Source organism: Coregonus lavaretus (assembly GCF_964263955.1).
Source record: "Coregonus lavaretus genome assembly, chromosome: 4".
NCBI classification, from domain to species: domain Eukaryota; kingdom Metazoa; phylum Chordata; class Actinopteri; order Salmoniformes; family Salmonidae; genus Coregonus; species Coregonus lavaretus.
The window spans coordinates 51,973,271-52,045,359 of NC_139991.1; the positions used below are offsets into that span (position 1 = coordinate 51,973,271).

General features: G+C 44.7%; 2 protein-coding genes across 2 annotated transcripts; one reads left to right on the top strand and one right to left on the bottom strand.

Moving 5' to 3' along the window:
* The first annotated feature begins 9,306 nt into the window (after positions 1-9,306).
* LOC311128371 (tyrosine-protein kinase ABL1-like) lies at positions 9,307-27,999 on the top strand. The gene is made up of 11 exons (XM_084160487.1): positions 9,307-9,905; positions 13,246-13,410; positions 14,958-15,253; positions 17,759-18,031; positions 21,095-21,179; positions 21,402-21,579; positions 21,968-22,152; positions 22,299-22,451; positions 24,033-24,122; positions 24,434-24,559; positions 24,766-27,999. Exons 1-11 carry the CDS (start codon positions 9,821-9,823, stop codon positions 26,394-26,396), a joined length of 3,267 nt encoding a protein of 1,088 aa, XP_084016613.1. The 5' UTR covers positions 9,307-9,820; the 3' UTR covers positions 26,397-27,999.
* Positions 28,000-28,099: 100 nt separating this feature from the next.
* Positions 28,100-49,985, bottom strand: LOC311128372 (ras-related protein Rab-14-like). Its single transcript, XM_084160488.1, has 8 exons — positions 49,850-49,985; positions 38,108-38,166; positions 36,497-36,550; positions 33,747-33,924; positions 33,076-33,142; positions 32,278-32,365; positions 31,688-31,718; positions 28,100-31,559 (listed from the first exon to the last, which is right to left on the bottom strand). Exons 2-8 carry the CDS (start codon positions 38,157-38,159, stop codon positions 31,382-31,384), a joined length of 648 nt encoding a protein of 215 aa, XP_084016614.1. The 5' UTR covers positions 38,160-38,166; positions 49,850-49,985; the 3' UTR covers positions 28,100-31,381.
* Between the last annotated feature and the right edge of the window lie 22,104 nt (positions 49,986-72,089).

A 72,089-nucleotide genomic window follows, 5' to 3' on the forward strand; every position in this document is an offset into this window, starting at 1 on the left:
CTCCATACTTCATTCATCTTATTTGGCATAATTTTCTTCTTCTGTTCCTCCTCTGTATGTCTGCTATCTGGCGTAGTCGTGCCGGGTGAGCGGGGAGAGCAGGGGGGTGGGCACCTCACCAGCAGCCTGGCTCCGGGGTCGAGGAGTTTGTTTAAGCCTCGAGTGAAATGTGCTCTGAGGAGCGTGTTTCATCATCGCTGTGCTAACCGGCGGGGCAGCAGCGGGCCCTCTGGAGGGCTGTTAAAACAACAACAGAACCCTGACTTAAAAAAAACACTCATCAGCCCATCTGAGTCAGCCTGAGCAGAGGGAGAGGGGATTTAAAGTGACAGGATCCTGCTCCGAATCCCCCTCCCTATACCAAGGTTTCCAAAACTCTGTCCTCTGGAACCAAAAGGGTGCATGTTTTGTTTTTTGCCCTAGCATTACACAGCTGATTCAAATATTCAACTAATCATCAAGCTTTGATAATTTGAATCAGCTGTGTATTGTTAGGGCAAAAAACAACGTGCATCTCTTGGGGAACGCTGCCCTATACTCTCGTCTCCTCCTCACCCCCCATCCCATAGTCCTCTAGGTGCTCCTCCCCCTGGTGCTCCAGATTTTCAGAGCAGACACACGTTCCAAGTCGGGGCAGGAATGCACTCTGGGAGCTCTTTCTCTCCCTGCCACCCTGCCTCCCCTCTGCTCTGACTGGCAAAGCCCGCTCCACCCTGGCCAGCCCAGGCCTAGGCTAGCAGCGCAGCTGTTGTTTCCTCTGTGGACAACCTGTTACCTATGATGCAAATTCCATCTTGCAATAAAAATTCAGTCCAGTCACAGCTTGTTAATTCTAAAGCATCCGTCCCCTAACGGAATGCTGCAGCCGCAAAAGTCCATTATCCGCATGGCTTCCAGAATTCTTACGGTTAAGATAATTTGTGAACTTTTTGAGAATTATGTTTGTAATATAACATTATTTTTAGACCGTAGCTGATTGCTCGTTTACCAACTCCGCTCCTCGAGTACCCCCAACAAGCACACCTGATTCAACTTGTTAACTAATCATCAAGCCCTCAGTGAGTTGAATCAGGTATGTTTGTCCGGGGCTACAACAAAAATGTGTACCGTTGTGGGTACTCGAGGATTGGAGTTGGGAAACACCGGTCTAGATGTCCAATGAATTCATTAAATGAGTAGTGTCTAGTAATTCAGCACTGCTCTTTATATTCCATTTTATAGGCAACCTAAGTATATTTGAAATACATTAGTCTATAATACTGTATTACAGAGCAATAAACATCATACATATGATAATGCATACAATCTCAAAACAAAGGATCCCAGTCCAGACTAGTCTACATGAGCTATCCTGTCCTTTGCATTCAAAGAACCTCCTATATATCCCCACAGCAGCAGCGAGCTATATGAGGGGCCGCTACGCTTGCTGCATCTGGATCAACTTAAACACAAAGAAAACCAACCAGTAACTCCTCGTCTGCAGCCCCCCCCCCCCCCGGGCAGGCAGGCCCTCTCCCTCCCAGATCTAGAAACATCTGCAGGACGTCTCGTTAAGGTCGATAGTCTGTAAAAAGAGCCGAGGCATTTACTGCATGTTCACTGTTTACTGCGTCTTGGCTAAGTGTATACAAGTGGCCTGGTTTAGACTGAAGTAACTGAGTCTGCCGCCACTACCATGTATTCTCTTATGTAGATAGCCTCATAACCGTTAACAGGGTTTCTATGCTCGCCAATGGGGGATAGACCCAGGTATGGTCAGTTCTGTCACAGAGGGAAAGATTCCACCAGCTACCCCTCTCTCTCTCGCTCTCTCCACCCGCAGTGCACACCCACTCACCTCCTTTCTTCATTAGGCTTTTCTGTTCTGTACCTTCATAATACAATGGAATATCAAATGCTGCTCCATTGCCAGTTGTCTGTGTCAAATTATGAGTTTTGTTAAATTTTGAAAATTACTGATTTCCTTGATGTGCTACGCATAAGCCCACACACACTTTCTCTCTCACTCACACACACACATCTCTCTCCTGCTGCTGTTTTCCGTGGTGGGCCTCATTTGTCCGATAGCCCTCTCTCCTGCTCTGTGTTGTTTTTCACCCTATTTCTTTCTGCTGCAGATGATTCATCGTTCAAAAAAACAAGTGACGCTTTTGGGATCCATAAGACTTGGCCGGGTCACACTAGCCTCCACTCCCTGCAGTGGGAAAGGAACATTATGGACAGAACATTTCAGTTATGGCATTGTTTCTGACTATCAGAGAGGCCTTTTTGGGTGTGTGCATCAGACTTTGAATTTGTACATGGAATGTGTGGTGTGTTTGTGAATATGCCTGTCTGTACGTGTAGCCTAAAGCCTATTCCTGTGTTTGTGTATACACAAGGGTACTGCATCTCCCTCTGCTCTTCCTGCCAGTACTGTGTATGTGTGTGTGTGTGTGTGTGTGGACACATTTCAACTGCATTCCCCGTCTCAGCCTCTAGCATTCCAGCGTGCGATGAGGAGATTAGCACAGGTGCTGCTTCCTCGCCATGGTGCCCCCTGAGCGTTTCCCCGACGACAGAAGAAAAGGGCCATCAGTGCTACACTATATATACAAAAGAATGTGGATACCCCTTCAAATTAGTGGATTCAGCTATTTCAGTCACACCAGTTGCTGACAGGTGTATAAAAACACAAACATTGGCAGTAGAATGGCCTTACTTCAATGTGGCACCATCATAGGATGCCACCATTCCAACAAGTCAGTTCGTCAAATTTCTGCTCTGCTAGAGATCAACTGTAAGTGTTTATATTGTGAAGTGGAAACGTCTATCAATTCCAGAACAACAGCATAGGACCTTGTGAAGATGCTGGAGGAAACAGGTACAAAAGTATCTATATCCACAGTAAAACGAGTCCTATATCGACATAACCTGAAAGGCCGCTCAGCAAGGAAGAAGCCACTGCTCAAAAACCGCCATAAAAAAAGCCAGACTACGGTTTGCAACTGCACATGGGGACAAAGATCGTACTTTTTGGAGAAATGTCCTCTGGTCCGATGAAACAAAAATAGAACTGTTTGGCCATAATGACCATCGTTATGTTTGGAGGAAAAAGGGGAACGCTTGCAAGCCAAAGAACACCATTCCAAACGTGAAGCACGGGGGTGGCAGCATCATGCTGTGGGGGTGCTTTGCTGCAGGAGGGACTGGTGCACTTCACAAAATAGATGGCATCATGAGGAAGGATAATTATGTGGATATATTGAAACAACATCTCAAGACATCTGTCAGGAAGTTAAAGCTTGGTTGCAAATGGGTCTTCCAAATGGAAAATGACCCCAAGCATACTTCCAAAGTTGTGGCAAAATGGCTTAAGGACAACAAAGTCAAGGTATTGGAGTGGCCATCACAAAGCCCTGACCTCAATCCTATAGAACATTTGTGGGCAGAACTGAAAAAGCGTGTGCGAGCAAGGAGGCCTACAAACCTGACTCAGTTACACCAGCTCTGTCAGGAGGAATGGGCCAAAATTCACCCAACTTATTGTGGGAAGCTTGTGGAAGGCTACCCGAAACGTTTGACCCAAGTTAAGCAATTTAAAGGCAATGCTACCAAATATTAATTGAGTGTATGTAAACTTCTGACATTTCACATTCTTAAAATAACGTGGTGATCCTAACTGACCTAAGACAGGGAATTTTTACTAGGATTTTACTAGAAAAAGCCATATCTCAGACTGCCCATCTTAATCTTTTCTTTTTATTGGCCAGTCTGAGATATGGCTTTTTCTTTGCAACTCTGCCTAGAAGGTCAGCATCCCGGAGTCGCCGCTTCACTGTTGATGTTGAGACTGGTGTTTTGCGGGTACTATTTAATGAAGCTGCCAGTTGAGGACCTGTGAGGCGCCTGTTTCTCAAACTAGACACTAATGTATTTGTCCTCTTGCTCAGTTGTGCACTGGGGCCTCCCACTCCTCTTTCTATTCTGGTTAGAGCCAATTTGTGCTGTTCTGTGAAGGGAGTAGTACACAGCGTTGTACGAGATCTTCAGTTTCTTGGCAATTTCTCGCATGGAATAGCCTTAATTTCTCAGAACAAGAATAGACTGACGAGTTTCAGAAGAAAGTTATTTGTTTTTACACCATTTTGTGCCTGTAATTGAACCCACAATTGCTGATGCTCCAGAAACTCAACAAGTCTCAAGAAGGCCAGTTTGATTGGTTCTTTAATCAGCACAACAGTTTTCAGCTGTGCTAACATAATTGCAAAAGGGTTTTCTAATGATCAATTAGCCTTTTAAAATGATAAACTTGGATTAGCAAACACAACGTGCTATTGGAACACAGGACTGATGGTTGCTGATAATGGGCCTCTGTACGCCTATGTAGATATTCCATAAAAAATCAGCCGTTTCCAGCTACAATAGCCATTTACAACATTAACAATGTCTACACTGTATTTCTGATCAATTTGATGTTATTTTAATGGACAATAAAATAGCTTTTCTTTCGAAAACAAGGACATTTCTAAGTGACTCCAAACTTTTGAACGATATATATATATATATATATATATATATATATATATATATATATATATAGATAGATAGATATAAATATATATATATACAGATATATACATACAGTGCGTTCGGAAAGTATTCAGACCCCTTCACTTTTCCCACATTTTGTTACAGCCTTATTCTAAAATGGATGAAATCGTTTTTTTCCCCCTCATTAGTCTACACACAATACCCCATAATGACAAAGCAAAAACAGTTTTTTTGAAAATGTAGCAAATAAAAAAACTACAAAAAAGACCGGAAATACCTTATTTACCTACGTATTCAGACCATTTGCTATGAGACTAGAAATTGAGCTCAGGTGCATCCTGTTTCCATTGATCATCCTTGATGTTTCTACAACTTGATTGGAGTCCACCTGTGGTAAATTCAATTGATTGGACATGATTTGGAAAGGCCTGTCTATATAAGATCCCACAGTGGACAGTGCATGTCAGAGCAAAAACCAAGCCATGAGGTCGAAGGAATTGTCCATAGAGCTCCGAGACAGGATTGTGTTGAGGCGCAGATCTGGGAAAGGGTACCAAAACATTTCTGCAGCATTGAAGGTCCCCAAGAACACAGTGGCCTCCATCATTCTTAAATGGAAGAAGATTGTAACTACCAAGACTCTTCCTAGAGCTGGCCGTCCTGCCAAACTGAGCAATCGGGGGAGAAGGGCCTTGGTCAGGGAGGTGACCAAGAACCCGATGGTTACTCTGACAGAGCTCCAGAGTTCCTCTGTGGAGATGGGAGAACCTTCCAGAAGGACAATTGTCTCTGCAGCACTCCACCAATCAGGCCTTTATGGTAGAGTGGCTAGACGGAAGCCACTCCTCAGTAAAAGGCACATGACAGCCCACTTGGAGTTTGCCAAAAGGCACCTAAAGACTCTCAGACCATGAGAAACAAGATTCTCTGGTCTGATAAAAACCAAGATTAAACTCTTTGGCCTGAATGCCAAGCATCACGTCTGGAGGAAACCTGGCACCATCCCTACCCTGGCACCATCCCTACGGTGAAGCATGGTGGGGGCAGCTTCATGCTGTGTGGAGGTTTTTCAGCGGCAGGGACTGGGAGACTAGTCAGGATCGAGGGAAAGATGAACCGAGCAAAGTACAGAGAGATCCTTGATGAAAACCTGCTCCAGAGCACTCAGGACCTCTGACTGGGGCGAAGGTTCACCTTCCAACAGGACAATGACCCTAAGCACACAGCCAAGACAACGCATGAGTGGCCAAGCCAGAGCCAAACTTGAACCCGATCGAACATCTCTGGAGAGACCTGAAAAAAGTTGTGCAGCGACGCTCCCCATCCAAGCTGACAGAGCTTGAGAGAATCTGCAGAGAAGAATGTCATTATGGGGTATTGTGTGTAGATTGATGAGGGGAAAAAAACGATTTAATCAATTCTAGAATAAGGCTGCAACGTAACAAAATGTGGAAAAATTAAAGGGGCTGAATACTTTCCGAATACTTCTGTACAGACGCAGACACACACACACACAAACACACACACACACCATTGATTTATCACTACCCTACCCAAAACCTTACCCTCCGGGCCCCACCATGAGTGGCCCATCTCCCACCCCAGCTGTGCCATGCCGATGGGGGATATGTGGAACCCAAAACCCCTCTCCTCATCCCCAGGCCTGCGAGGCCGAGACACCCAGGCTGCATTCTCTAGTGGCCCTGAGTAAACACACACACACCCGCGCACCTGGTTCCTCACGGTCTGTCTGAGCTAGAGGGAGGCTGGGCGTGTAACACTGATGGCGCTAGGCTGGTTAGGCACTGCAATAGAATGAGGAGCCTAGTATGGTGTAGAAAAACTGCTAATGCTGATATTAACTTACAGTAGGGCACCTCTCTCTTTCCATTTCATTAATTAGAATTCTGGGTCCAATACTTCACATTACCTCACGAAGATGGGCAGGACGAGTGCCAAGTTTTGCATGGCTGACATTTCTTATATTGTTATACAGTGTCTGTGTTTAATGTTCAGCGTAGGTTACTTACCTTTTGTGTTTGAGAGAGACGCTGAGATAACTGACTGACGTCCTCGCTCTTAACACCATGTCTGGATATAGGCATTTGGCAGAAAGCAGTAATGAGGATGACAGACCCCTATGGCCATACCAGTGTATATGTTTTATTGGAAGCCTATGGTTACTTCTCTTCAATTCATCCAGTCCAACATGATGAATCCCAGAGCAGTGTACTTCTGGTAATATCTACCTAATACCACTCCTTTTCATGTCCTTTTGAACCGGATATCGTCCATATTAGTCAATGGTCACAGCAGCTATCATTACCAATTTTGCTTCTAATAATCTTCAAATGCATTCCTTTGTGACCTACACTAGAGGGGCATGCATTAAATAAGTACATTTTCAGCATGAATATCCATATTTCTCTTTTAAAATATGGGTTACTACCTGAACATTGTCTGAATATTTTCCTTTTCCCAAGTAATCACAGCTCTATAAGGTTTGCTGTCAACACTAAAATGTTGTCTGAAAGGTGTTTCAGTCACATTGTTGCTTTGTTTAGTTTAGTCCCCAACTCTCCTGTGCTGGAGGGGTTGGAAAAAGGGAACAAAGAACAGGGCAAAATAGGAAAAGGCCCGAAAACCATCCTGTGTACGTCAGCTAACTGTTAACATACTGAGAGAGCCGGATTATATAAAACGCAATGGAGTGATTCTCCTATGAGCTCATCGCCAAACAATGTGCTTCATGTTTCTCCATCTGCAACCTTTTTTTTTTCCCCCCTTGCTTTTTTACAGCCTCTCCTCCATCTCTCCTCTTCCCCTCTCTGCTCAGTGACTTCTGTGATTTAATGGGGTTTTGGGGCGATGGTGGAAGCGGGTGTGTTTCTCTTTGATTATTGTGCAGGTACCGTGTGGGTGAGAGGAACGCACATGTTTGCCATGCCAGGCTGAGATGATGTAGGCCCTGTTGGCATGTGACTGGATGCTCTGGGCACTTAGGTCATCACTTAGTGCAACGCCATGTGTCAGGATGCCCTATAGATGCCTAGATGTCATCCCCCTCCTCACCCGACATTAGTCATACAGTTAATATACAGTAACTTGAATGAAAAAGATGCCCAATTCAAACCCATGACGCTTTTGGATCCACAGTCCATTGGGTAGCCTTAATGTCCAAGAGTTTGAAGTATGGATTTCCATCCGACCTGAGGATCTCATAGAATGGGCGGCAGGTAGCTTAGTGGTTAAGAGCGTTGTGCCAGTATCCTAAAGGTCGCTGGTTCTAATCCCCGAGCCGACTAGGTGAAAAATCTGTCTGTGCCCTTGAGCAAGGCACTTAACCCTAATTGCGCATGTAAGTCGCTCTGGATAAGAGTGTCTGCTAAATGACAATTTCTTTTTTTAAATACTACCTTTTTAGACTATTTTGTCAGTAAACAAAAAAGTCCTGAATATTTCTCAATATCTTGATAGGAGAATCCTATTGTCTTCTTGGTGGTATATTACCACCTTCAACACCGCCGCACACACACCTCATAGATGGGCATAACTACAGCAACAGGCTCCTGGCCTTTATTCAGTCCTTTTATCAGCATGCTTCTGGGCTGTGGAGTGACAGATCTAAGGTTCCAGCCAGTCTGGAGTCACCCGCTGAAGTCTGCCTCTCTCTGAACTCTGCAGAGGTAACGCACAGACACACACACACACACACACACACACACACAGCATCTGCACAAAGGGAAGTGAATAATTTGCTGTTTTGAGGGATACTGCTCTTGACTGAAGTCACAAGTCTATCCGATGACTATATTGAGCGTTGCCTTCCATCTACAGTGATAACTCTTAATTTGCCCACAATTACCTCTGCACCTTTTATTGTGTCAATGTTCTGGTTTTGGAGCGACTGCATGGTCGTGCCTGTTTATTGCCTATTCATTCAAGTGACTCTTGTTGATAACATTGCCAAGGCATAAGATGCTAAAGTATGACGCAACACATGAGTTCAGTATGGCCACTCTAAAAAGACAGCTGAGGGAAGACAGAGCTAGAGAAAGGCATGTCGCAAGAGTGCCTGACTTCTGCCAAAGATTCTTTGTTCCTCACAGAAACAGCCAAACATTCGCTCCCTAGAAGCACATGGCCCTGCATGTTTCTTTTTAGATTAATGTCTTTATTTTATCAGTTGAGACATATTAGATTTCACAATTATCACAGTTCACCTCCAGTTGACACAGCCCGGGGCAATTTAACCTTATTTGAGTAGTTTAAAAGTTAAGGGAGGGCGCAGGGGGAGAGCTTTTCTCTCTGTTATCTGACTGTGGATTAGCTCTCTACTCAAAGCTCAAACTATTGTGCCTTTAAAAAGCCAGCCATTTTCCAGACCCCATTCTCTAACCTGTAAACATTTTAGATCCGAGCAAAAGAAAGGGGGGGAAAAGAGGAAGAGGGGGAGAAGTGGGGGTGGGGGTTTGAAGTCTTGGAGGAGGGGCTTTAGAAAAAGTGTCTTGTGACTCTCAAACAGAAGGACAAAGAGAAACTTTTCAGAATGGACTTTACAGTTTTAACTTCAAGTTTGGTTGTCAACAGAGGTTTCATCTCTCTTTTTGGATGCGTTTTTGGCACACTGGCGTGTTTCTGTTTGTGTTCTTCTTGGTGTGTGTGTGTATAGTGGTTCTCTCCCTCTTTCTTGAGTGTGTGTTGGGGGAGGTGGGAGTGCCCAACCAGCTGATGTCATTCAGTGCAGCAGGCAGATCCTGAAAGAGGCCCTTTGTTGGCAGCCTGTAGCACGAGTGAGTCCCTGTGATTCTCCTGCTAACGGACACACACATACACCCACAGGGGACTGGAGAGGGAATGGCACCATCCGGACTGCCCTACTGCCCACTCAACTGACACATCCGCATGTCCAGCACGCTTTCGGACACCTTTGGGTCGTTTCTGCCTCTTCCGGAGAGGAGCTAACCAAAACCAGAGAGGAAAAAAAAGATGGAGCCGCTTGGACTAGAAAGTTTGTAGACTTTGCTGGCAGCACAGAGTTCGCTTTTCTGTTTGGTGGAAGAGAGGAGAGAAAAGGGGGTAACAGCCAAAGATTCTGAGGAGAAAAGTAGAATCCCTTGTTCCTCAAACTTTTTTGTCTTGTTCTTTTTTCATGTTCTTTGTCTTTTCATGACAGACCACGGAAAATTTAAAACATTTTTCTGTTGATCTGCCGTTGAAAGGAAACCGAAGGGACACTGGGCCGACAAACTAACAGGATTTTTCAAGTGGAAGCGAAAGAAAGCAAATGAAAATGTTGGAGATTTGCCTGAAATTGGTGGGGTGTAAATCTAAGAAAGGCCTCTCGTCCTCCTCCAGCTGCTACTTGGAAGGTAAGAATTTGAGATACTGCTGTAGAGGGGTTGGCATGGGGTATTGGGAGTTTTGTTTTGGGATTGATTCTCAGAGAAAGACAAAGATAGTCAGAGAAAGAAAGGAGAGGACAGTGTAGAGGAGTTGGTTGTGCTGGGCAGGGGGCGAGAAGGTCGAGAGAGGGAGAAGATGAGTCTTCTATCGTTCCTGTGCTCTGGAAAGCGGAGGAGGGGGAGAGCAGGGGGGAGGGAGAGGGAAGCTAGACACACTGGCTCGCAGCAGAGGAAAGAAGGGGGAAAAAAGAGAGGGTGGAGAGAATACAAGGAAATCAGATTCCCGGCTGGGCCCGTTTTACTTTTGTTTATGAGGAGAGAGGATATAATCTAAATCTACGCTTTCCTTTTCACTTTTTGCATTTTGCTAAGATTTACATCTTGTTTATTGCTTTTCTACATTATGAAGTGCAAAGAAAAGTTGATCGGAGTTATAGAGTTTTAAGACTACATGCCTTATAAAGTGTGCCATTGTACTTATTTTCCAAGCCTACGCTCTGCCCTACTTGAAACAAAGATGAGCTAAATGGATTAGCCTGAATCAAAGATTAATGAAATTCTGGGAAATCAGGGGTACATTGAGTTTCAACCGTGAAATTGATTTGTAATGGAATACTGTGAAATGGCCCATGTCACATGCTCCCAGGATTGCGTAAAATAGTCCCGGAACACTTTCCAGCAAAGTGAATGTTGATTAATCTTTCAAACACACCCTTTCATATAACGTTACATACACAAAGATAAAATGGATCAAAAAGAATGTCGAAAGAACAGTCTCTGATTTGGAATCCAGTGTTCTGTATATCTCATAAAAAATGAAGCAATTCTCTCTTTGGAAGAATATCCACTGAATTAATTTGCAAGAGGAAAGTTAACCCCCAATTTACCCTTCTTTCAGTTGTCATTACCAATAGCACCAGTATGTGTGGCTAATTTTTCTGCAGTCAATAAAGCCTAGCAATTTACACCTGTCCCTCTCTGTGTGGCAGGTTCACTCACCCTCATGTTTAATGCCCCAATGTTTGACCTAACCACAGTAGAGCTGAGGGGAGCAAACTAGTCTACAGTGGCACCAGCCACAGAGCCAGATAGGATCTCCAAACAGTGGTTAGACCTCCAGATCTCAGGCTTGATCACCCGTCACAGTTGTCGACAGCCAGGTGATGCAACAGACTCGCCCAAGCGTGGGTTACTTTCCCTCCTTCCAACTTCGCCTTAGGTAGCTTGGCCCTATGTAATAGAACTGAACTGTTTGGATTCTTATGGACCTACGCACTGTGCTTTGATCATTTCTCTCTCTCTGATTATGCTGTCATGCAGTGTATCAGTCTGCTGTCACTCCTCACTAAGAGCAGAGGTATTTGTGGTCAGTAAAATGGACACAGTATCTGTGGGGGGTTGGCTGTTCTAGTGCCCACACACTTATGACCAGTCTATCCCCTCCACCCTCCTCCTCCTCCTCATGTCTTACTCAGTACACTCATTTGTTTATCTACTCTGTTATTTCCTCACTATACAACCTTCGTTTGCCAATGTTTATTCTCCAAAATCAAATAGCTTTTTTTTTCGCGACTTGAATCATATCCTTGGAGTTTAATTGATTTCAGCCGCTCACTTTCAGAAATCAAGCTGTCTTTCCTCATGAGCACCCTTGCACTTGTAGCCTATAGTTAGAAAGATACGGATTCTGAAATGTCATGAATGATTATAGAGTGAGAGACCTTCTTTCTAATCATTGTCTGAATGGTGAAGTTCTTGCTCTGCAATCACACTCCACCGTTAACAGGAGGCCCCTCTACCAGTGTCTCAGTGCTGGGGAGCAGAATGTGTTCAGATGCCTCTATGCTCTTATCACAGACTCCTCAGGAATATTCATCATGCACATCCCTAATCTCTGTCCAGGACCAAGTTAGAGCCCCAGCGCATAGCACCCAGCCTGTCAGCTGTGTGTGGTAACCATGGATTTATTCCATCTCTCTCTCTCAGTGGCTCTCATCACACTATGTGGCCCCACAGTAGATCACAGAATAGCCTACAGCTCTGCATTTCACCATATTGCTCTGTCAGGGCTGTTGGTTTGACATAAGATACAAATAAAGGTCAGAACAATCTCAGTGCTCTGCCAGGGTTCACTATATCACAGCATCCCTGTCTCCTGAATGGAATATTTAGCATAGACTCAGATGGTTAGCCTACTACCAATAGCTCTGTCCTTTCTCTCGGTTATCTCTATGGCCTCAGCAGATGACCAAATGTCTCTCCCTGGCTTTCTCAGGCCTAGTGTCCGAGCTGAGGAGGTGTGTGGTGAGAGGCGCAAGGTGCCGAAACACTTGTGCTGACAGCTGAGCTGGCAACACAATAAAGTCACTGTGTGGGCCGGCTGGGCTGCAGTGTAAATTCCCCATCTATCTCTTCCACTTTCTCTTTCCTTCTCTGTTTCGACCTCTCCTCTGCAACTCTCTCTCTCTCGCTCCAGTTCTGGTAACATTGATGTATCATCCAGATCAACTCTCTCTCTCTCTCGCTCCAGTTCTGGTAACATTGATGTATCATCCAGATCCCTCTCAGGCTCTCAAACTCCCATTATTTGAGAATAATGAGCATAATCTGTGGTTTTAGTGCCTGTAATCTCTTACGGTGTTATTTCAGCCCTTATTGGAAGCTTAACACAGCTAGAATTTCCCTTCTTACTACAACATTGGAGGCAAAGATGGGTCAACTCTTATTGGAGAGTCTTGTTATTGAAAACAAAGTCTTGAAATTGAAAGCAAAGCCGTGGTACTCCAGGAAATGAAAGGTAGGTATTGTAGAGATGGACTATGTTATTGGACTGGTCTTTATTAAAGATCTCAGTTCATATTGCTGCCTTTAATACCATAGTCAAATCACAGCTGCTGTGCAGGCCAGGACAATAGTGCAACCATGAAACTTTTTCTGAGAAACGTTCCTTCGATGTGACGTGGGGAGGTTCTCAATTCTCTGAAGTGTTTTTTTTAAAGAACAGGCAACACATACAGGTGTGAATGACTCTAGTGTTTGTAATGTGTTAGTGTCTGTGTGTGTCCATGGAATAGCCTGAAAACTGAAGCAATGATCATGTCTGTTCTGAAATGCCAGCACATTGAGAATTGCTTTCTCTTATGCCTGTTTCTATGACATGTCTATTTGCTTGATTAGTTGTTGGTTTATTTAACACAGATCTGATCGACTCACTCCCGAGTCCCGATCTCGCTCTTTTCCCCAAAGTCCAATTGTTTAATAAATAAAGACATGTTCTAATGTTGGACATGTCTGTTGTATGTTCCAGAAGCTCTCCAGAGACCAGACTTTGAGCCCCAGGGTCTGTCAGAAGCGGCCCGCTGGAACTCCAAAGAGAACCTGTTGGCAGGACCCAGCGAGAATGACCCCAACCTGTTTGTTGCGCTGTACGACTTTGTGGCCAGTGGGGACAACACTCTCAGCATAACTAAAGGTAAGAGAATGTGTGTGGGTGCGTGTGTGTGTGTGTGTGACAGAAAGTTGCGATCAAATCCATCTAAATTCCTGTCAATTCAGGAATGGAGTTGTGCTACTGTCACTTCAAATGGAACAGTCCTCAGCTCTGCGCTGTGAGTCCGTCTCTGTGAGGGTACATTAGTTTTCCATCCGGACAGCCGTCAGAGAACCGGCTTTGTGCTCTGAAACGATTAACAGTAAAACCGTCCATCATAGCCCAGAGAGCATCAACAGGCTGTGTGAAAATATTCTCTCTGGGCTTATTGTTGTCAGGGACCTGTCTTGGTCATGGGGTCAATGTGCAATACGGCCCTTATCAGCAGCAGATAAACAGGACAGTGTGTGTGTGTGTGTGTGTGAACTGCTTGTGTTTTTATCTTCATTTTAAAATTCTGACTGCGCTGAGATGGGTACAGTGTCCTCTCAGGGGGATGGGGAGGGTTTAGACTGACTGGAAATACACATATTTGCGTCCCGTTCCCTATCTCTCCTTGATTCTCTGCTAGGTCGAAAATATACAGGTTATGACAACGTAAAGATTCCATGCGTCAGTGTTAAAAAATAAAACAAATCATTGGACCAGCGCTGTTGCTAACTGCTAGCGCCGTTGCTAACTAGCATAGCTGGTCCCATTGTAGCAAAGAGCTCTTTCCACTGGAGCGGCTGGAACACAATGCAGCAGCTGCAGCAGGCAGGAGAGAGAAAGAGAGAGAGTTATAGAGGAAGGGATGCAAAAATTCATTTTAAAGACCAGGAAATAAAGAGGCAAAATACGTTATGTAATAAGGCTATCTAAATCATTTGTGTCACTAAGGCTATATAGTGGTAGATTTTATACAGAAGTCTATAAGAACAATTTAATAATTAGGGCTTAAATTAGGGCTTCTTTCTAAACAGGTTGGGTTGGCTTTATACCTTCGTATCTCCAAATTGAAAAGTTTTCCCATTTATTTAGAAGTACAGTTTTCATGTTAATGTTTAAAAATATGTATATTATTAACTAATACACTTTTGCATTAAACTCTCTTGTGAATTGTAGTTTATGATGAGCCGCTATGCTGAGTCTAAAACCAGGATCAGACAGTGGTGACGTCAACCCTGCTAACCCCATGACCAATGGAAGAAAAAAAAACAGTGTCACAATCTGAGTAAACATTACATTAGATACAGTGGATTAACCACTCTGGCTCAGTCTCAGAATAGTGGGGATGTGGCACTTTCATGTTGGTCTATGATGCAACTGGAAAAAAAAGTTAGCATAAGCTCCGCGCAAGTGTAGCCTCAATTGTGTAAAATGTAGAACCTTTAGGATAGTAACTATTCTAGTAATTTAGAGCAACCAACCAACCATTCTATAGCAAGTTTCTTTTACATGTGGCGTTTCTCCTTTAACCAGTAGAAATATACTTGGAGTGGTGTCTATATAAACCGCCTGCCATACTTCTAAAAGGTCTCGCCTGTAGTGTAGATTCCCCCTGTAGTTTCCCTGATTTCACCCTAATGGCATGTCCACCCGTGCTGCAGGAGAGAAGCTGCGAGTCCTGGGTTACAACCATAATGGGGAGTGGTGTGAGGCGCAGACCAACCACGGCCAGGGCTGGGTGCCCAGTAACTACATCACCCCGGTCAACAGCCTAGAGAAGCACAGCTGGTACCATGGGCCTGTGTCGCGCAACGCTGCAGAGTACCTGCTCAGCTCAGGTATCAACGGCAGCTTCCTGGTCAGGGAGAGTGAGAGCAGCCCCGGGCAGAGGTCCATCTCACTTCGCTACGAGGGACGCGTCTACCACTACAGGATCAACACGGCCTCCGACGGGAAGGTGAGGATATACAGTACACACCGATAATATGCGGGACACACACACACACCTCCTACCTCTACTCTATCGCATCACCACAGCACATCTTCATATGTAAAGGTGCCCAGAGACCAGTGGTGTAAAGTACTTAAGTAAAAACACTTGAAAGTACTACTTTTTGGGGGGTATCTGTACTTTACTTTACTATTTATATTTTTGACTACTTTTGCTTCACTACATTCCTAAAGAAAATTATGTACTTTTTACAGCATACTTTTTCCCTGACTCCCAAAAGTACTCGTTACATTTTGAATGCTTAGCAGGACAGGAAAAGGGTCTAATTCACACACTTATCAAGATAACATCCCTGGTCATCCCTACTGCCTCTGATCTGGCGAACTCACTAAGCACATGCTTAATTTGTAAATGATGTCTGAGTGTTGGAGTGGGCCTCTGACTATCTGTAAATGATGTCTGAGTGTTGGAGTGTGCCTCTGACTATCTGTAAATGATGTCTGAGTGTTGGAGTGTGCCTCTGACTATCTGTAAATGATGTCTGAGTGTTGGAGTGTGCCTCTGACTATCTATAAATTAAAAAACAAAAGAAAATGGTGCCGTATGGTTTGCTTAATATAAGGAATCTGAAATGATTTATACTTTTGATACTTAAGAATATTTTAGCAATTACATTTACTTTTGATACTTTTACTCAAGTAGGATTGTACTGGGCGACTTTTACTTGAGTCATTTTCTATTAAGGTATCTTTACTTTTACTCAAGTATGACAATTGGATACTTTTCCCACCATTGCCAGAGACCTATGTCCCCAAGTCCTAAACAGCCAGCGGTTTTACCTCTCTCTCTGGTTAAGTGATTATCGTAGGCAGCTGTAAGTGGCCTGACTGTCTCACTGAGCTCCTCTGGTTATACAGCCCATTAAACTGTGGCCAAGGCAGACAGTGGGCTTTAGTGGAGGTCTCCACAGAGCAGCTTATTGTACCCCCTCTGGGAAAGGCTAATTTAGAGAGGACACGGCAGGTCTGGAACTGGTTAAGGTTAGAGGCCTACATTCCAACCCTCTAAAATGGCCTCTCCTCTCCTTCATGACCACTGACCTCAATAGATACCAGAAAGATGCTGGGGACCAAATCCAGGTGAAGATACAGGGAATGGAAAAATCGGTACCTAATAGTTCATTGTTAACTTAGTATATTTTCAGCTCGATCATCGTTCATTGCAGAAGCCTGTCCGCTTGAAGGAAAGGAGGCCGTATATGACTATTGGGACACACCCTGCTATTGTGCTACACCAACCGTTATTAGTGGTCAGGAGGAATGGAGACGGAGAAAGAAGTCGTATGAGTATTAGGATAGTCAGTCTGCCAGCTGTCTTCGCCCCTCTCTTGACCCAGCTGTCTGTCGGGCCAGCTGAGGTAAACCACCTCTGCAGGAGAGCTGCCATCCTTTCTATGTCATATGCATCCCAGCATTCCTCACTGCACAGAGGTGAGCGAGTGGAATGGCATGCACGAGAGGAATGCTCCAAACGACCTCTGTTCCCCACTAGACAAAGACAGACCAGCGCACACATACAAACACGCACACGTAGACAAAATGACAGACACACACACAGACCAATCTCCCACCCTTCCTACCCCCTGCAGTTCCTCTATCTCCCACTGTGTTCACATTCAGCCATCTGGAATGCAGACTTTTCCAATATCTGTACCTCTCCTGTCTGTGGAACACTCCTCATATCACCCCCACACAACACAGACTCTGTGATTGACAGTATTCTGATCCGCCCAGATTCTTGTGATAATGAAATCGAGCTCCTGCTGGGATGGTTTTTACTGAGACAGGCCCTGATAAGTGGTCAAGTTGGAGCTTTAAGCTGAATGTGAGGTAGTTGAACAACGGAACAGGCCTCTTTATTGTTCAAGACCTTCAGATGCTGCTCTTTTCAGGTTCTTTCACGACCTACCTACTCAGTCAGTACCTACCTACATTATCTCCATTTACATTCTGTTAAACTCTGAAAGTCCATCCATTTGTGAAGCTAGGAAGAGTACAGAATGTTTCCAGAGTGGAACAGTAGATACAAGCACACTGAACACAGGATCTGGGACTGAGGTCTTATATAAGACATGGACAATGGAAAAGACTGTGTTCAGTCAGCCTTGACCAATATCTCCCGCCAGAGATCATCTGCTGCTGGAAAGTGCTTTTCTTGCTCTCAATGCTTCTTGAGCGTGCTGCTTTTCCACATGTTATCATATCCAGCCAGTTCAGTTGGTTCATATTACAGAATATTTGATCTGTCCTCTTTGGTGTTAATTTATTAGACACTTGAATGTAAAGTTACCTATTTAACGTCTGTAACTAGCTGGATTTAAACCCTTAACTCCAGTGTTGCTCCTACCAACCTAACCACTCACTCCCAAGGTCATTGAATCTCCTTCCTGTTATGGGCTTAAGTCATACAATCTAAACTCGAAATGGCCTCTTCCCTCCTCCCTTTCCCCAGCTATACGTGTCGTCTGAGAGTCGATTCAACACCCTGGCAGAGCTGGTTCACCACCACTCTACGGTAGCCGACGGCCTCATCACCACGCTACACTACCCGGCACCCAAACGCAACAAGCCCACCATCTATGGCGTGTCACCCAACTATGACAAGTGGGAGATGGAGCGCACCGACATCACCATGAAGCACAAGCTGGGCGGGGGCCAGTACGGAGAGGTCTATGAGGGGGTCTGGAAGAAGTACAGCCTCACCGTGGCCGTCAAGACCCTCAAGGTACAGTGAGGGGGAAAAAAGTATTTGATCCCCTGCTGATTTTGTACGTTTGCCCACTGACAAAGACATGATCAGTCTATAATTTTAATGGTAGGTTTATTTGAACAGTGAGAGAGAATAACAACAACAAAATCCAGAAAAACGCATGTCAAAAATTTTATGAATTGATTTGCATTTTAATGAGGGAAATAAGTATTTGACCCCTCTGCAAAACATTACTTAGTACTTGGTGACAAAGCCCTTGTTGGCAATCACAGAGCTCAGACGTTTCTTGTAGTTGGCCACCAGGTTTGCACACATCTCAGGAGGGATTTTATCCCACTCCTCTTTGCAGATCTTCTCCAAGTCATTAAGGTTTCGAGCCTGACGTTTGGCAACTCGAACCTTCAGCTCCCTCCACAAATTTTCTATGGGATTAAGGTCTGGAGACTGGCTAGCCCACTCTAGGACCTTAATGTGCTTCTTCTTGAGCCACTCCTTTGTTGCCTTGGCCGTGTGTTTTGAGTCATTGTCATGCTGGAATACCCATCCACGAGGGAAGGAGGTTCTCACCCAAGATTTGACGGTACATGGCCCCGTCCAAAGGTCCCTTTGATGCGGTGAAGTTAGGGTTAGGGTTAACCCTAACTTCAGACGGGCCTGTATATGTGCTTTCTTGAGCAGGGGGACTTTGCGGGCGCTGTAGGATTTCAGTCCTTCACGGCGTAGTGTGTTACCAATTGTTTTCTTGGTGACTATGGTCCCAGCTGCCTTGAGATCATTGACAAGATCCTCCCGTGTAGTTCTGGGCTGATTCCTCACCGTTCTCATGATCATTGCAACTCTGCGTATAATCGCACCAACTGTTGTCACCTTCTCACCAAGCTGCTTGGCGATGGTCTTGTAGCCCATTCCAGCCTTGTGTAGGTCTACAATCTTGTCCCTGACATCCTTGGAGAGCTCTTTGGTCTTGGCCATGGTGGAGAGTTTGGAATCTGATTGATTGATTGCTTCTGTGGACAGGTGTCTTTTATACAGGTAACAAGCTGAGATTAAGAGCACTCCCTTTAAGAGTGTGCTCCTAATCTCAGCTTGTTACCTGTATAAAAGACACCTGGGAGCCAGAAATCTTTCTGATTGAGAGGGGGTCAAATACTTATTTCCCTCATTAAAATGCAAATCAATTTATAACATTTTTGACATGCGTTTTTCTGGATTTTGTTGTTGTTATTCTCTCTCTCACTGTTCAAATAAACCTACCATTAAAATTATAGACTGATCATTTCTTTGTCAGTGGGCAAACGTACAAAATCAGCAGGGGATCAAATACTTTTTTCCCTCACTGTACACGTTTTAGGGGGTTTGTTGGGAGTCTAGGGAGTGAGATTGAACCATAAGAATGAGTTGATGACAATATTTTTTTCTTGTCACATACCGGATAGGTGGAGTGAAATGTGTTGTTTTACAGGTGCCAATGGAGCAAATTAGCGTTAAGTGCCTTGCTCAAGGGCACATCGGCACCTGCCACCCTAATGTAGTGTAGTAGTCAATATTGTCTTTAGTAGTTAATTTTTTGTGTATTTTTCTATTGTATTTTTTGTAGTAGTTAATAGTGCAGTAGTCAATATTGTTTGTTAGCTGCTTGAGGTCTTAGGCAGTTGGAAAATAACAGTGGTGTTTCAGATGGTGTGATGGAAACTGAGTCTGGAAACTGTGCTGAGTATACAACCACCTGGTGGCACATAGGTGTAGAACAGAGGACCCCTGTTTTAGACATCTGCTATGCAAACACACTTATTGTAAAGCTTCTATAGGTATTTCCATGTAGAAACATGTAAAGCTAGCAATGCGTATAGTCTACAGTGCCGTCAGAATAAATATTCAACCCCTTTCTTATGGCAAACCTAAATAAGTTCAGGAGTAAAAATTTGCTGAACAAGTCACATAAGTTGCATGGACTCAATCTGTGTGCAATAATAGTGTTTAACATGATTTGTTTTATGACTACCTCATCTCTGTACCCCACACATTCAATTATCTGTAAGGTCCCTCAGTCGAGCAGTGAATTTCAAACACAGATTCAACAACAAAGACCAGGGAGGTTTTCCAATGCCTCGCAAAGAAGGGCACCTATTGGTAGATGGGTATAAAAAAAAAAACCTGACATTGAATATCCCTTTGAGCATGGTGAAATTATTATTTACACTTTGAATGGTGTATCAATACACCCAGTCACGACAAAGATACAGGTGTCTTTCCTAACTCAGTTACCGGAGAGGAAGGAAGCTGCTCAGGGTTTTCACCATGAGGCCAATGGTGACTTTAAAACAGTTACAGAATTTAATGGCTGTGATAGGAGAAAACTGAGGATGGATCAACAACATTGTAGTTACTCCACAATACTAACCTAATTGACAGAGTAAAAAGAAGGAAGCCTTTACAGAATACAAATATTCCAAAACATGCATCCTGTTTGCATTAAAGTAATACTGCAAATGTGGCAAAGCAAGTAACTTTTGTCCTGAATATAAAGTGTTATGTTTGGGGCAAATCCAATACAACACAGTACAGAGTACCACTGCATATTTTCAAGCATGGTGGTGGCTGCATCGTGTTATGGGTTTGCTTGTAATCATTAAGGAATGGGGAGTTTTTCAGGCAAAATCCTAGAGGATAACCTGGTTGAGTCTTCTTTCCACCAGACACTGGGAGATTAATTTACCTTTCAGCAGGACAATAACCTAAAAGACAAGACCAAATCTACACTGGAGTTGCAGTGAATGTTCCTGAGTGGTCGAGTTACAGTTTTGACTTTAATCTACTTGAAAATCTATGGCAAGACCTGAAAATGGTTGTCTAGCAATGATCAGCAACCAATTTGACAGCGCTTGAAGAATTGTTTTAAGAATAATGTGCAAATATTTTACAATCCATTTTGAATTCAGGCTGTATCACAACAAAATTTGGAATAAGTCCAGGGGTATGAATACTTTCTGAAGGCACTGTAGATGTAGCTAGCTGTTTTGAATTTATTTTCACCTGGTGTGTGTGGTTGGCCCTCTGGCCCTGTTCTCACCCACTCAGGAGGACACCATGGAGGTGGAGGAGTTCCTAAAGGAGGCTGCTGTCATGAAGGAGATCAAACACCCCAACCTGGTACAGCTACTGGGTGAGTTACTGGATTATGTCTCAGGCTGCGTCTCAAATAGCACCTTATTCCCTTTATCTTTAACCAGGGTCCATAGGGCTCTGGTCAAAAGTAGTGCACTATATATAGAATAGGGTGCCATTTGGGATGCATCCTCACTCTTAATTGTGTCTCTTCCTGAAATGCCACACTACTGCCATTGTCAGTGCTGTAACTAACTCTGCCTCTCTCTCTCTCTGCCAGGCGTGTGCACGCGAGAGCCCCCATTCTACATCATCACAGAGTTCATGACCCACGGCAACCTGCTGGACTACCTGAGGGAGTGTAACAGGGAGGAGGTGAACGCTGTGGTGCTGCTCCACATGGCCACGCAGATCTCCTCCGCCATGGAGTACCTGGAGAGGAAGAACTTCATCCACAGGTGAGACACGACACTAGCTTAACCTCCTCAGTTTCTCTCTCTCTCTCTTCCCATGTCTTCCCTTTCACTAACCTCTCCTGCCCCTCACTCTTGCCCATCAATTGTCCTCCCCTCCCCCAGACAGAGATATCATATGTGCGCTGTTGCTGTGAGATTGACTTTGCCCCAGCATGTTTTATGATGGCCTAGAAGATATGATTTATGTCCTCTCGTCGATTCCCCAATTTGCTTTAAATTGTCAAGCTTGTTGAGACTCAGCTTCTTGCTCAGGTGCACACGCAACAGCCAACACTTAAAGACATAGATATTAGAAGAGAATTGCCATCCTAAAGAAATACATAGTACTGCCTTTGACACCATGCTCCTCTGTCTTCGCTCTGTGCTCCAGGGACCTGGCAGCCCGTAACTGTCTGGTGGGGGAGAACCACCTGGTGAAGGTGGCAGACTTTGGGCTGAGCAGGCTGATGACGGGGGACACGTACACGGCCCACGCTGGGGCTAAGTTCCCCATCAAGTGGACCGCCCCGGAGAGCCTGGCCTACAACAAGTTCTCCATCAAATCTGACGTCTGGGGTGAGTTTGAAGATGACACAGTAACTCAATGACAAATGTATTTCTGTTATTTAGAATGACTTATATCATTATGATTACAATGAATGTAGTCCTGTTTTGGCATGCAAATAGACTCATCTCTGTACTTTGTTATCCCAAACTCCCAGCGTTCGGAGTGTTGCTGTGGGAGATCGCCACCTATGGGATGTCTCCGTACCCTGGCATAGACCTGTCCCAGGTGTATGAGCTCCTAGAGAAGGACTACCGCATGGACCGGCCGGAGGGCTGCCCAGAGAAGGTCTACCAGCTCATGAGGGCCTGTGAGTACACATACATCTGTCTATGGCTAAATGGCACAGCCTTGCTTTAGCCCGTCATTTCCTAATTATTTTCTGACTACCTTCATCATGTTTTGTTTGTGTAATGTCTACTGGAATGAAGTCATTGAGTGCTCAATGACAAACTATACTGAACAACAATATAAATGCAACATGTAAAGTGTTGGTCCCATGTTTCATGAGCTGAAATAAAAGATCCCAGAGATGTTCCATAAGCACAAAAAGCTTATTTCTCTCACATTTTGTGAACACATTTGTTGACATCCCTGTTAGTGAGCATGTATCCTTTGCCAATATAATCCATCCACCTGACAGGTGTGGCATATCAAGAAGCTAATTAAACAGCATGATCATTACACAGGTGCCCCTTGTGCTGGGGACAAAAAAGCCACTCTAAAATGTGCAGTTCTGTCACACAACACAATGCCACAGATGTCACAAGTTTTGAGGGGGCATGCAGTTGGCATGCTGACTGCAGAAATGTCCACCAGAGATGTTGCCAGTGCACTGAATGTTAATTTCTCTACCATAAGCCGCCTCCAACGTCATTTTAGAGAATATGGCAGTACGTCCAACCGGGCCTCACAACCACAGACTACGTGTATGGCGTCGTGTGGGGGAGCGATTCGCTGATGTCAAAGTTGTGAACAGAGTGCCCCATGGTGGCGGTGGGGTTATGGTATGGGCAGGCATAAGCTACAGACAACGAACACAATTGGATTTTATCGATGGCAATTTGAATGCACAGAGATACCGTGACGAGATCCTGAGGCCCATTGTCATGCCATTCATCCCCTGCCATCACCTCATGTTTCAGCATGATAATGCACGGCCCCATGTCGCAAGGATCTGTACACAATTCCTGGAAGCTGTAAATGTCCCAGTTCTTCCATGGCTTGCATACTCACCAGACATTGTCACCCATTGAGCACGTTTGGGATGCTCTGGATCGACGTGTACGACAGCGTGTTCCACTTCCCGCCAATAGTGTGGGACAACATTCCACAGGCCACAATCAACAGCCTGGTCAACTCTATTTATTGTATTCTGCATTGTTGGGAAGGGCCCATAAGTAAGTATACACTGTTAGTATACACCTGTTGTTTACGAAGCATGTGGCATAATAATTTTTATTTGAATATCGTTTTTGAGTGACGTTTTTCTTTAACGTTAGCTACTGTAGCACTAGTTGGCTATACCTTCGCCAAAACTCCAGTTCCTTCCAATATCCAGCAACTTCGCACAGCCATTGAAGAGGAGTGGGGAAACATTCCATAGGCCCAAATTAACAGCCTGATCAACTCTATGTGAAGGAGATGTGTCGCGCTGCATGAGGCAAATGGTGGTCACATCAGATACTGACTGGTTTTCTGATCCACGCCCCTACCTTTTTTTTAAGGTATCTGTGACCAACAGATGCATATCTGTATTCCCAGTCATGTGAAATCCATAGATTAGGGCCTAATTTATTTATTTCAATTGACTGCTTTCCACATTTATATCATGCAGACAGTTTTCTGACTGGTACCAAACCTCATTTCCTGTTCTCTCCCTATCTCCCAGGCTGGAAGTGGAACCCTGCGGAGCGGCCTTCCTTTGCTGAGATCCACCAGGCCTTTGAGACCATGTTTCAGGAGTCCAGCATCTCTGATGGTGAGAACATCCGTATCATGTCACAATTACACACGTTATAGCTGAATTGAAGACAACTATAACTCTTCAATTTGAGGTATTATCTGTAGGTTGTGTGCTAGAGTTGCTAAGACATCCAACCAGATTGAGAGAGAATAGCTTTTAAGCACTTCCAGACAAGATTTGGGTCAGTACTCTTTCAGTTTAGAGGAGTTGATTTTCCATCTGTTTTCCAGGTGCTGTACTCGTGGTTTAGGGGTTATAAGAGTAAGAAGTAGGTTAATACACAGTCTCTGATGCTGTTGTGTGTGTGTGTGTTTGTCATGTGACAGAGGTGGAGAAGGAGCTGGGAAAGAAAGGGAAGAAGGTGATGCTGGGCCCCATCCAGCAGGCTCCACAGCTGCCCACCAAGACCAGGACCCTCCGTAGGAACGTAGACCGAGATGGAGACAGCCCTGGTGAGACTCACCTAACGTACCCCTCTAATCAAAGCAGTGCACCGTTAAGTGTTTTTAACCCATATTTAACAGATGCCAAAAGAGCTTTGGGACAATTTATTGTTGTTTTTTCTACTATATTTTTGATACTAGTGTTTTCTGATGATGTTGCTGTGTTGTGTTTTTCAAACAACTGATGATTTGCATGTCTATGTGTGTTCACCCAGATGCTCTGGAGCCAGAGGTGGCCGTGTCCCCCATGCTCCCCAGGAAAGAGCGTCCGTTCCTGGACAGCAACCTGAACGAGGACGACCGCCTCCTGCCCAAAGACAAGGACAAGTCCCGCAACAGCCTCTTCAACCTCATCAAGAAGAAGAAGAAGACGGCGCCCGCCCCGCCCAAACGCAGCAGCTCTTTCAAGGAGATGGACGGACACCCGGAGAGACGGGGGCTGGCGCCCGACCACCGAGACAACGACTTTAACAACGGCTCTTTCAGTGATACACATACCAACGACCCCAACAAGTTTCTGGGTGCGAACAACAACGGGGCAGGGGGTATTACCAACGGGGCGCCCACCTACCCGGGCCCCCTGTTCCCCCCGCATCATGCCAGGAAGAAGTGTACGCCGGTGGTGCCCAGTGTAGGAGGTAAGACTAGCACCACTCCACCCAGCGAGGAGGATATAGTGTCTAACTCTAAACGTTTCCTGCGCTCCTCCTCGGCCTCCAGCATGCCCCCAGGCTCGGATCGCACTGAGTGGAAGTCCGTCACGCTGCCCCGCGACCTGCACAAAGGCCATTTTGACTCGGGCACCTTTGGGGGCAAGCCCGCCCTCCCCCGCAAGAGGGCCAACGAGAAGCCAGAGATCAGCATCCCTCGCATGGGCACCCTCACCCCCCCACCCCGCCTGCCCAAGAAGACAGAGGACCCGTCGGATGAGGTGTTTAAGGACGCTGAGTCCAGCCCCCAGACCCTGACGCCCAAGCTTGGTAGGAGGCTTCCAGGGCAGGGGCTGGACAGCTCCAAGACCAGCGCCCTGCAGGCCGAGCTGCTCAAGCCCAACGTGTTTCCCGCTCTGGGGGCAGCCGGGGATGAGTGCAGGGCCCGCCGCCACAAACACAACCTGGACTCCTCCGGCCCCAGGGAGAAAGGGAAGTTCCAGAAGCCCAAGCCTGCTCCCCCTCCACCCCCGCCCTCTAGCACAAAGTCAGGCAAGATCTCCCGCAGCCCCACTCAGGAGCTCCCCTCCCCCACAGACACCAAAGCCAAGGCTTCAGAGTCCCACCACCCATCCAGCCCCAGTGACCAAGCTCGCGCTCCCCTGGAGGGCCACAAGAAACTCAGCCTCAGCACCTCCTCTAAACCACAGCCGTCAAAGACCTCTTCCTCAGTGTCTGGCTCCACCTCCAGCCCCCTGGGCTTCTCCTCCCTCACCTCCCCAGGAGATCAGACCTCTCCCACAGCCTTCATCCCCCTCATGAACACCCGCCGCTCCCTGAGGAAGACGCGTGCGCCCCCAGAGCGCCAGCCCAACTCGGCCATCACCAGGGAGATGGTCCTGGAGGGCACGGAGCTGCTACGCACCGCCATCGGACGCAACTCTGAGCAGACTGGTAGCCACAGCGCCGTACTGGAGGCGGGCAAGAACCTGTCCAAGTACTGCGTGAGCTACGTGGAGTCCATCCAGCAGATGAGGAACAAGTTTGCCTTCCGCGAGGCCATCAACAAGCTGGAGAGCAGCCTGCGCGAGCTGCAGATCTGCCCTGCTGCCACCGGGGGAGCCAGCGGAGCACAGCAGGACTTCAGCAAACTGCTCTCGTCTGTCAAAGAGATCAGTGACATCGTTCAGAGGTAGCTGAGAGGAGGCCACACTGACTGAAAAAAAACCCAGCTGAACCTAACCTCCCTTAATGTAATGTTCCACGGTCGTGTCTCCTCGACCGTGGTCATGCTGAACTCACATTGAGGTGGAGGGCAGGGCATGCTACAGTGCCACAGGACAGTTTGAGCATGATGCACACCTTGGAGAAATATACTTTATGCAGCCTTACAGGATGTCGGAGGACACTTCAAACTCTAAAGACTGTGTTTACTATGCTCGATGAGTTTTTCCTCGTGTTTTGTCTGAAAGCCTTAACTACGAATGCAAGTTCAATTTGGCCTTAACCAGAGAGGCCTGGGCCCAATTCTGCATCATGTCACCTTTTCATCAATCATTTTCTATATGATCATGTCTTTTTTTATGACACTATAGACAAAAAGCATATCACATTCTTTCCTTTACTGTCAGTGTTTTACATTTGGCAGAGTTGCCAATGTGCCACAAACTTAAAGCCTCATATGGCTGAGGATGCCTTCCAGCTCTGTGGAGACTGAAACAGCCAAAGCGTGCACACGTATTGTTTCCATCCAGAAGTAATGGGGAGTGTCTGGAAGTGCACATTGTCTCTCCACCTCATTTTGGTAGTCACCTCATCTACCTTTTTTCCCTCAGCTTGGCAGATCTCTGTGGTGTGATATGAATGGTGAAGATATGACTGTGTCAGTATTGAGTTTGAATGGATGCTAATAGCACTGTGCCATAGAGGAAATAAGCAAAGTGGGCAGGAAGACTACCTGGGAACATTTTTGCTTCTGTGCACAAGATCTGAATAAAGAGTGCCTTAAAAACACTATCAATGTAATTCCCCAAAGCCAAACTAAAACAGAGCAATATAGCCTTACAAATACTTCCGTGGATGAGGAAAATTGTAATGTCTATTCTTCAGGCACATCAGACTGTCCTATTCCATACTGAACACTACTGGAGAGGGACCAGGGTGCAGGACCAGGAAACTCCAACTTAACTCTGAATGTTGTTTCCATCTTGTCTTCTTGACTGACTGTTTTATTACACTCAACGCACACCACTTACAAACCTCACAAAAGCCTTCTATAGTTGGATGGCCATCAGAGATCCTCTGTTGGCTCAATGGATGGAGGACATCACTTGCTTTGTCTTATGAGAAACTGACCATTGTTGATTATAGGAGTTATTTCTTACCAAACCAATGAAATGCCACTGTGTAGTCAGGGGGGGAATGACTAAGATGTTCCTTTGTGTTTTTTCTACTTCTCTCGTTTTAAATAATGCATTTGTTTTCAGTATTAGTTTGTGCTGTTCCCCACACCCTTGCCCTGTCTGACTGCGATGCCTGAGGATGAAATCAACCACAAGCTGCCTTTACTTCAACATGGTACTGTTCAATGTTGATTCATTGTTCATGTATTTTTTATCCCCCCCCCCCCCCATAAAAATCATGCCACTACTTTGATTTTTTTTTTGTATCCGAGCCGCCTCACCATTTTGTAGACTCATTTTGCTCTCCTTTGTAAATACATTTTCTTTCTCTTTTCGTGTAACCATGGTGCAATTTGTTGCATTAAAATGCAAAGCAATTTTGCTACTTGAAACTCAATTGCCTCTGTTCATACTTCAGTTACATTTTTACATGCACAATATTGATGGAAGTATGTAATTGTCCATGGACAATGTGACAATAATGACACCAGCAGTACAACAGGTTATGTATGATGTATTTTCTGGCTAGAGCATTGTCATTATTAAAATCATATACACACAAGAATGCATTTAAATGTTAGAACAGCGCCTTCAAAATGTATACATATGTACGTTTTATAACGCATGTGGACAGAAAAAGTGAACAAGGAGGACCCATCTCTAGACCCTCCCACCCACCAACCAGCCAATTCCCACACCCCAAAATTAAGACAGCAACACGTTACCATTGGTGTATTAAATTGAGTTAGGGTGATGCCACCCTGTCCCCTTAATAATCCCGCCTCCTGAATCCAAGCGTTTGACATGGGGACGGGACCAATAACTTTATCAATGTAGAAGCAACAGTTATTTTCATACTTTGGTCATCATAGTTTTATCCAATTTCATTAAAAACATTACATGGTGCCTAAGAAATACAACATGGAGAGATAAAAACCCAACTCAAAAACAGTGACATTCTCCACTCCACCTCCTACAAACAAGAGTTTAGAGTGGAATCGACAAAGCTTGCAAGACAAAGTACTAGTTTGTACACTTCCCCTCCCCCTCTACCAGAGACTGAGGATAAACAAAACGATGGAACCACCAAGTATCACTAGTGCGTAGAGCGGGAGTCTGCCCATACACATTTATTCATAGAAACTATGGGCTCGATTCAATCAAATCCGCTTCATCCACATAGCGGTTGTTTTGGTGGTATCGGAGGTTTAACTGCGTTAGAGCTGTCAAATCCACAAGCTGCTCCTGGCACTATACCTAAAGCGGGCATTGCCATTGGCTGCACTGAGTTGCATTAAGATAAAGCCGATGCAGCTTGTTTACAAGTTAATACACTGGAATGTGAGATGTAATCTATACCTTGATTAGGCTGATGGAAATCCTTTCATTTAATGAATTTCAATTTGAGAGTAATTATTTCTTTATAGCCAACACTTTCTTGTTCGGAACTTCTAATGCGAGTGGGATGGGTGTGGCTTCGTGACAATGATCAAGAGCAGCTGCTCACCGATTTGACAGCTCCAAAACATCAGCTATGCATATCAACGGTTAACGCTTGGTCTGATGAAATCTAGGCCTATGTTACAGAATTCCCAAGCATGAAATACAAGCTCCCCACAAACAACTCTACAGATCTCTACGAAGCCAGCATGTTTATCTTCAATCTCTGGGCTTGCCTATCCTCCAAATAGCATGGTCACCAACAGATATACAAGCAATATATACAGCGAAATTATTCTTATGGTACAGAAATTGAGCTTGAAGAAATTCAAACTTTTCCCATTTGGGGCCGTTTTGGTGGGGCATGTTGCTTGGTTTCGTTACTATACAAGCATATGGGGAGAGTGGGCTGGGGCGAGGGACCACAGGTGTAGGGTTAAGATGCCCCTTAGCGTTGATCTGGGGTCGGTTTGAATTACTCACCTCATAATAGGTAAGGTAAGGACTGGAGTAGGGTAAGCTGATCGAAGCAGATAGTCTAGTCGTTAGAGCTTTGGGCCAGTAACCGAAAGGCTGCTAGTTCAAATCCCTGAGCCGACTAGGTGAAATATCTGTCGATCTGCCCTTGAGCAAGGCACTTAACCCTAATTGCTCCAGCGTCACTGTCAATGGCTGATCCCTGGCCGTGACACCACTCTCCGAGGGTGTCTCTGGGGTAGTGGGATATGCAAAAAAAATACATTTCCATTTCACACCTGTACATGTAACAAGCATTTCGCTACACCCGCAATAACATCTGCTAAACACGTATGTGACCAATAAAATTTGATTTGAAGAAACAGGACAAATATAAAACAGCCCCAATTTGACTTTTAAAAAAAATATCCTAGCTCTGGACTTAGGGGGCAACTTCTACCTCAGTCTTTTCATCAGCACCCAGTTACCATGTTCTCCACAAAAATATCACCATATTGTAAAACAGTTTGTTTGACAGAAGTATGTAGTCCAAAAGCAGTATGTAGTGCAAGCGCAGCAAATAAAATATTAAACAGTAATAATATTAACCATAACAATAAGGCAACAAACGACGACAAAAGAAATGCTGGTAAGGACAGACAGATTCTATTGATATGGGCTGGGGGGGGGGGGAGAGGAGGAAGTTGGTGCAATGAAATTGATGATCTGAAGGAATCCTTCCCATAAAGGAAAACGTGTCTTGTTTTCTTAAGTGTCATTAACTTAGTCAAAGAAATCCCTTCCCCATCCCTGCACACACACACACTGTACTGGCAGGAAATCACCCAGAGCCTTTCCTGTGACATCATCTAGGGAGAAAGACAAGTAGGTAGAGGCGTTTCTGGGGAATTCCAGCTGTCTTGGGCTTTAAAGTGTCTCTCTACTACACTAGTGTTGCCACTCTGAGGTGTACTATAGGACACCATTAGAGGGATTCCATCTCTGCCTAGTATTAGAGCTTTACCATAAGGACCAGAGGGGAAAGCTTTGGGTAGAGTAGAAACCTGTTCTAGGCCAGGTTCAACAACTAGACCAAATACACACACGCACGCGCGCACCCACACACACACACACCTCGCATAGCACCGCTAATAGTGATCAGTAGCGGATCGCGTCATACATTACATCATTGCTTTCACTAACCATCTCCACCACCGGAAGAGCCCAAGCCATTGAGGGAAAATGTTAAATCATACACATGTAATTTCAGTTCAATTAAAATAGTCCTAGATCATTAAACCATGCAGGAGTGATGCGGGGTGAGAGATGCGGAGACTGTCTGGATAATTCAACGTCAGTGGAGGTTAGACTATACAGGCTTGGTTGGTTTCGGATGTGGTAGATGAGACTCGATTGATAATATAGTAGAAGCTATAAAAGGAAACGTTAAAAAAAGCTTTTCTTCAGGTTTACCCATCTATGTGTCAGTAACCCATGTCTTTATATATATGTAAATGTGTGTGGATTTGGAATCCCATGGCAGATGAGCTGGACTGAATGGAGCAGAGGAGGAGAGGAAGAGAAGAAACGAGAGAAAGAAGTGAAGACGACGACCAAGTGAAAAGATGGAGGAGGAGGAGGAGGATGCACAGACCGGAAAGGAAGAGGAGAGAGAGATGAATAGAGGGAAGAAGGAGGGAGGCAGTGGGACGTACACTACTACACAACCCAGGCCAGCCAACACATCCCTTGTTCCCTCCCTCCACCCGTGACCCACACTCATGCAGTCCCGGTGGAGTATGGAGGGGCAGGGGGTGATGGAGGGAGGATGAGGAAAGAGAGAGAGAGTGGGTGGAGAAGGACAGAGAGAAAGGCGTTGGTCATTAGCAGCCGCAGCCTTCCCTCTGGGGCTGTGGTTCGTTGGATAGCGGGCCTCCCTGGGGGGCGGAGGGCTTGTGTTGGACACCTGACTCTGCAGCGTTCAGGTCCAGACTGCCATCCTGAATGTTCTGGTAGATCTTCTTAGCCGCCTCCAGAAAGGCATCCTCCACGTTCTCACCCCTGGGAAGAGGACAGCCAGTCAGTCAGTCACACGGTTAGGAACTCGTCGGAGCATTTCAGCACATTTCAGACCATTGAAAATGTCTGCGGTGAAAGCAGGCGGAATGTACAGAGGTCAGTTAACTTACGTTTTTGCGCTGGCTTCCAGGAATAAGAGACCTGTAACACAAGGAATGGAGTCAGACTACTGCAGAAGAAAAATACAGTTCCCCAACCACCCTCCTACCTATACTTATCGCTCACTCGCTCTATGAATGTGTCCTCACGTCTTTTGCACTCTGTGCTTGAATGCATGTGCCATTTACTCCTCTTTCGCCTCCCTCTTTCTCCCTCTATCAGAGACGAGTTGCTCCTTTTGATCTGTTCTTCCTCACACCCCTCTCTTGCTCTCTTTCCAATCACCAAGGCCAGGATTCTTTCTGATCTGCGGTAGGGCCGCATTACTGCGCAATTGACATTTAAAGGTCATTTCTAATTGAGCGGGCATCTGCAGCGTTGACCTTGAACGCGATCTCAACGAACGCGGTAACTTTGCCTTTAAAAGCTGCGTTGTCTACAATCACAATCGGGTTGAATCCCAGCCCAAGTGAAAGTGTGGGGGCATTATCGCACAGTCAATTCCATTGGGAGGGATAGAGAGAGATTGATGTGAGTTTTACTCCGCTTCCATCTCTCTCAATCCTTCTCGCTCTCATCGAGTGAGGGTATTCCGTCTCACCGTTTTCCTCAGCGAACTGCTTGGCCTCCTCATACGTGACGTCCCTCTGGGCTTCCAGGTCTGCTTTGTTACCTATGAGAATGATCACCTGGGGGAGGACAGACCGAGTCAGTCAGTCTTCCAGATACCAAACACATGAACAGCAGCATCCTCACTCACACCTATTACTCACTCACTTACAGGCAGAAAACGACATATGAGACAGCTCGCTCACTTTACCCAGCGTCTTAGAAAGAGAGCTCTTATAACTTAGCATCGGTGTGAGAAATGGATTCAGCAATACATACTGTATCGGCTACACACCATGAAAGATACAGATATGAATATTCCATTTCCAATGCATCTGAGCACTAGTCATGTATCATTTTCCAACGTGAGACTCAGTTGTCTTTGAGTACAAACTAGCTGACTGTTTGAGTGAGTTTAGGATATTACCTTTGTACAAACAAGTTAAAAGCATATTCTGATCCGTAAATAAAAGCAGTGTGATTTCGCCATAATTTTTGTCCAAATCCAATTTAGAGATGGACGGGGGCCTAGGACATCAATCAAACACAATGGGTGTGCTGCAGTGGGATAAAGCACAGTGTGTGTGAGAGAGTGAGAGACACAGAGTGAAAGAGACACAGGATGAGAGAGAGAGCGAGAAATGGGACAGGGAGAAAAAGACAAATGAGGAGAGAGAAAGAGACAGGAACCTTGGCAGTAGAATTAGACATCCAACCAGACACAGTGTGTTAGAGAGTCAGACAGGCAGCCAGAGGAACAGTGCGAAACATAACGTGAAACAATACTTACAGTATTGGGGTTGGTGAGGTTTCTGGCGTCAGTCAGCCAGCTGCTGAGGTGGTTGTATGTGCTTCTCCTGTGGCACACACACAGAAGAGGACATTACTTACCATGGCGACATGCTGGGACAAAACAGATTGTGCCACATCCTAAGTGGGATCAAAGGCGCGGTGGTGACACATGGCGACATGTCTGTGGGTCTGTATCTAAAGCCTTTCACTTATAGAAAAGACGTCCTGATATCGCTTACTGACTCTTCTTCAGTTCTGACATTAGTTCTTAGTCTGAGGCACAGGTGTCAACGTGCAGAGCTAAAATTAGTTTTGGAAAGAGGGAGGGCAACAGGATGCAGACACCATGTTTGCTCAGGAAGAGAGGGGGGCGCACTTCATGGTATCTGCCTCTTTTCCTCTCCTACTCACACATAGGCAGACACAGACCAACTGAAGACAGATAATCTGACCAGTCAGGTAATGGGTGGGTTGTGTATTGTTGAACAGGCTGAGGGGGCCAGGAAGAGTAGGATGAAGTTGACCCCTAGATGCTTATCCGAGGTCAGTTGTGTGTTTCTCAACCTAATGGTTTAGGTTAGGATCATCTGACCCTAGATCTGGACCTACAGGCAGCTTCTACATGGAGCTTTAATGTTCGGGCACATCTGTGTGTGTGTGTGTGTGTACCTGGTGATGTCGTAGACCATGAGTGCGCCCGCGGCCCCCCTGTAGTAACTACGTGTGACAGCCCTGAAGCGCTCCTGGCCCGCCGTGTCCCAGATCTGCAGCTTGATCTTCTGGCCGCTCACCTCGATTATCCTCGTGCCAAACTCCACGCCGATCGTATGGGGGCAGTCCGCCATGACTGGAGGAGAGAGAGATTGGGAAAAGGCACTGGTCGTTAGGCTAGGCAAAGAGGAATCCAATGAGGTTTCCCTAAAACATCCAGAAATCAATTGAAATCAAACACAGCAGTGGAATTAATTCAATCTCACTTCTTTATCAAGAGTCATGTGGAGACTCAATGGAATGAACTGAACTACATCTCCCATCATGCAAGACTGACTCAGTAGACCTAACACACTTCCTCAGCCTGACTCATCTCGCTTTCTTTCTCTCCCTCCCTGCTCTCTACTCCACTTATGCCGGGTGTACACTACACGACTTCCAAAATCCTAACATCGTTGAGCCTCTCACATTAAACCACCATCTTTCCTGTAGTTTTTTGTCTTGCCAAACATGTGGTGCGCACACTAAACGATGTGCAAACCGGGGGGGGGGGGTCACACACTACAAGATTCTTCTCTTGGTCGTGAGGATTCTCCATACCATGCGTTGTCGCCAAAACAATGTGATTAGACTTAACGTAGCTAGAACGAGCTGTGCTCAAAGCAGCCTCAAACGTTTTTAGTCAGATATTCACGCTTGCCATAGAGAGTTGAAATATTTAGCCAACATTTTGAATTAAATAACATTGCTTGTAAACATCAGAGGTGTAACGATTTGACACTGGCTTTGGTTAAAGGCAAGTACAAATGCATACTAGTAGTACATTCTGGGTGATGTGATACAATGTCTGGCGAACTCTCATTGGCTATTGCTGGTCACCACTCTCAAAAATGTTCATTGCACATCTCGCACTACAAGAAGGTAGGGTGTAGGGTGGCAGGTAGCCTAGTGGTAATTGAAAGGTCGCTGGTTCGAATACCCGAGCCGACAAGGTGAAAAATCTGTTGATGTGGCCTTGAGCAAGGCACTTAACCCTAATTTGCTCCAGGGGTGCCGTACTACTATGGCTGACCCTGTAAAACAACACATTTCACTACACCTATCCGGTGTATTTGCCAATAAAAAATTTTTTTAAAGAGCATTGCCGATTGTGCTGATAAAATCAAACGTTTGAAAATATTGGCACATCTGGGACTACTCAAATACGGGATCGGTAGCCTCAGATTGTGTCTCTGACCCACTCACATTGAACGAGCGGCAGTGACGGCCGCGTGCCCTGAGTAGGCAACGACATGGGGATTTTGTCTCCGATCTCAGAAACGTGTCTGGGACAGCTTAGTCGGGGAAAAAAACATGTAGTGTACACCCAGCTTTACTGTAACTACACCCCTTCCTACCCCTGCTCAATCTCTCTCTCCTTCTCTCGCTCTGAACTACCATACAGAACAGCCTTCCAGTGACACAGCTAGCACTAACTGAAAGTATTAACAGAACCCATATACATCTTTCTACACATACAGTCTTACACAGGCACATCCAACCACACAGAAAAATCAGGTGCACTCTTAAATCGTATACAGACACTTACCCTCCATTGTGAGGCAACAGAGAGAGCAGGTGGGTCAAGTATCAATTTCAGACTGGCAGAGCAGCCTGCCAGTTGGTTTTTTACCACCTGCGTTTCAATGTTAACCAGCGGCAGAGAGGAAGCCTTCAAACCTGACATTCAGCACTCACAAAGTAGCAGCCTGTTCGTTCAGAGCCACGTCTATGGGCCACTTGTGTGACTGAGACTGAGCCGTGCAGGATGTGATGCTAGAGAGACCAAATGAGGAGGAGAGCGTCTGCACTTACTGCTGCTAATACTGCCATTAAAACGTATTACAAACTCCTGGGTGTTATAGTGACGTGACTGACATGCTGACCACAATGCTCGTGTTACGTGCACGGGCGTTGCAAAATAAATGTACACATGCATGTTATTCAATAATTTCATCCAAACTGCTCGCGTGAGTCTGCATAGCCAGGCGCTAAAACAGAACTTGGCTCTATTTTTTTCACTTGACGCGCTGCAAGTCCTGCCTCTCCCATCTACTCATTGGTTTCAGGAGCATATACCCACGTGGGTGATTGAAAGATGAACTGAGGTCCACACTCCAGTCCAGTTGGTGGTGGTAATGCACTTTAAAGTTGTTTGCCAACCACCATATAAAGTCCACAGAACAAGAAGAAGAATGAAGGAGAGATACTAGAAAGTAACTAGCTAGAAACTAACTTTCCTCTTTTATCTGTGGATTCATTATCGGGGTAGAGAACACACAATTTGGTGTGACTCAAAATGGGTCAAAATTCTACAAAGATCCAGAAGAAAAAGACCTTGTGCATTCCAATGTTTATATCGCAGGACAAATTAGCTAGCAACAGCAAGCTAGCTAGCTAAATGGCCATGAATGTTTCATGTGTTTCGACCTGTCCCCAAATTAATATAGTTCTTTCAAAGTTCGCTTTGATATTTCACCCTGCGTGTCCTGATCGCGTCTGGTGTGGATGGAAAAAAAATCAACATGCACGCGATGGCGCACGTGGACGCCCGGTCGCGCCCGGTCTAGTCAGCATGTGAGGCTGAAGGCATCAGAAGGGATTTAGAGTAGATTGAGAGGGAGGGTTGTGTCTGTCTGGAGTCAGTGGGGAGCCGGGGATGTACTTACATTTCTTCTCTGTGAACTGGTGAAGCAAACACGACTTCCCTACCCCCATGTCCCCTATGGAGAGAGAGAGAAGGTGAGAGAGGTGTTAGGATCCATGTTCAATCTCAACATAACATACAAGATGGATATATATATTTTTTGCAGACATAACTTATTTCCTATGATGTCATATCTAATTTCTAGGGAGGGAGGAGTTTTCCCTGACCACTTGGTCTGAGTCCTAGTTGTAGCAGAGAAATAGCATTTTTTTGTTCACCTTTATTTAACCAGGTAAGCCAGTTGAGAACAAGTTCTCATTTAGAGCATCTTCCCTCTCCTCCTCAGACATTATTAACAGAATGCTATTTACACATGTGAGACCACTTGAAGAGGCAGCATGAATGGACCTGCAGGGCTTTGACTGAATGGAAGGCTGGTAGTTAGAGTGGGGGAGTGCAGAGCATCTTTTGTTTGTTTAGGCCTATACACTAATGTCTGCTCTAGCTATGGAGCTAAAGTGATGTGTGTAAAGTGTGTGTGTGTGTGTGTGTGTGTGTGTGTGTGTGTTGTATGACCACATTGTCGTCTGCGTAACAGACAGCAAACAAGAGGAGAACATGACGGGGGCTTTTGGCTGTTGTCAAACAGGTCCACACTCAGACAAAGAAGGGAAATGTGTTGACATTAAGGTGGGGCTTTTAAGGCCTCGATGCACCACGGTAAACAACCTACAGCTAGCTGGAGAGATGTTGAGATAGTGATTTAACTGCCCAGTTTTAGGGTACCAAACAGGTGGGAAAATACTAATTGGAAAACTGGACCACGTAAGTTGTAAGTTAAACCTTGCCTCCCGAGTGGCGCAGTGGTCTAAGGCTAACTGCTAGCTGTGCCACCAGAGATCCTGGTTCAAATCCAGGCTGTCTTAGCCGGCCGCGACCGGGAGACCCATGGGGCGGCGCACAATTGACCCAGTGTTGTCCATGGTAGGGGAGGGAATGGCCGGCAGGGATGTAGCTCAGTTTGTAGAGCATGGCGTTTGCAACGCCTGGGTTGTGGGTTCGATTCCCACGGGGGGGCAGTATAATTTTTTTAAAATAATGTATACACTCACTAACTGTAAGTCGCTCTGGATAAGAGCGTCTGCTAAATGACAAAACAAATAATAAAATAAAAAAATTTAAAAAAGCCACCTCCACAAATGTAGGCTATTCATGCTCATTGCTCATTCTTTTTTTCTGTTAGTTATTTAGACCAGACAGAAGGAGAGCAATAATTAATGTATTTGTGAATTAATTACCCTGCTACTAGTACACTGTTGGTTCATTATAACAAACCATTCAGCTTGGCTTAGGCTAGCTTCTTGGGGAAACATTTATTGTGTTTTAAATCACTTAGGTGGTAACCTCATACTGCATCAAATCTGCTGTGATCGGGTCATTGGTAGGGCCTGGAGTTTTAGTCTCTAGTCTACTGATAGGAACTCTTCCAGGGCTTGTGTTGGGAGAGCAGCAGTAGCATCTCACTGAGTTGTGTACTAACTGCAGCCACTGGGTGACCCACATACAGCACAGTAGTATACAAACACAGGCCTCCACTCCACTCCCTCAGCACGCTCGCTCACGGCTCACTTACCAATGATGATGTATTTGAAAATGTAAGAGTAGTTGTACGGTGCGGTGGCCATCGTGGCTCTGAAAGAGAGAGAGAACACTTAGAGATGAGTCAGAGACAATGTAGCCATTACCGGCCTGCTTTGGTGCTTGTGGGTCTATGAATCAATTATATTTGGGTATCATGTAGAAACCACACATTATCAATACATTTTGTCGAGATCACTCACAATCCCATTTAAATTGTACAGTGCTTGGGCTTACCATACAATTACAGTGCCTTCAGAAAGTATTCATACCCCTTGACTTAGTTCACATTTTGTGGTGTTACAGCCTGAATTCAAAATGGATTCAATTGATTTCTCACCCATCTACACACAGAAACCCCATAATGACAGTGAAAACATGTTTAGAAATGTTTACACATGTATTGAAAATGAAATACAGAAATCTAATTTTACATAAGTATTCACATCCCAGAGTCAATACTTTGTAGAAGCACCTTTAGCAGTGATTACACCTGTGAGGCTTCCTGGGTAAGTCTAAGAGCGTTCCACACCTGGATTGTGCAACATTTGCCCATTATTCTTTTCAAAATACTTCAAGCTCTGTCAAATTGGTTGTTGATGATTGCTAGACAAACATTTTCAAGTACATTTAATTCAAAACTATTACTTTAATGCAAACAGGATGCATGTTTTGGAGAGAAAAAAATCTCTTCTGTACAGGCTTCCTTCTTTTCACTTTGTCAATTAGGTTAGTATTGTAGAGCAACTACAATGTTGTTGATCCATCCTCAGTTCTCCTATCAAAGCCATTAAAATCTGTTTTAAAGTCACCATTGGCCTCATCGTGAAATCCCTGAACGGTTTGCTTCCTCTCCAGCAACTAAGTTAGGAAGGATGCCTGTATCTTTGTAGTGACAGGGTGTATCGATACACCATCCAAAGTGTAATTAATAACTTCACCATGCTCAAATGGATATTAAATGTCTGTTTTATTTTTTTTACCCATCTACCAATAGGTGCCCTTCTTTGCGAGGCATTGGCAAACCTCCCTGGTCCTTGTGGTTGAATCTGTGTTTGAAATTCACTGCTCGACTGAGGGACCTTACAGATAATTGTATGTGTGGGGTACAGAGATGAGGCAGACTTTCAAAAATCATGTTAAACACTATTATTGCACACAGATTGACTCCATGCAACTTGTGACTTGTTCAGCCAATTTTTACTCCTGAACTTATTTAGGTTTGCCATAAGAAAGGGGTTGAATACTTAGACTTTTTAGATTCAGGATGTAACACAACAAACTGTGGAAAAAGTCAATGTGTGTGAATACTTTCTGAAGGACCTTTTTCAGCTGTAACATTGTGTATAGCTGCTCACCACTCCATAACACTAAACTGCAACATTGGGCCTATTTATTGATCAATATGGTCTGTAAATTGTTATGTCACCATGTCTCAGACCATACTATACAGACAGAGCAGCTTGCTGTCTGAGAAATAAACAGAAGTCTTGGTAGTATGAAACGTTCCTGATTACTCAAGATTCCTGTCATGTGATTTCTCAGTTAGACAGCAGGCCCAGCAGCACTGATCTCTCAAACATATGGGTAGGATTCAACCTAGTCTCGAAAACCCGACCCTAGGCAACAGTAACTAGGGTCTGGTTTCAATGACAGACTCTATTTGCAACTTCGATAAGAGAGTTGTGAAGGTAGTAGTTGACGCAAACTAGCCACTTGCGAAATGCACTCATAAAAAATTACCTCTGATCTCCATCTTGCTAGATTATTTTGTATTTTATTGAAGCGGATAAGGTAGTGACATCGGCAGTAATGTAGCTCCTCTATGACAAAAGAGTCCATCATTGAAACCAGACCCTAGTCACTGTTGCGCCTAGGCTCTGGTTTTCGAGACTAGAATCAACACAGCTGGAGCTGAAACCATCAGATAGCGATGTATCAGTCAGTATATTTAACTCCAATATCTATATGAAATGAATCTACATGGCCTAACCGAACCGATGTCTGTCCATCAAATCAGCATGAAGTCGTCAAGCTTCAGACAACTGACACTGGCTACGTCCCAATTAGGCATTCTCTCCTTCCTCCCAAAGTGTGCACTTGTTCACTGCCCTTCATTGATTTGAAAGGAAATGATTGGAATAAAAAATATGTTGGAAACCCCCTCTAGCCCATGCCTCCACCAATCTAATGCTTTTAGATTTGATGGAAGTAGTGAACAAGTGTACACTTCAGGAGAAAGGGAATATTATTTGTAGTTGGGACGCATTCTGTGGACAGGTTGTGTAAAAGGAGTAGACAATGCCCTTAGCCTAGATGAGGAAGGGAGGCCAAACAAGTACCCTTAGGGAGGCTGCAAAATCAGACGGAGGGTCAACATAGATCACACACACGGAGAGGGCCTGTCTGGGGAGTTATTCCAAGAAGCCTTAATCCTATTCACAACAGTACTATGGACTGTAACAAGAGGAGACACAGCAGAGCCAGACTCCTTGTTATTACCATCCCATGATGAACCTACAATCTGTCATTTTCCATTACAATTAGGGATGTGACAAATTGACAATTTTGCTTAACGTTTAAACCAGGGGTTAAGACTTGTTTCATTCTTAACAGAAACATATTTTTTCGTTCCGTTAAATTTTGCGGGCGGGGAGAGCGCGAGAGAGGGTGGAGGAGGCTTTGCTTGAAGTGCTGGGAATCTTGTTAGGACATGCATTATCTGAATTAGGACCACATATTTATACCTACGGAGGAGCGGCTTCTATGAAGAAACTTTGAATGTCTTTGAACTTCCGACCAGAGCTAGCTAGCTAACAAGCTTGTGTGTGCAGAGCGGAACCAGAATTAAAATAAACACGTCTTACCTTTTTGTAGTTAATAATCCAATTTGAAACGTGATAAACTATAGTATCCTTAATTAGCATTGAAAAAGTCTAAGACCTAATTTCCGAATCACGCTTGTAACAGTAGCCTATGCTTCGGAGGGGGGAGGTAGCCTACACGTGCACAAACACTGGCAAAGATGTTCAGCTTGCAGGCAGACACTGGAATAAGTCTGAGTGACAGAGTGAAGGCTTGGCATAGGCGCTTTGTTCGCGTTTTTTGTGCCCTGGAAAAAAAGGTCCAGAACGTTATTAACCGGTTCCCATGCTTTTCAGTTAAAACAATTCAGAATAATGATCACTTTAAAAAGACGCTAGGGCCGGGCAATGAAGTTATACCTCAGTCATATACCCTTGAAAGCACCTCGGCTACAGCATGTTTTTCTGTAAGGGTACACTACGTTTTTTAAATGCCGACACGAAATCTTCTCTGGAGATAGTTTCGAAGCGCTAGTGAATGGTCATTTGAATTGTCTAAAGGAATGCCGCTTCTGAAACTGGACAAACATCCATCACTAGGCGACCAGAATTGTCAATCAAATAATCTCAAACTACCTGTGCGCAGCCTTCCTGCCTGCACGCAGACAGCGCTGAGCTAAAAAAGTACTTTAAAGTTTGTTAAATACCGTGACTTACCAAGACGTTCAGTAGAAAGAAAAAAAATCTTCCACTAGGAATCGACTCCTAAAGATTAAGTATTTTTGGAACACAGGAGACTGATTAGTTGCTGTACTTCTGAGAACAAACACTTTCATAGTGAGCTGGCGAGAGAGCGGGGAGGGGCACAGTATAGGAAGGTCGGCCACCAGGCAAACTGAGTCAGAACCATGCACTAGGCCTATCTATCGGCAATCAAAAGCTGTATCTCGCAATGGAATGATGTATTTTGCAATTTCTTGGCTTGCAATGTCTCGTAAAGCAGGGCCTATCATCAAAGAATAGGTTAATATACTCTACACGCAACAGACCGAAGCCTAAACACGCTAGCAATGAGAGTGCAGGCGAGCAAGCTGCACTGTGATTTTAATTTTGTGGTGGTGGTGGGTGGGGACAGTTTTTCCATTAGGGGTTTTTCTTAACGTTAAGGATCCCAATTTAATTTAAAAGTTTAAACATTCACACCCCTAATTACAATCTCTAGGTCAGCAGTCAATCATGATTAATAACTAATTACAAAATGAATGTCACATTTGGGAGGTTAATTACTTAATAAATAGCTTACACACTTGTTTTTCATCATGACAAAGATAGAGAACTTCTTTGGAGATGTAGCCTAATCTCACACAATGAAAAGCTCAAACAAAAACTGCATAGCACCAAATGGGTGTTTACGTTAGGGTGGTTCATGATCATTATCATGCACCATGTTCAATGGAGTGTTTCCTAGCCACGGGGGCTCCCTCTCTGCCTCATAAACCTCAAGCAACAAACTGCTCTGAGGATTCTCACAGACGAACAGTCTGAGTAAAAGGGGTGTGACAGTAGTTTACTGAGGAGTCAGTCCACCTCAAAAAGCACAAGAAAGAGACTCACCTTTCCATAGAGGGGTCATAATAGTTACTAAAGCCAAACCGGTCGGGCGCTACAGACATTTGTGAGAAGACCAATTTTCGGGATGTCTCATGGTCTGACAAACACACCGCTCTAGCTCTGCCACTTTTCACCGCAGATGCGGAAGGGCGACGTCGGCAGATTGAGACGCAGCCCATGCAACATTTCTTTATATCTCTATCTTAAAACTGACGGATTTTGATGGGGATGTATTTATTTATGCTAATTTATTTTTCGCCGGGGTGCGGACATCGACTCTAGGGGGTTAAATGGATTGCAACTCTGAGAGGGCTATCTGTATGGGGGAATTCTCATATGAAGCCTTTTCCTGCAAGCCCAAACTTTGATGGAGAAATGGGCTAGTGACTAAAATGTTTTGACAACCCTAATAAAATACAATTATATATGTAGTGTGATTAGTGACATTTACCTTTACACCCAACCCCATTGGAAAACACTATACAATGTGTGTTTGGGATTTTTACCATTGAAGACTATAACATTGAAACCATTAGAACTGCTTTAGCCTAATGTTTTGCATGTTAGCCAAATCCCCAGGAATGGTATAACTCAGGTGTGCTTGTCCAGGGTTACAATAAAAATGTGTACTGTTGGGGGTACTCGAGGACCAGGGTTGGGAAACACTGGAACTAATCCAGACCTTTTTTTTAAAAGAACTAAACCACACACAGAGGGGCCGTTTCCTGGAGAATTGCTTTCATGGGAGGACTGGCTTGATTTAATTTATTTTCATCATTAGCAAAAGCAATTGGTTTTCCACCCAAAGTTGCAAAGAAAATGTTGTGATGCAATTAATAAAACACAAGAGACCAGCAAAATGGATAAAAGGGTGTGGTGGTAGTAGCAGGAACAGTGGCATCTAGTGGGTAAAACTTGGTACTTTAACACTAATTTATGGTAAAGAACGCAAGCGACTTCAGTTGCTAATTTCTCTGAAAAAGGGGGAAAAAACATCACCAGATTCACAGGGAATACATTAAAGGTTGAAGCAATACTCCAAGCAGCAGATCCATACTACTTGTCAGACAGAAAACTGATACTATATACTGGTTGTTGGGGTGGGATTGGCGTGGTCTGTGGGTGGCAATTGTTCATTTATTGGATTCCTCATGTCTTACCTCATTGTTAGCAAGAATTATGGTCCAAATCAGATGTTAGGTATTATATTTATTGAAGATTATATGAATCCTATAAATTAAAATGGCCAATTTGGGTGCAATCAATTAACTTAATTTCTCTGAGATCAAATTATATTTCAACAAAATGTTTTAAGAATGTTAATCTACAGAAACGATTTCGGAACAATCTGAGATGGTGGGTGACATGGCTTGCTGAAACGATACGGAATGACCCAGAGGTTTAAATGTAATGCTAAACATTAACCTTGTTCTGTGGTTAGCCAAATGGGAAAGCAAGGCTAGTCTCACCACAGTAACAAAGGCTTAGGTCCATGGCCCCGCGCAGACTGAGGTGTGTGTATGAATATCATTAGAGAACGATACAGACCTGCATGGCAAATAAGTAGCCATTTTCTAAGATACACTTAGATAAATGAGGCTTCTAGACAATTATGTCATCGATACTGCAAGTACTGACAGCCTACATCCCCTGCAGGAACATCACTGTTGTGTCCACTTGAGGCAAGAGATTTCATTACAGACAGACTTCATATTCAGGAAATTACGTCATCCGTGCACAGCTCCAACCTTTTAATGCCTCTTATCAGTCTGGTTAGCTACTGCACAGAAACATATCAAGCCAAATACAACAGGTGTAGACCTTATCGTGAAACGCTTACTTACGAGCCCTTAACCAACAATGCAGTTCAAGAAAGAGTTAAGAAAATATTTACTAAATAAACTAAAGTTTAAAAAAATAAGATTTAAAAAAGCTATAAAATAACAATAATGAGGCTATATACACATATAGGTCTAGGCCCTAAGTAATAACCATGGTATCCCTAGATGCCAGCTACCCACACAACCCATTTGTTGGCTTTATGCCGAAACAACCCTTTTATTTATTGAATTATAACTAACTACACTTACATAAAGACAGATTCAGGTACACACCCACACACCTAGAGCATCACTGTTAGAAGCTGCCTGCTATTTTTAGCACAGACACCTTTCTGAATCATTATCCATTGATGCTTCAATGGGAATATATTCCATAGAGTCTGTGATAATAGGAAATAACCTATACTTACATGACTGACCCCATTTAGTAGACTGGTCGATTCTTTGGTCGACCAAGATTTTTTTTGTTGAGCAGTGGCAAATATATACAAACAATTTATGGCACAGGAGACACCTGTCTGATTCACGCCCATCTGAATGGACTAATCCATTGCAGAGACCGCAGGGATGGCACACCCAGTAGTACATGTACCGTTAATTACCATACTTTGTCATCTACAATGTGTGTTTGGTTATGGTAATTTCTGTTAATGCATTCAATATATTATTATTACAGTCTTACCGTTGTCATTGTAGGAGTGGAACCGTTGTTTGCAGAGCGCACAACCTAGGCTACACTTGTAAGAACAGCTCAAATAAGCAAAGAGAAACTACAGTCCATCATTACTTTAAGACATGAAGGTCAGTCATTACGGAACATTTCAAGAACTTTGAAGGTTTCTTCAAGTGCAGTCTCAAAAACCATCAAGTGCTATGATGAAACTGGCACAGGAATGGAAGACCCAGAGTTACCTCTGCTACAGAGGATAAGTTCATTAGAGTTACCAGCCTCAGAAATTGCAGGCCAAATAAATGCTTCACAGAGTTCAAGTCACAAACACATCTCAACATCAACTGTTCAGAGGAGACTGTGTGAATTAGGCCTTCATGGTCAAATTGCTGCAAAGAAACCACTACTAAAGGACACCAATAAGAAGAAGATACCTGCTTGGGCCAAGAAACACAAGCAATGGACATTAGACCGGTGGAAATTTGTCCTTTGGTCTGGAGTCTTTGTGAGACGCGGTGTGGGTGAACGCATGTGTATTTCCCCACCGTAAAGCATGGAGGAGGAGGTGTTATGGTGTGGGGGTGCTTTGCTGGTGACACTGTCTGTGATTTATTTAGAATTCAAGGCATACTTAACCAGCATGGCTACCACAGTATTCTGCAGCGATAAGCCATCCCATCTGGTTTGGGCTTAGTGGGACTATCATTTGTTTTTCAACAGGACAATGACCCAACACCTCCAGGCTGGTAAGGGCTATTTTACCAAGAAGTAGAGTGATGAGCGCTGCATCAGATGGCCTCTACAATCCCCCGACCTCAAACCAATTGAGATGGTTTGGGATGAGTCGGACCGCAGAGTGAAGGAAAAGCAGCCAACAAGTGCTCAGCATATGTGGGAACCCCTTCAAGACTGTTGGAAAAGCATTCCAGTTGAAGATGGTTGAGAGAATGCCAAGAGTGTGCAAAGCTGTCATCAAGGCAAAAGGGTGGCTATTTGAAGAATCTCAAATATATTTTGATTTGTTTAACACTTTTTTGGTTACCACATGATTCCATGTGTGTTATTTCATAGTTTTGATGTCGTCACTATTATTCTACGATGTAAAAAATAGTAAAAAATAAAGAAAAACCCTTGAATGAGTAGGTGTGTCCAAACTTTTGACTGGTACTGTACATACACACACAGTCATGCACATCTGAAGAACATATTCAGAGGGGTTATTGGATCAAATAGATAGGCTAGAGAATATTAAATAACGAAGTTCAAGTTGAAGTCAGTATTATTTATGAATACATGATCAGACTAATACATCAGAGCATTAACTATTCAGTGAGAGAGGGCTGCGTTCTGACGATGATCGATCCCATTGCAAAATTCACTTGTAAGTAATGCAGTCTAACATTGTGGGGTTTGAGAGCTGACATCTGTATTGCAAGTACAATTAAAATTCAATCACCCTGAATAATAGCCTATAAAGTACAACCTGTGAATAATAGTGACTAAGTAATCTATTATCATGGTAATCACAGTGTCTGATTTTGTTTCCCTCTATCCGGGAAGTTTCTCTTTAGTCTGTGGTTCAGTACACAGTAGTTTTAACAGCATTGCAGTTAAAGCAGGTTCGGAGATTCAAATCGCTATGCAACAGAGCCTGGTGCCAACCAGAAATAGACCTGTGCTGTGGCCTGCTGTTCAACTACCAAGTTTTCCTGCTAAACAATTTAGCACTATGACAAATGCTTCCGTTTAGAGCTAGGGTGGGTTGAGAGAAGATGGGAGACGGTGAAAGACAGAAGTAGAAAGTGAAAAGGAGACAGGGGAGCAGGATGCTCTCATTGTGATATGTAAACCAGACAGGGAAGAGAGAGCAGCATCGTCCAGAACAGAACTGAGTGGATGCGTGCTAATCAGCTGAGGGGGGTAATTCCAGGTCAAGGAGTCATCTAAGCCTTTTCCCCTCTGTACGTGGTTGGTCAGAGACCCTTGGGTGGCACACACCCCTGCTAAGACCCTGCAGCAAACTACTCCCTATTGCAGCTCTATCTGCTTGAAAAACAATAGTGCAGAGAGTTCAGAAGAGAAGTTGTGGGGTAAACAAGGAGAAAGGCAGTTGAGGAGGTAGGGGAAATCATGTGCTTAGGGTGTGGGATAAGCTCCGGTGAGGGATTTGATAAACTGACCGTGACGTGGCCTACCACACCAGACTGCTTTTCTAAGGAACCTATTTAAACTGGTGGTAAAGCCCTATTCCCCTGCTGTTAACCACCACCACCACTGTGTCCATGGTGTGGGAGGTCCTGACTGCCTTGTTGCTAGCACGCATATTGTGGGCACTAACGCTAGGCCTACTCCTTCTTTGGGTAAATTATGGGAAAAACTCCCCTTTTCCTGAGTGAGGCCCAGGTGGAGTATCCATCCAAGGAGAGGGCGATTGAGAGCAGCATGTGACCAAACTGCAGCCTCAATACTTATCCATCTGCTCGCACCACCGATTCATAACAGAGAGCTGTCACCTCTTTTTTATCACATCCATTTCCTGTTGTTGAACAAATAATCAGTGTCACACACATATGGGCTGTTTGATCTCTTTTCTGACTCATTGCAATATTGTTATGCTGTCATACAACATCCAAATCCTGTGGTAAATTGCACGTGCCTTTGGGTTGTGATCACAACTACCAAAGGCAGAGATGGAATGGTAAAATTCAAGGCCAAGAAAACACCAAATGCCTCTGCTCTTGTCACAGAGATATTATATGTCGGAATATAATTTTTTACGATATATCATATTGTTTTGACAATATCATGTTTGTGTTAGTTGGCTATACCTGCACCAAAACTCCAGTATTTTTCCTTCATAGCTTCTTCTCCATCTTTTTAAATAGGAAGCCAATTTGTTTTTCTCATGGCTCTCCCTTGTCCCTCTGCAGAAGACTTATGGTGAGCAATATATTTGGAACATCAATTCGCAATAAAATCACAATATAGAATAGTAATACATATAATATCGGCACCTAAGTATCATGACAATATTGTATCATGAGGTCCCTGGCAATTCCCAGCTCTAGTTATCTGTGATTACTGGATAGCTGGCTAAGCTACTGAACAAAAATATAAATGCAACATGTAAAGTGTTGGTCCCATTTTTCATGAGTTGAAATAAAAGATCCCAGGAATGTTCCATACACACATTATTGTGCACCAATTACTTTACATCCCTGTTAGTGAGCATTTCTCATTTGCCAAGATAATCCATCCATTTGACTGGTGTGGTATATCAAGTAGCTGATTAAACAGCATGATCATTGCACATTGTGCTGGGGACAATAAAAGGCCACTCTAAAATGTGCAGTTGTGTCACAACACAATACCAAAAATGTTTCAAGTTTTGAGGGAGCATGCAATTGGCATGCTGACTTCAGGAATGTCCAATATAGCTTTTGTCAGATAATTTAATGTTAATTTCTCTACCATGAGCCGCCTCCAACATCTTTTTAGAGAATTTGGCAGTACATCCAACCGGCATCACAACCGCAGACCACATGTAACCACGCCAGCCCAGCAGGGTGCTGAGGAGTATTTCTGACTGTAATAATGCCATTTTTTGGGGGGAAAAAATATTATTCTGAATGGTTGGCCCTGCTCCCCAGTGGGTGGACCTTCCTGCCCAGTCATGTGAAATCCATAGATTAAGGCCTATTGAATTTATTTCCTTCTATGAACTGTAACTCAGTAAAATCTTTGAAATTGTTGCCTTCATATTTTTGTTCAGTAATATATGATGTACTATGATGAATGCCACATAATTTTGCAGAACAATAAAGTTGGCTTGTGACTGATTTTTGACAATTCAAGTAGCTACACATCGGATTATAGCTAGCTACATGAGATGAAAAGGTTGACAAACTAATTTGGCTAAGGATCCAGCACCACAAAGCATCCATCAGCTGGCCATGGTTGGCTAGCTAGCTGTCTGGCTAACTGATGATGTTGTCAACACAAACCGTGGCATCATCAGTTGGTGTCTGTTTAGATAGCTGGCTAGCTAAGGTTCGCTAGCTAGCATCTTGGTTTATTGTAGATGATGGGACGCTACGAGAATTGCATTGTGAAATACATATCTAGTTAATTCAGGCAACTGAGTTGGGAGAGGGGTGGGTAGCTAACTGGAGTAGCTACGACCATAACATCGGGCCTAGTCTCGTACGTTAGCTATATCGTCACTGACCTGCTAGCTAGCAAGCTAACTAACTAGCCAGCTAGAAACAGGCTAATCTGGCTAACTACACCATACACTAGCTAGCTAATCATAATGCGTGTCATCATTTATTGTCTCTACAAATAGGTAGCTATATCGGTCAAAAGGGCAGAGTAACGCGTTACCATGATGAGCCGTGATAACTTGCTAACATAAACTAGCTAGCTACCTTTTGTGAAATGTTGTGCCAACAAATTTGATAGGTACTTAACATTAGCCAACGTACTCTTCCGGTCAGCTAGCTAGCTACTGATACTAGCTAGCTAGTTCCCAAAATACAGATACCCCGAAAACCACAATGGCTAGCCAAAACCACGGGTACTGAAGCATGGCAAAAACAAATATATACAACGCAAAATACATCTCCTTAGATAGCTAACTTAGTACTCACCCTCTGGTAAACGTTGCCAATTTATGAAACTGACAGCTAGCTGCTATGTTAGCAGATTATGTTAGCTAGTTGTTAGTTTACTATGCAAGACTAAATGTTTACAGTTTTATAAATGTGTTATATGTGGATACGAGCACGTCTATATTATGTTTTTGTACTCACCGGGAATTGTCGGTTTAATGTTGTGTGTCTTGAGCTCTTCAGAAGGGATCTGTAGGTTATCCTGGCTGAAGTATCTGCCTTGGCTGTCTATCCAAGATGGCTGCTTGCACCGCACAGGGTTTCCTCTGTTGTATATGGGCTTCTTGGACAAAGGCACTGCGGTATAATAAGAACTGGATACTGCGTCCAAGATGTCCGCCCGTTGTTTTCAAGGTAATCTACTCACGTTCGCATACGCCAATTCATGGACCGACTATATCCGGGTTGCATCCGGTTTATACTTATTAAGCAATAACGCCTCGATCACACCAACAGTGTCATTGCATCTTCTGGATATGTCTGCAACAAAAGTTCAACATTCACCTTCTGCTACCATTTCTGTCAAGCCGTCTACATGTACAGTTTGACACATATGTTCGATAAATCTAACATATGCACCACACAGAACGTCTGCAACCAATGCTGCAAGGCAAACGCAGCGTTCCATTGGAAATTAATGTACTTCTTCTGGTGTACCAAAATGCAAAACACTGTCGGTGTGATCGAGGCGTAAGGCCAGAGGGGGTGTGGTATATGGCCAATGTACCATGGCTAAGGGCTGTTCTTAAGCATGACACAATGCAGAATGCCTGGATACAGCCCAATGGTGGTATATTGGCCATATCAAATCAAATGTATTTATAAAGCCCTTTTTACATCAGCAGATGTCACAAAGTGCTTATACAGAAACCCAGCCTAAAGCCCCAAACAGCAAGCAATGCAGATGTAGAAGCATGGTGGCTAGGAAAAACTCCCTAGAAAGGCAGGAACCTAGGAAGAAACCTAGAGAGGAACCAGGCTCTGAGGGGTGGCCAGTCCTCTTCTGGCTGTGCCGGGTGGAGATTATTAGAGTATATGGCCATTAAGGCCAGATTGTTCTTGAAGATGTTCAAATGTTCATAGATGACCAGCAGGGGCAAATAATAATCACAGTGGTTGTAGAGGGTGCAACAGTTCAGTACCTCAGGAGTAAATGTCAGTTGGCTTGTCATAGCCGAGCATTCAGAGAGAGAGAATAGAGAGAGAGAAGAGAGAGAGAGAGAGAGAGAGAGAGAGAGAGAGAGAGAGAGAGAGAGAGAGAGAGAGAGAGAGAGAGAGAGAGAGAGAGAGAGAAAGAGAGAGTTCAAAACAGCTGAAAACAGCAGGTCCGGGACAAGGCAGCTTGTCCGGCACGACCAGGTGGACTGGGGACAGCCAGGAGTCATCAGGCCAGGTAGTCCTGAGGCATGGTCCTAGGGCTCAGGTCCTCCAGGAGGGGAGGGAGAGAGAGAGGATTAGAGTGAGCATACTTAAATTCACACAGGACACCAGATAAGACAGGACAATTACACCAGATATAACAGACTGACCCTAGCCCCCCACATCCCCACCCCCCATTTACCACAAACCCCCGAGGTGCTGTCATACACATGGTATACAGTCTGATATGCCACGGCTGTCAGCCAATCAGTATTCAGGGCTTAAACCACCCAGTTTATAAAGACCAACATCACATGCGCACTAGCACTCATGCCGCGTTCATATGCTAGTCGGAACTAGGAAACTCAGAATTGTTCGACTTGCTGATTCGTTGAACGCAGCACGTGTATTACTACAACCAGTTAGCAAGTCGGAAATGTCAGAGTTTCTTACTTGCACATGAACGTGGCATCAGTGCGTACAGGGAGCAGCGTGAGCAGCAACCAAGTCATCATGTCATCAAAAAACATAGCAGACTAATGCCACGTTCACGTGCTAGTCAGAACTCGAAAATGTCTGACTTGCTAACTGGTTGTAGTTATACACGTGCAGCGTTCAACGAATCAGCAAGTCGGACATTTCTGAGTTTCCTAGTTCCAACTAGCATGTGAACACGGCAATAGATGCGGTAAAGGAGTCAATGGAATGCAGACGTTCCATTGACCTGATTGGCGCACATTCAATTAATTTGATCTAACAAAGTGGATATTCGCCAAATCCGTCATCATTTATGTATTGTAACAGGTCCACAATGTGGTTACTTAAGTCTGGCTGTGAGTGATGGAAAAAAAAAATTGGCCTCAGCAACAATTATTTGAATAATTCAATGGATGTTATGTGCACAAAGGTGATGACTAAAGTGTCTTAGGAATGTTCAAATCTGACTTCTCTATGTGGCCGGGTACGGAAATTGTCTTTCTGGGCCAGACGTTAGTTAAACTGCAGTACCAAAGCAAAACTGTAGGAGCAGTCGAAACTGTGCTTCTAGACCGGAACCCTGGCCCCTTGGACAAAGAGCAATGAGGCAATTTTCATTGTTTGCACTAATAAAAAATGTGCAATGAAGTATGCAAAGTGAAAAAAATACTTATCAATGTATTAAACGGGATAGGTAATGTTGCCAATGAAATCAGAATCAATTGGTGCAGTCCGATATGGGAACAATGCAAATAGTCTGGGTAGCCATTTGATTAGCTGTTCAGGAGTCTTATGGCTTGGGGTAGAAGCTGTTAAGAAGCCTTTTGGACCTAGACTTGGCGCTCCGGTACCGCTTGCCGTGCGGTAGCAGAGAGAACAGTCTATGACTAGGGTGGCTGGAGTCTTTTACCATTTTTAGGGCCTTCCTCTGACACCACCTTGTATAGAGGTCCTGGATGGCATGAAGCTTGGCCCCAGTGATGTACCAGTCAGGATGCTCTCGATGGTGCAGCTGTAGAACTTTTTGAGGATCTGAGGACCCATGCCAAATCTTTTCAGTCTCCTGAGGGGGAATTTTTTTTTTCTTTTTTTTTCACCTTTATTTAACCAGGTAAGCCAGTTGAGAACAAGTTCTCATTTACAACTGCGACCTGGCCAAGATAAAGCAAAGCAGTGCGATTAAAAACAACAACAACACAGGGTTACATATGGAATAAACAAAAACGTACTGTCAATAACACAATAGAAAATAGAAAATCTATATACAGTGTGTGCAAATGTAGTAAGTTATGGAGGTAAGGCAATAAATAGGCCATAGTGCAAAATAATTACAATTTAGTATTAACACTGGAGTAATAGATGTGCAGAAGATGATGTGCAAATAGAGATACTGGGGTGCAAATGAGCAAAATAAATAACAATGTAAATAACAATATGGGGATGAGGTAGTTGGGTGGGCTAATTACAGATGGGCTGTGTACAGGTACAGGCTTTATCGTGCTCTCTTCACGACTATCTTGGTGTGTTTGGACTATGACAGGTTGTTGGTGATGTGGACACCAAGGAACTTGAAGCTCTCAACCTGTTCCACTACAGCCCCGTCGATGGGAATGGGGGCGTGCTCGGTCCTCTTTTTCCTGTTGTCCACAATCATCTCCATTGTCTCGATCACGTTGAGGGAGAGGTTGTTGCCCTGGCACCACACGGCCAGGTCTCTGACCTCCTCCCTATAGGCTGTCTCATCGTTGTCGGTGATCAGGCCTATGAGAGAGAGAGATAGAGAGAGCGAGAGTGTTTGTGGTAATATTGTTCCATAATAATGGATTGAAGAGTTTTTTATGTGAGTTGGTGCCTATTTGATGGCATCTGGTTGACATCAGATTTCTTTAATTAATTAATTTAATTAAATCCTTTATTAAAGGGGCAATCTTGGATTGGTACATATATTTTTGGACCTTAAAATTATTAATATATAGCCACTGATTCTTGAATAATATAACTTTTAGAAATGCCATCAGAACTCAAAATGTATGCTTGTTTTACTCGAAATTGAGCTCAGGTGCATCCTGTTTCCATTGATCATCCTTGAGATTTTTCTACAACTTGATTGGAGTCCACCTGTGGTAAATTCAATTGATAGGAAATGATTTGGAAAGGCACACATTTGTCTATACAAGGTCCCACAGTTGACAGTGCATGTCAGAGCAAAAACCAAGACATGAGGTCGAAGGAATTGTCCGTAGAGCTCCGACACAGGATTGTGTCGAGGCACAGATCTGGGGAAGGGTAGCAAAAAATGTCTGCACCATTGAAGGTCCCCAAGAACACAGTGGCCTCCATCATTCCTAAATGGAGGAAGTTTGGAACCACCAAGACTCTTCCTAGAGCTGGCCGCCCGGCCAAACTGAGCAATCGAGGGAGAAAGGCCTTTGTCAGGGAGGTGACCAAGAACCTGATGGTCACTCTGACAGAGCTCCAGAGTTCCTCTGTGGAGATGGGAGAACCTTCCAGAAGGACAACCATCTCTGCAGCACTCCACCAATCAGGCCTTTTATGATAAGGTTGTAATCGCTGCCAAACGTGCTTCAACAAAGTACTGAGTAAAGGGTCTGAATACTTATTTATTTTTAATTCATTTGCTACAATTTCTAAAAACCTGTTTTTGCGTTGTCATTATGGGGTATTGTGTGTAGATTGATGAGGGGGAAAAAATATTTCATACATTTTAGAATAAGGCTGTAACGTAACAAAATGTGTAAAAAGTCAAGGGGTCTGAATACTTTCCGAAGGCACTGTACATATATTGGGATGAGATCTCGGCCCACTGCAACTCACTCCATAGGATAACTAGGTTTATATTTTGTAGGCCCCCTAGATCAAATTTCTTTGCTGATTCACATCCAGACATATAAACAATAAGATGATATAGCTTGTGAACTTCAGAGGCGATCAGACCCATTGTCATTTTTGTTGATATGGAATATGTAGAAGGAAGCATCTAACTCACAGCAAGCTGATCAGAGGTTCTCTTTATTCATTTTTATTTTTTGAGGGGATAGATCAGCTTTAATATTCCAGACAGATTGTGGCTTCCATCAATGTAATTGTCTGCATCATTTCCAATCTCCCATATATAAACTCAGCAAAATAGGAAACATCCTCTCACTGTCAACTGCGTTTATTTTCAGCAAACTTAACATGTGTAAATATTTGTATGAACATAACAAGATTCAACAACTGAGACATAAACTGAACAAGTTCCACAGACATGTGACTAACAGAAATTGAATAATGTGTCCCTGAACAAAGAGGGGGTCCAAATCAAAAGGAACAGTCAGTATCTGGTGTGGCCACCAGCTGCATTAAGTACTGCAGTGCATCTCCTCCTCATGGACTGCACCAGATTTACCAGTACCGGTACAGAGTCAATGTGCGGGGGCACAGGTTAGTCGAGGTAATTGAGGTAGTATGTAAAGTACCAGTCAAAAGTTTTAGAACACCTACTAATTCAAGGGTTTTTCTTTATTTTTACTATTTTCTACATTGTAGAATAACAGTGAAGACATCAAAACTATGAAATAACACAAATGGAATCATATAGTAACCAAAAAAGTGTTAAAAAATCAAAATATGTTTTATATTTGAGATTCTTCAAATAGCCACCCTTTGCCTTTATGACAGCTTTGAACACTCTTGGCATTCTCTCAACCAGCTTCATGAAAAGTAGTCACCTGGAATGCATTTCAATTAACAGGTATGCCTTCTTAAAAGTTAATTTGTGGAATGTATTTCCTTCTTAATGCATTTAAGCCAATCAGTTGTGTTGTGACAAGGTGGAGGGGGGGTATACAAAAGATAGTCCTATTTGGTAATAGACCAAGTCCATATTATGGCAAGAACAGCTCAAATAAGCAAATAGAAACGACAGTCCATCATTACTTTAAGACATGAAGGTCAGTCAATACGGAACATTTCAAGAACTTTGAATGTTTCTTCAAGTGCAGTCGCAAAAACCATCAAGCGCTATGATAAAACTGGCTCTCATGAGGACTGCCACAGGAATGGAAGACCCAGAGTTACCTCTGCTGCAGAGGATAAGTTCATTAGAGTTACCAGCCTCAGAAATTGCAGCCCATATAAATGCTTCACAGAGTTCAAGTAACAGACACATCTCAACATCAAATGTTCAGAGGAGACTGTGTGAATCAGTCCTTCATGGTCGAATTGCTGCAAAGAAACAACTACTAAAGGAAACCAATAAGAATAAGAGACTTGCTTGGGCCAAGAAACATGAGCAATGGACATTAGACCGGTGGCAATTTGTCCTTTTTTCTGGAGTCCAAATTGGAGATTTTTGGTTCCAACCGCCGTGTCTTTGTGAGACGCAGTGTGGGTGAACGGATGATCTCCGCATGTGTATTTCCCACCGTTGTAGTGGCCGATGAGGACGGAGTCAGGCGCAAGAGGTGTGAATCACACATGCAGAGAATAAGGTTTATTCGTCCAATACAGCAGTTCGCAGCAATGCGAAAACCAAATACAATGCGACTTCAATGCGCACTGAGGAAACAAAGCACAAGGGTGAATATCCCGGCGACAAAAGTAACATGAATGCTCAACCGAGCTAGCGACACCTCCACATGGAAACAATCACACACAAAGACATGGGGGGCAGAGGGAATACTTATACAGGGACTGATGAGGGGATATGAACCAGGTGTGTGTAACAAGACAAAACAAATGGAATGATGAGATGAGATGAGGAGTGGCAGTGGCTAGAAGGCCGGTGACGATGAACTCCGAAGCCTAACCGAACAAGGAGAGGAGGCAGCTTCGGAGGAAGTCATGACAGTACCCCCCCCTTGACGCGCAGCTCCAGCAGCGCGCCGACACCGGCCTCGTTGACGGCCAGGAGGACGCGGAGCTGGGCGAGCAGGATGGTGACGGTGGAAATCCCGCAACAGGGAGGGATCGAGAACATCCTTCACCGGAACCCAGCACCGCTCTTCCGGGCCGTACCCCTCCCACTCCACGAGGTACTGAAGGCCCCCTACCTGACACCTCGAATCCAGGATGGAACGGACAGAGTACGCCGGGGCCCCCTCACCTCAGACTCCTGGAGTGGACCAGCCACCACCGGCCTGAGGAGAGATACGTGAAACGAGGGGTTAATACGGTAATCAGGACTTTGAACGGCCCCACAAACCGCGGGCTCAGCTTCCGGTAGGGCAGGCGGAGCGGCAGGTTCCGGGTCGAGAGCCAGACCCGATCACCCTGTACAAAGACCGGGACTATGGCGGTCAGCGTTGGCTTTCTGGCAACGCACGGCGTGCTGCAGGTGAACGTGGGCGGCGTTCCACGTCTCCTCCGCGCGCTGAAACCAGTTGTCCACCGCAGGAGCTTCGGTCTGGCTCTGATGCCACGGAGCCAGGACCGGCTGATACCCTAAAACACATTGGAAGGGTGATAGGTTAGTGGAGGTATGGCGGAGAGAGTTCTGGGCATATTCGGCCCATGGCAAGAACACCGACCACTCCCCCGGCCGGTCCTGGCAGTAGGACCGCAGGAACCTACCCACATCCTGATTCACCCGTTCCACCTGCCCATTAGATTCGGGGTGAAACCCAGAGGTCAGACTGACCGAGACCACCAGACGTTCCATGAACGCCTTCCAGACCCTAGACATAAACTGGGGACCCCGGTCAGACACGATGTCCTCTGGCACCCCGTAGTGCCGGAAGACGTGAGTAAACAGGGCTTCCGCAGTTTGCAGGCTCGTGGGGAGACCGGGCAGAGGAAGGAGGCGGCAGGCTTTAGAGAAGCGGTCCACAATGACCAGGATGGTGGTGTTACCCTGAGAGAGGGGAAGATCTGTTGGGAAGTCAATCGATAAGTGGGACCATGGCTGTTGTGGAACTGGTAAGGGATGTAACTTACCCGCTGGAAGGTGCCTAGGTGCCTTACTCTGGGTTCACACCGAGCAGGAGGTGACATACACCCTCACGTCCTTAGCCAAGGTAGGCCACCAGTACTTCCCGGTCAGGCAGCGCACTGTACGGCCGATGCCTGGGTGACCAGAGGAGGGGGACGTGTGTGCCCAATAGATCAGACGATCACGGACACTAGACAGCACGTACCGCAGCCCAGCTGGGCACTGAGCTGGAGATGGCTCTGTGCGTAACGCCCGCTCTATGTCCCAGTCCACCGCCCACACCACCGGCGCCCCAATGCAGGAGGCTGGGAGTATGGGGGTGTTGTCTATGGGCCTCCCCTCTGTGTTATACAGCCGTGACAGTGCGTCTGCCTTCACGTTCTTTGTGCCTGGTATATAGGACAGCGTGAAATAAAACCGGGTAAAGAACAAGGCCCACCTGGCCTGGCGAGGGTTCAGCCTCCTCGCTGCCCGGATATACTCCAGGTTACGGTGGTCAGTCCAGACGAAGAAAGGGTGTTTCGCCCCCTCGAGCCAGTACCTCCACGCGGTCAGGGCTCTGACAACAGCCAACCGCTCCCGATCACCAACGTCAAAGTTCTGCTCTGCCGGGCTGAGCTTCTTAGAGAAGAAGACACAGGGGCGGAGCTTGGGTTGCGTGCCCGAGCATTGGGATAGGACAGCGCCTACCCCTACCTCGGACGCATCCACCTCCACTACGAACGGCAATGATGGATCGGGATGGGCCAGTACCGGGGCTCAGTTGAAGAGAGCCCTCAGGTTACTGAAAGCCCGGTCAGCCTCAGCAGACCAGCGGAGCCTGGACTGCCCATCCTTCAACAGAGAGGTGATGGGAGCTGCGACCTTGCCAAAGCCCCGGATAAACCTCCGAAAGTAATTGGCAAAGCCAATGAAGCGCTGCACCTCCTTTACCGTGGTTGGAGTCTGCCAATTACGCACAGCAGAAATGCAGTCTCCCTCCATCTCCACACCTGAGGTGACGATGTGGTATCCGAGGAAGGAGACGGATTGTCGGAAGAACATACACTTTTCTGCCTTGGCATACAGGTCATGCTCCAACAGTCGGCCCAGCACTCTTTGAACCAGGGACACATGCTCGGCGCGCGTAGCGGAATACATCAGGATGTCATCGATGTAGACCACCACACCGCAACCAAGCATGTCCCGAAACACCTCGTTCACAAAGGACTGGAAGACTGATGGAGCATTCATCAACCTGTACGGCATCACCACATATTCATAATGCCCTGTGGTTGTGCTAAATGCTGTCTTCCACTCTTCCCCTTCCCGGACACGCACCAGGTTGTACGTGTAGCGTGGTTCGTTCTGCGTTGTGTACTTTTAATTAGGACGCTGCCACAACTGGAGGTCTGCTGGTTGGATTATTTTTATTTGCCCTGCACACGAAGAGACAACACACAATATGTTAGCCCTTGGTGCAGTCACGGCTCTCGGGCACCTTGCTAGTTGAAGGTCAGGCAAAGAGAACCCAGGTGCTGCGTGCACACATTCAGTGCCCAACAGCACACTATACAATACAAGTAAAATGATATAAAACATAATTCTGACAAAATAAAAGACATACCTGCACACGAAGAGACAACACAATATGTTAGCCCTTGGTGCAGTCATGGCTCTCGGGCACCTGCGTGAGCACATGGAAACTCACTCAAACACTGTCCCAAGTACTCACAAGTTACAATAGGTACCCTAATTAGCGAGCTCGGTGAAACGTGTTAACATAAATCTTTATATTGTCCACATTGTAACAAAACCTATAGTTGCGTAACGGCACTTTGTGTAACATTACCACAGTTTTATATTGACAAATTATGGAGCCAAGGATAACACACCTTGCTAGTTGATGGTCAGGCAAAAGAGAACAATAAGAGGGTACGCCCGAGTGGCGCAGTGGTCTAATCCTGGTTTGAGTCCAGGCTCTGTTGCCAGCCGCGACCGGGAGACCCATGGGCGGCGCACAATTGGTCCAGCGTCGTCCAAGGTAGGGGAGGGTTTGGCCGGCAGGGATGTGGGTTCGTTTCCCACGGGGGGCCAGTATGAAAAAACAAACAAAAAACTAAACAAACAAAAAAACATGTATGCATTCACTAACTGTAAGTCGCTCTGGATAAGAGCGTCTGCTAAATGACTAAAATGTAAATGTAATGTAATGTAAGTACAGATAACCCGCGATGGACCAAATCAAAATATACAAAACCTTTACAATCAGGTGTATTTACAAAATGGATATAAAAAAAAATTTGTACACCAAAAAATAACATTAGCTATGCAGCTGTAATTAAAGAAAGAGAACACATTTTATTATTATTATTATTATTAAATTATTAACATCCCCTCTTGACCTGGCCTACTTGAACTGGTCCTTATGTGCAACTTGGTGCATAATCTAGGGGAACAACATCACACTACTAAATTCACCCCCACTGTTTTACACTAGATTATAAACACAAAACAAAACACATTACCTCGAAGGTAACAAAGCAAAGAAAGAAAAAAAACATTTCACACCCACATGGCGGCAGAGTAACCCAGTGTAGTCCCTTCATTCTAGACCCACAAATTGTCGATCAGCTGGAAAGCTATCCCGTGAAGGATTAGAAAAAATAAGAGGTAGCTAAGTCGCTTTGGATAAAAGCGTCTGATAAATGGCTTATTATTATTATTATTATTATTATAATCCCTTATTCAACCGTATACAAAAAATGCCAAATACATTTTAGGCTGATGAACTACACACAAAGTTACATGAATTGTCAAAAATATTAGACAAACCCACAAATCACTCTAAGACCCACTTAGATTACCACATAAACAAAGAAAGGAAAAGGTAGGCAATATCCTACCGTCACTGAGAAACCAAGAACTGTTTCATTTCCTGTGTAGACATAGTTTGGATTAGCCTATTCACTGGCTTAATAAGTCTACCTAGTCTAGTCCGAACACCCTCACCCAAAAACCTAGCAGGAATGTCACGGACAGCACTAACCGTGCTCAGAGGTCTAACATCAGGTTGGGGAGTACTACAGATCGGCATATCCGGAGCCAGCACACTTTCAGTTACAGACTAGTAGTGTCAGACGACTGATCAGAATCCTGGTAGATTGTCACAGACCACACTGACGAAGCATCTTCAACCAAGTTAACAACATCTGTCACAGCACCATTCCCACTGAATGAAGTTTCACTATCAGAACTCTTGTAGGCTTTGGGAATTTCTCTCTGGTGCACTTCTGCTGAGCACACCTCACTCAAGGGGACTTCATACGGTTGTTCCACTTCACTTCCATCAGCTAGGACTTCACCATCCTCTTGGAGTATCCTCCCAGAAGACTCAGGAAGGCTTGCTACCCATTGCGTCACTCCCATCCATTTTGCTGGATGCTACAGACATCTCAGAGATCACGTCACCACTCGATAGAGATCCGTGACCCTCAGGTTCCTCCCAAAAAGGCAAAGGCAGAAAGTTGACTGGCATAATCAGGTTCCTATGCACAGTTTTTATGCGTCCAGTGGTAGGGTGTTGTATACGATATGTGTTCAGTGAGCTGTTCTTCGCAACAACTATGTACACCGCACTGTCCCAGCGATCAGCCAGTTTCTTCTTGCCCCTTTCTCCCTTGTTAGCAAGTAGAACTCTGTCTCCCTTCTCTACCGAATGACCCTTCGACCGTCTATTGTAGACCTCGGCTTTTCCCTTTTGTTGCTTACTGGCATGCTGTTGGGCCAATGTCATGGCCTCTCTCAGATCCTCACCCAGAGACTGGATATACTTATCCACATCTACCGTGTCCCCATCCAACAGCACATCTACCGGCAAACTAGGGGTGCGTCCAAACATCAAGAAGAAGGGCGGAAACCCAGTAGTCTTGTGAACAGTGCAGTTATAGGAGAATGTCAATGTGTTCAACATCTGAGGCCATTTAGCCTTGGACCTAGCTGGCAGAGCTCTAATCATCCCACCCAGTGTGCGATTCAGATGTTCTGCTTTGCCGTTACCCATGGGATGATGAGGTGTGGTGTGGGACTTTCCAACACCAGATAACTGAAGTAATTCTGCAATAAGTAAACTCTCAAAGTTAGCACCCCTGTCAGAATGGATACAATCAGCGAACCCATAAATGCAGAATAAATTATTCTAGAGAACACGAGCAACAGTCTTAACAGACTGGTTTGAACATGGATACGCACAGGCAGCTTAGTAAAGTGATCAGTCACTACGAACACATCAATAGACTTGTTGTTTGAATCTTCTGCAGTCCAGAAATCAATACACACGAGTTCCAAAGGTGCCGTTGTCACAATGGAGACAAGTGGAGCTCTTGCTTCAGGCTCAGGTGCTTTACTCAACACGCATCTCTTACAGTGGGCCACGTATTCCTTGACATCCTTTTCCATAGAGTCCCAGTAAAACCGCTGTCTCGTAAGCCACAATGTGCGCTTCTGACCCTGATGATCATCATGAACTCCCTTCAACACATGGCCTCTCAAAGACACAGGTACGACATACTGGAATATTTTCTTCTTACTCACTGGGTGTTTTGAGACACGATACAGAATCCCTAACTGCGTGGTGAGTTTTCCCCACTGTCTTAGAGTATAAACTGTTTCATTAGCTTCAAGGACTCGCTCTCTCCTAGATGGACGCCTGCCTCTATCTACAAAGAACATGACTCTGCTGATGACAGGATCCAGTGACTGGTTATCATACAGCTCCTTGTGTGCATAGACAGGTAAAGGGCTCTGACCCATGGACATCAACTTCTCAAGGTGCTGCACATGTGAAACGGCCCTCACTGTGGCACCATCATCCCATCGGCGGTGAGCATGGAGGACAGCAGACACCTCTTCACAGGAAACCAACCCACTGACATCGTCTCCAGCTCTACTCAACTCACTCCCAGGAGCCAGAGACATTCCACAGCCAGCCTAGAGCTGTTCACAGGAGAGGCGGAACATGTCTTGAACATCATCCAGTCGAAGACCTCTGGCTTCCTCCAGCAGGACATCATATGGAATTCTTGTCATTCGGTGCAGAACTGTGGAGCGGACAAATGACTCTCTGCTCAAAGCATCAGCAACGACATTCTTGGGACCTGGTATGTACTGGATATCAAAATCAAAAGGTGCCAGCTTTGCAACCCATCTCTGCTCGCATGCATCAAGTCTCGGTTTTGTGGATTGTTGTCGGTCCACACAGTAAACTTATGCCCTCGCAGCCAATGGCTGAATTTATCATGAATGGCCCATTTCATGGCTAGAAATTCCAGCCGGTGAGCAGGATACTTGGATTGTGCATGATTAAGAGATTTACTAGCAAAAGCTATTGGCCTGGCTATGGCCGTCCCATCTTGCACTTGGGATAGTACAGCTCCCAAACCACTAGTAGATGCATCCACAGAAAGTAAAAATGGCTGAGAAAAATCGGGGTGAGCCAGCAGTGCCTGGTCAACTAGTGCTGATTTCAAAGCTTCAAAAGAGAGTTAACATTCAGCAGTCAGTCTGCAGCAGTGAGCCTGCGAGAGGGACCAGGCCTCCTCCTACCCTTGCCTCTCCTAGGCTTCTTCTGACCTGTAGTTAGCTGAAACAATGGCCTAGCAACCATGGAACAATTCTCAATGTAGTGCTGATAGTATTATACCATACCAAGGAAATAACAGATTTTGCTAGGAGACGGAGTGACACCATCAGCTTCCATCATCTCACTCTCAGTCACATTCAAAATAGTTTGAACTTTATCAGGGTCAGTGGCTATACCCTTCTGAGAAATGATGTGGCCCAAAAACTTAACAGACCTCCTCAAAAACTTGCACTTAGACGGAGACAGTTTAAGATTGTGCTCCTGCAACCGCTGAAAAACCATCTCAAGTCTCTGCAGACTCTCTTCCTCCGTCTTAGCAAAAACCATCAGATCATCCAAATAACAAAGGAGACTTAGAATGTTTTGGTCACCAAAGATGGTCAGCATCATTCTCATAAAAGTATCCGGGCTGTTGCAGAGGCCCTGAGGTAACCGATTGTACTCGTGCAGACCTAATGGAGAGGAACATGCAGTGTATTTCTTATCCTCTTCATGCAGTGGCACGTTATAATACCCTGACGTCAACTCCATTGTGCTGAAGAAGGCATTACCTCCCAGCGCGGCCAGTACATCAGCCTGATGAGGCAGGGGATGAGCATCCTTTACTGTGCGGGCATTTAACCACCTAAAGTCAGGACAAAGGCGCAAGTCCCCATTCTTTTTCCATACCAGCACCAATGGTGAGGCATACTCGCTGCTGGATTGTCTGACGATTTCCTTTTCCTTCATACCATCCTGTGTTTCCCTGAGTTTTTGGGGATGAGCTGGAGAAAGCCTACGATAAGGTAATCGAAATGGGTGGTCATCAGTCAGCCGTATGCTATGGCAGAACTCCTTTGCCTCACCACAATCTAGGCTATGTCTAGAGAACACTGTGTCATACTTCCCAATTAAATTGACAAGTTTATCTTTCCAGAACTGTGAAACTGGACACTCCTCAACAGACAGGCCTTGAAGTCCAAGATTGCTCAGTGTACTGTTGCCATTAACTACACTGCCACCAACTGAACTCTCAGCTGTCAGACTGCCATGTGAGCTGTCACATTGAACTTTTGCCATGTTCTGGTAAGCTGCTTGCTGCTTGACATCATCAAAATCCTCCAATGCAATGCAAGGGTACACATCCGCCACTTTAGCATTTCGTCTCAGGGTAACTGCCGATGTTGTTGGATTCACAATCTTCACAGGGAGCCATCCATCCCCCCACAGAGGCGTAACTACTCTCCCCACTAATATGTGTCGATTCACACAACGAGGTGTGCTGGGCTCGACAACAACAGTACTGCCCACAGAGAGTTTTGTCTTTGGGGATAGGCGGCCCCACACCAGATGCTTACTCATGGGTTTGAGCGTTACTGCTCTCTTCAACTTAATGGTGCCCACTTTATCTGGGATGGAGTCTCCTCTCCATCTCTCCAGATTTGACAGGAGACGCAGGAAGTGGCTGTCATCACACTGGCTAGAGGAACCTGGTGTACCCACCACCCACCAGTAGCTGTCATTTGATTTGAACTGTCTAATCAGAGATTTCAACACATTAGTGCCCTCAATGAGTTCATCAACCTGCCCATCTACAATAAGCACTGGGACTACATAGCTGTAATTTTTCACACAAAGTCACACATGCCCACTGGGTTAGTTTGCGTCCCACCACAACCCACCAGGACGATGTCTGAAGGAGCTAGAAAGTACCACTCCTGCCTCCCTCAAACAAGGTACAATATCTGCGCGCAGAGTAGTAGCCATGGACCCACTATCTAACATCCCCTTCAGCTCAACTTTATCCTGTACTAGCACGGTGGTGTAAAACAAACTGTCATTCTGAGTAATTCTCATTGTGTTCTGAAAAATGACTGTGTTGTTCTTGGGTACTGACTCACAAAAATAAGAATAAACAGATTTGATATCATCATCAGTGGAGGAAAAATAAGACTGCCCCACATTGCCCTCCTCAGAATGGAGGCTTTCTAGTTTTCCTGAGACCTGCCAGTCTGTCCACATCCAGGGCTCTGTCGCTGCCCAGTCTCACTACAGTCAAAGCTCATGTGGCCCGGAGAGAAGCACTTGAAGCACAGCTGGTGCATCTGACAGTGAGCCTTGGTCCAGTGATTAGTGCTTCCACAGACAGCGCACTCACGCTGATGTTTGTGGAACTGTTTACGGGGCCCTCTGTTCACAGACTGAGTATTGCTGACAAGAGCCTTCTCTAACAAAGTCAAAACTTTCTCCAATGTCCCACCCTCAGATACAGATGGTGCCTGGTCTGGTTCACGGCCACATTGAGAAAAAGATGACACATTAGGTCTGCTCACAGGACCCACTCCCTCCTGGGGGGAGTCAAAGACAGCAGCCACCTGCTGTGAAAGTTGTGTTCTACATGCTTTACGTTCCCTTAACAGTTCATCCAACCGATCCTGTACTTCACTGGCTGTCCAGTCATGAAGGGGTTTGCTCTTGAACACTTGGGCCAACTTTATCAGGACAGTTGCGTACAAACATGATTGTCAACTCTGAGCACTGATTGGGTAAGGTCCTGCCCTCACTTACAAGGTACTGTTAAGCTGCCTCTGCAGCTTTGTTAAGCCTAATCCAGAAATCTAGTGGACCCTCATTAGCATATGGTTTGATTGAATAGAAATCAGCTAATGGCATACCTGAGCAGACAGTATCCCCAAAGTGTTGCTTGAGAACACTGAACACCGCCTTAACATCTGTGACAACAGGGTTGTTACGCATCCAGACTTTGGTCACATCCCGTGCCCTTCCCATGAGCCTAGACATCCCCTCCCCAACATTCTCAGACCCAGTGTAACCCCTCTTCTCTAGGTAGACTCCCATTAGCTCCTCCCACTCCAGGACAGAGTACTTATCTGAGCCATCACCCCTAAAGAAAGGTGGAGCACTAACATCTGACTTCACAACCAGATTCAGCTTGGACGCATCAATAAAGGTTGACCCACACTGCTCAGGCAGGGGAAACTGCTGGGGTTGGTGAGGGGGACGGGCAGGAGAAAGACTTGAAACCCCAGGCTGCAGTAAACTCGCTCTGATAGATTCTCCTATCTCTGAACCAATCTGCTTAATAAGGTCACTAAGCTGACTCGGAGGCGTCCCATTATTAATGAGGACTGTGGATGATGGTACATCAAAAGACACAGGTGGGATACCCTGGTCAGGTGGAATAAACAGCCTACCCCTCCCAGTGCTTGCAAACTCAGGACTAGCAAACGCTCTACTCCCAGGAGCTGACTGTACAATTGGTGTAAATGGAAGGACACCCCTCCCTCTACCCACACTAAAATCCCCAGCATAACTCATTTTATGGACTTGAGAGTCTTCCATGGCTCAACAGAGCACTAAAATACAATGTCATTTACTGCAGTCAAATACATTTCTTTTTTGCAATAAACAAATTCATCCAAAACATCCAAATAAACACAAATACCTGTATCTAATGAATATGCTACATTCACCTTCACTGTTTACAGTATATATTTGCTTACAGCAAACCATCAACAAATGCACATGCGCAGATCGCGCACCTCATCCACATGCACAGCTCCGGCGGTCGGCTTGAGCTGACCAGTCGGCAGGTCACGGCACCAGTTTGTAGCGTGGTTCGTTCTGCATTGTGTACTTTTAATTAGGACGCTGCCACAACTGGAGGTCTGCTGGTTGGATTATTTTTATTTGCCCTGCACACGAAGAGACAACACACAATAATTAATAACTAATTAGCGAGCTCGGTGAAACTTGTTAACATAAATCTTTATATTGTCCACATTGTAACAAAACCTATAGTTGCGTAACAGCACTTTGTGTAACATTACCACAGTTTTATATTGACAAATTATGGAGCCAAGGACAACATACCTTGCTAGTTGATGGTCAGGCAAAAGAGAACAATAAGAGGGTACGTAAGTACAGATAACCCGCGATGGACCAAACCAAAATATACACAACTTTTGCAATCAGGTGTATTTACAATATAGATATTTAAAAAAAATTGTACACCAAAAAATAGCATTGGCTATGCAGCTGTAATTAAATAAAGAAAACACATTTAATTATTATTATTATTAAATTATTAACATCCCCTCTTGACCTGGCCTACTTGAACTGGTCCTAGTGTGGAACTTGGTGCATAATCTAGAGGAACAACATCACATTACTACATACGCACTCCTGAGATCTAATTTTGTGAAGAAGCGCGCCCCATGCATTGATTCGATAGAGGAGATGAGGGGTAGAGGGTAACTATAGCGAATGGTAGTTTGATTAAGTGCACGGTAATCAATGCAAGGGCGCAGACCCCCCGTCTTTCTTCTTCACGAAAAAGGAACTTGAGGAGGCGGGTGAAGTGGAGGGACGTATGAGCTCCTGATGCAGGGACTCGGAGACGTATGTCTCCATAGCCTCCGTTTCAGCCTACGACAGGGGATATACATGACTCCTGGGAGGCACAGCGTCTAACCGGAGGTTTATCGCGCAATCCCCCGCCCGATGGGGTGGAAATTTGGTTGCCTGCGTTTTGGAAAACGTGTGCGCCAAGTCGAGGTATTCGGGGGGAATGCGCACGGTGGAGGTAGTGTCTGGACTTTCCGCCATGGTCGCACCAACGGAAACAGCTAGACACCTAACCTGACACTCTCGCGACCACCCCGTGAGAACCCTCTGCGGCCATGAAAAGTTGGGGTCATGTAGTGCTAGCCAGGGAAGGCCCAACACAACAGGAAAATCGGGGGACTCAATAATATGAAAGGTGATTTGCTCCCTATGGGTCTCCTGCATAATCATCGTGACTGGTGCTGTAACCTCCCTAACAAAACCTGACCCTAATGGTCGACTGTCAAGTGCTTTGATGGGCAATGGAATGGACAGGGGAACCAATGTAATATGTAAACTAAGAGCTAAAGACCTGTCCATAAAGTTCCCAGCTGCGCCTGAATCTACCAGCGCCTTACACTGGGGAACTACCGTGTAATCAGGGAAGTTGACGTGGATGGTGCAGTGCACAGCAGAGGGCTCTGAACGAGTGTGGGTTACCGCTACCTGGTGTGACGCGAGTGGCTAGAAGGCCGGTGACGACGAATGCCCAAGCCTGCCCGAACAAGGAAAGTAGGCACCTTCGGAGGAAGTCGTGACAACCTTAAAGCATGGAGGAGGAGGTGTTATGGTGTGAGGGTGCTTTGCTGGTGACACGGTCTGTTATTTATTAAGAATTCAAGGTACACTTAACCAGCATGGCATCCACAGCATTCTGCAGTGATACGCCATCCCATCTGGTTTTGGCTTAGTGGGACTATCATTTGTTTTTCAACAGGACAATGACCCAACACACCTCCAGGCTGTGTAAGGGCTATTTGACCAAGAAGGAGAGTGATGGATTGCTACATCAGATGACCTGGCCTCCACAATCCCCCGATCTCAACCAAATTGAGATGGTTTGGGATGAGTCGGACTGCAGAGTGAAGGAAAAGCAGCCAACAAGTGCTCAGCATATGTGGGAACTCCTTCAAGACTGTTGGAAAAGCATTCCAGGTGAAGCTGGTTGAGAGAATGCCAAGAGTGTGCAAAGCTGTATTTGGAGAATCTCAAATATAAAATATATTTTGATTTGTTTAACACTTTTTTGCTTACTTCATGATTCCACTACATGAACTACATAGTTTTGATGTCTTCACTATTATCCTACAATGTAGAAGATAGTAAAAATTAAGAAAAACACTTGAATGAGTAGGTGTTCTAAAACTTTTGACCGGTAGTGTATATATATATATATATATCTTCCTTTATTATTTTACCCTAACCCTACCACACCTACCCTAATTGGAGTAAACTAATAGACAGCAACACTTAGGCTTCTACTTCCATCTTATACATACTATATACATTTTACGGACACAGTATATTTTACAATAGTTATCCTTTGTTTTTAGTCCCATCCTTCAGCTACCCTCAACCCCTCCCATCTATCTCTGAAGTCCATCCAGTTTTGATTTCTATTTGCCATATATTATCCAACTTTGCTGTTTCACAAAAGTTCCGAACCTATATACATTTTACGGACACAGTATTTTACATGAGTTATCTTGTTATTTTTAGTCCCACCCTTCAGCTCCACTCAACCTCTCCCATCTGTCTCTGAACACCATCCATATATTTGCCATATATTTTTCAACTGCTGTGATGTTTCACAAAAGTTCTGAATCTTTCTATTCTCATAGTTTCTAAAGATTGTAAATTAAAGATAAACATTTTTCCTAAGAGTATTATTATATTATTGATAGATTGACTATGACTTTTCAAATCACGCAGCAGTGCTATTTGCAGAGTTAGGTCCAGGTAAATGTTGCAATTCTTCAGCCATTCCTGTTGTCTTTATTCTTACCAGAAATGCATCAGCTGTCATAAAATCAACACAATACATTTTATTAATTTTCTTGCACAGAGAACAGATGTTTTGAATGTGCCCTCTGTGCCTTTTCCCACTTGATATGTGTTTCTCATTACTGTAAGTGTCTGAACTTCCCAACTCCCTCACAGAAGACATCTAGTGCTCAGAGGATGTAAAGACATCCGAACTGGGTCACTCACATTCACGGCATTGATTGAGTTACACTGAATGTACAAAACATCATTTCATGACATAGACTGACCAGGTGAATCCAGGTGAAAGCTATAATCCCTTATTGATGTCACTTGTTAAATTTACTTCAATCAGTGTAGATGAAGGGGAGGAGAAAGGTTAAAGAAGGATTTTTAAGCCTTGAGACAATTGAGACATGGATTGTGTATGAGTGCCATTCAGAGGGTGAATGGGCAAGACAAAATATTTAAGTGCTTTTGAACGAGGTATGGTAGTAGGTGCCAGGCGCACCGGTTTGAGTGTGTCAAGAACTGCAACGCTGCTGGATTTTTCACGATCAACAATTTCCTGTGTGTATCAAGAATGGTACACCACCCAACAGACATCCAGCCAACTTGACAGAACTGTGGGAAGCATTGGAGTCAACATGGGCCAGCATCCCTGTGGAACGCTTTCAACACCTTGTAGAGTCCATGCCCCGACGAATTGAGGCTGTTCTGAGGGCAAAAGGGGGTGCAACTCGATATTAGGAAGGTGCTGTGAGCTGGAAGCATAGAACACAAGTCCCACAAAAAGGTTATGTTTTTCTGGGATTAATTGTTGACTACTGACCTTGCAATGGAAAGTGAAACCTTTCCATCTTGTTTTTAGTCTCTGTGGGCAACTTCAACTCAGTATTGTTTTGTTGTTGAGACCAATGTTTTAGATTGCATTTATACCAAGGTTACTAATGAACAATATATACAAGTGTATGTTATAGGATAGAGAACATGGTCTTATTACTTTAATTAATTTAATACAGTATTTCACAACATTACACTTTCACTGTACATTATTTCTTACCATCTTACAATCTGAAATAAAAGCCACATGCAGCGTGCATCTTAGCTTGAATCAAAGAAAACAGAATAAAAAAGCAAAAAAGCTTTTCCTTTTCTTTGATAGCCACACTGATTGATGGTTTTAAATGAACATTACTCTCTGGGACACTTCCTGAACTGATTAATAACTGTATAAAATCATCATTATAATGAATTAGGAGAGCCTTGGCTTAATTATTTGCCTTTGTTTCTGACATTGGGATAAGGAGCCCAGCAAAAATTCATCATCACAAAAGCTGCTATTGCACATTGCTCTGACATACAGTATTGTACAACCCTCCTCTCAGTCTCAGTCCCTTAACACGTGGAGCTGAGAGGAGACACTGAGAACTAGCCATGTAAAGTGTCATTCATAGATGTTTTATCCAGAGTTCCATCTGTACAAGTACAAGTTGTGTGACCTCATATCACAACCACAACCTCAGCAGCAGCATGCTTGCCAGTGCGTAGATGTAATACAATGTGCTTGCTCGACAGCAGGGGGTGCTGTTACACAGGTCTGAGGTGCAGCAGTGGATGCGCACTCCAGGCAGCTCTTGTTGCTGGCAGTGTCTTGATGTGGCACATCCACTGGTCAGGACAATTCCCAGGGCTGCTGAAATGACAGTAAGACAGAGAGAAGTCAGGGTCAGAGAAGAGTGACAAGTAGATGGTGAGATCAACAGGAAAGACATAGAAAACGCAAAGAATGGCAGGTTGTATTCATGTGTGTTTTAAAGTCCTTGAGAGCCAAAGGAGTGCAGAGAGGGATGCTGTCATAGAATTACATCATCAGATCTCTCCCTTTTCCTTGTGATAAACTGTTGAATGTAATGGTAGCTTAGGACACATCATATGTGTACAATAGATTGAAAAATCTGCATGTCTGTAAGTCAGAGCAAAAAAAGTTAAAACCTGACCCTTGACGGAAAGTTGTTGCTGTACAACTACTAAGGGCATCCAGCCAAGCCATCAAACACTCCATAACACTTGGTACGTAGACAACCCTTGAGAAAAAACGTCATCCTCAATGCTCTCTAAGTCCAAGCAGACCACTTTTATGTCTATCATGAGCTATAAATCCCCCACTAGTCATAAGAAAGGGACAGCTGGATGGCGGATACAGTCCAGGTGGGGAACAGCCGTGTCAGCCAGATCTCCCCAGCTGGGGACAAAGCGAGGGGAGTGGGACGCTAAGCCAGTTCTGAAACAGCAGCCGCCTCTCCGGCCAGCCGGCCCGGACGGAGCTGTACCCATGGGATTAATGTGAAGAACAGGTCTAGACTATCCCCAAGACGCTATTTAAAGGGATCCTGCATCCCGTCTCAGCACAGTCCTGTCATTCTTGTGTGTGTGACAGGTTGTCGTCAGTCTTCTCTGACCCCATTATTTCCCTGAGCCAATGGAAAACAGTGCCACATCAGCCCTTTACATGAGTGGCTCCTTCAGCTGTCAACAGTAGAACAGCTGGATCTTACATCCATGGATGTCAGCAGAACTCCTTAAGTGGTAATCATCAAGTCTTTAATATTACGTATGGCAGT

What these genes read in the sequence shown, in the direction of transcription:
- LOC311128372 (XM_084160488.1), bottom strand. Translation starts at nt 38,159, where the DNA reads ATGGCCACCGCACCGTACAACTACTCTTACATTTTCAAATACATCATC. An exon ending in ACCTCACCAACCCCAATACT is followed by an intron (nt 32,366 to 33,075) that starts GTAAGTATTGTT and finishes GTCCTCCCCCAG; the next exon opens with GTGATCATTCTCATAGGTAA. An exon ending in GCAGTTCGCTGAGGAAAACG is followed by an intron (nt 31,719 to 32,277) that starts GTGAGACGGAAT and finishes CTTGTGTTACAG; the next exon opens with GTCTCTTATTCCTGGAAGCC.
- LOC311128371 (XM_084160487.1), top strand. Translation starts at nt 9,821, where the DNA reads ATGAAAATGTTGGAGATTTGCCTGAAATTGGTGGGGTGTAAATCTAAG. An exon ending in CTCCAGCTGCTACTTGGAAG is followed by an intron (nt 9,906 to 13,245) that starts GTAAGAATTTGA and finishes TGTATGTTCCAG; the next exon opens with AAGCTCTCCAGAGACCAGAC. An exon ending in AGGAAGAACTTCATCCACAG is followed by an intron (nt 21,580 to 21,967) that starts GTGAGACACGAC and finishes TCTGTGCTCCAG; the next exon opens with GGACCTGGCAGCCCGTAACT.